The sequence below is a fragment of the Malus sylvestris genome, chromosome 3, assembly GCF_916048215.2.
Source record: "Malus sylvestris chromosome 3, drMalSylv7.2, whole genome shotgun sequence".
Classification (NCBI taxonomy): domain Eukaryota; kingdom Viridiplantae; phylum Streptophyta; class Magnoliopsida; order Rosales; family Rosaceae; genus Malus; species Malus sylvestris.
The window spans coordinates 13765635-13837723 of NC_062262.1; the positions used below are offsets into that span (position 1 = coordinate 13765635).

Here is a 72089-nt window from a genome sequence, read left to right on the forward strand (position 1 = left end):
GCTCAACTGCGCAAGTTGCTTGGCCTAAAGTTGGTGGTTTGCGTGGCTCAACAGTGTGGACTCGCATGGGTTTTCGAAATCCTAATTAATTTTTTTTCTTTTTCTTTTTCTTCACAATATCAGTTCGCATAATATGAAATATTTTGAATATAATGCAAAAACAATTTGAGAAGAATCTTTTCATAAAACAAAAAGTTGGGTTCATGCATTATGGTGAAGGTTCATGCAATCAAGCCTAAAAAAATCAATTAAGATCGTGCTTTAGAAGGACCTGGATTGCATGATAATAATTGTGAACTGGTTTGTCATAGAAATTCCCTGTTCAATTTCATAACGCAATGTAGAAGCGTGGTAATAACGTGTTATAACCTATTTTATGTGGGTGAGAGAGAGAGAGAGAATGCGGCAATTATAGATGTTTATACCATATTTAGGGCCTCCGTATTTAGATCTCGTACAAATACTTGGGGGACTTAAATGTAATTATGTAATAAAGGAAGGGGTAAATATGTAATAAGCGATGAGTCATTATTCTATAAAAGGACCATTCACCCTCACAATTAGAGAGGCCAATTCCTAGGCCCTCTCACCCCCTCTCAAAGCTCTCACTCTTAGAGCTCTCTCTCCCTCATATAAATATATAATCAGTGTGGACGTAGCCCAAACCTTGGGGTGAACCACGATACATCTTGTGTTATTTACTTTTCTTGCAGATTCACGGTCGGATTTACGTTGTTTTAAGACCTTCGGTTTTGTGCATCAACATTTGGCACCGCCTGTGGGAAACGACACAAAAAATTACGTCGGTTTTCTTTCAATTTTTCACCTTCACCGTGAATCTGCATAAACCCAAAACCTCCCTCCTTGGGTTTTTTTTTCCAGAAAACCCCCACAAACACAAAGCCACCATGACCACACTTCTTTCTTTCTTTCTTTCTTTCTCTCTCTCTCAATCTCTTTGTCCACCACAACTCTACAGAAAACCAATCCTCGTTAACAAGGCTCTAACTCACCAACTCACTTCCAATCTCTTACAATTTTAAACCCCAAAACCCGAAAATTAAAACCCATTAAAATGTTAAAAGCCAAAAAGTCCCAAAATTTCATGGGAAAATTGCCCGCACAAACCCAAATTCCGCCTTCGGTGCTTCATCACCAAGCTCATCTTCTCCTGGATCGCAATCCTCCTTACCGTCCTCTTCTTCTTCTTCCTCAGAACCCCATCTTCCAACTCCAACCGCCGCATCCTTCCCAGCCTCCCCACCTGGGGAAATGTCGTCATCCAGTCTGCAAAACCCCTTGCCAACTCTACCACTAGTGCCACTGTGCTGATCTCCTTCGCCGCAATGGGATCTTTGTGCTGGACGCCAACATAAACGACTCCGAGAAACTCGCGAAGCTTTTTCGGTTGGTGAAATTCACCACCGTCACCCACCTGGCTGCGTAGGTTGGCGTTCAGGCCTTTCGGGAACCTTTCTGAGGCGGAGAGGGAGTTCTGGCAGCAGCCCAACGGTGAGAATTACCGGCCGTACTTGGATTTCAGCCTCGGGTATCGAAGATTCTCTCCCAGGATTTCTGAGGAGAAAATGAGGTTATTGGCTGTGGTGACGTTAGGAGTTTTCAACGGGACATCTCGGATTAGCAAACGAGATCAGCAGGCAGAGAGTATGGGCGAGGGGATGGCGAGGACAGTGATGAGCGGGTTTAAATCGGAAGTCCTCCCGGTTTACACCAGGGTAGCAAACGAGATCTTGGATGTCGATTTGGTCGATTGCGCAACGCAGATTCAGATTTGGAATATTTTAGTGTTAACATCGGTGACATTCGAGAGTATTCCAACACATTTGATGACATTGAACACTTGCGTGCTGAAATAAGGGACTTTGATTTATATGATCTACGTCTCCGGCTTCCTGTTGTTGTTAGCAAATTATATAAAGCCATAAATCGAAATTGAGGTGTCACGTATGTGTCTTGTACTGCTGGACTTAGAAGAGCTCTTGTAGCTGCGTTGGCTTGCATGTTCTGGGTACAGGAATCCCCTCAAGCCCTCTAAGCAGCAACCAATCACTGTCGCGTAAAATTTCAGCTGACCTTATCTGGAGTTATCTGGAGATTGCAAAGTGGGTGGAAGGAGATTAGCCTCGACGCGGCTAAGCAGATTAGCCTCGGCTGCTCCGAAGCCAACAAGCAGAAGGCAAAAAAGATACTATCCCATTATCCATCCAACTACAAAGCAGTCTGGAGTGATTCCTCTGTTAGATCTTGCACAGCAGTAGCATAGAGGGTGGCTCCCTGTTTCAGCAATGAATACGACGACCTGCTGGATGAGATCAATGACCCATCCCCTGCATCTTCTTTGCAGGGTGGTAGCCATATGAAATCATGTCACTAAAAAAGCAAAAGTAGAAAAGAAAAAGGAAAATGAGGTCCGTAGCTAATGCCAAAGCAAAAGCAGAAAATAGGTGAGTCCTATTGGAGTGGGGAAATCAAGAAAAGCATAAAAAAACAAAAGCAGAAAAGAAAAGAGAAAAGAAAAAAAAACAAAGAAAGCAAAAGGAAGGAATGAACACCTCACCAGAATGATATGATTTACTTTTCTTGTTTTTGTATGATGTGATTTATTTTTCTTATCTTTCGGAGACATCTGTATAAATCCCATCAGAGGGTAATAAAAAATTAAAAAAAAAAGGGCAAAGCCCAAAATAAATGGGTTGGAATGTTGTGTAGAGGGCGAAGGCCCATAAGCCCCAAATAGCTCAAACCAAGCGATCAAAAGTACGCCCAGTACTCCACAATTATTCGACAACCTGCCGCTATTACCACCAACCAGGTGATCAAAAGTACGCCTAATACTCCACAATTATTCGGCAACCTGCCGCTATTACCACAAACCAGATGATGAAATGTACAACCCGTACTCTAATATCATTTGGCAACTAGCCATTCATGCCACCAACCAGGTGATGAAATGTACAACCCGTACTCTCCTTCATGCCACCAACCAGGTGATCAAAAGTACGCCCAGTACTCCAAATTATACATGAGCATTACTCATGTCATTCATACACAAACATTCATGAGCATCACTCATGACAATCATACATAAACATTCATGACCATCACTCATGTCAATCAGCTTCAAAAGCTTCATTTACAGAGCTCTAGCTTCAAAAGCTTCATTTACAGAGCTCTAGCTTAAAAGCTTCATTTACAAAAGCTCCAGCTTCGAAAGCTTCATTTACAGAGCTCTAGCTTCAAAGCGTCACTTGCAAAGCTTCACCTACAAAGCTTAAGTGCAGGGTATACAAATACCGCATCCGAACAACCGCCACTTTGGCCCATACATGGATTCAATTTGAAGTCTCCAGCCAACAGACTCTATTGACCGAAGACTTGGGGGACTACATTGTATACCATATATTGGGCCTTAACTAGACCTTATGAAAATACTTGGGGGACTTAGCCCATTATCTATGTACTAAGGAGCGAACCCTTATTATATAAAAGGGACTCCCTCATTTTCATTAGAAAGCACTCATGAAAATACTTGGGGGACTTAGCCCATTATCTATGTACTGAGGAGCGAACCCTTATTCTATAAAAGGGACTCCCTCACTTTCATTAGAGAGCACTTATGAAAAATACTTGGGGGACTTAGCCCATCACTTATGTATTGAGGAGCGAGCCCTTATTTTATAAAAGGGACTCCCTCACCTTCATTAGAGAGCATCGCCGCCAGCTGAGCATTCGCCTCGCCACGAGCATCACTCATAACCCATTATTCATGTACTGAGGAGTGAGCCCTTATTTTATAAAAGGGACTCATTCACCTTCGTTAAAGAGTATTGCCGCCAGCTGAGCAACCGCTTCGCCACGAGCATCACTCCTAACCAATCATTTATGTATTGAGGAGCGAGCCCTTATTCTATAAAATGGACTCCCTCACCATCATTAGAGAGCATCAACTCTAGCTCATCATTCATGTATTGAGGAGTGAGCCCTTATTCTATAAAAGGGACTCCCTCACTTTCAAACGCCACAAAGTCGAGCCAACCAAGGCAACATAAGCCACAAGCCGAGCAGCCTCGCAGCGTGTGCTACTTCTAGTTGAGCATCATTCCAAATTGAGCACTGCTTCATATCAAGCATTAGTTTAAGACAACATCTAGTTACTTCGGCCCACACATGGACTGAATTTCAAGTCTCCAGCCAAAAGACTCTCTTGACTGAAGACTTGGGGGACTACTGTTTATACCATACTTAGGGCCTCCGTATTTAGACCTCGTATAAATACTCGGGGGACTTAAATGTAATTATGTGATAATGGAAGGGGCAAATACGTAATAAGTGAGGAGCCCTTATTCTATAAAAGGACTCATCACTCTCACAAATGGGGGATGCCAATTCCTAAGGCTCCTCACCCCCTTGATGCGAAATTTACTTAACACACAAATTAAACCCTCTTGTATCAATTGTAGTTAAGAATGTAAGTAGGGATCATTCTGGACCGGGGATTAGGAGGGCTTGCTAATAACCTCTAAATTGACTTAAAAACATAAAAACAAAGTTAAAAACACTAAACTAGACTCAAAGAACTCAAAACAAACTCAAAAGACTCAAAACAAGCTAAAAACGCCCAAATCTGCCTAAAAACACAAACTGGGCAGATTTGGACTCTAAACACACTTTTGGACGAATTTTGGTTTTAACTTGGTTCGAAACACATAAAAACACGAACTAAATCAGTTTCTAACTAATATGACTCAACAAGGTAATTGGGGGGTTTGGTTTTGACGAAATTGAGAACAAAACAAGTAAATTAAAGAACTAATGAAATCTGCATGAATTTGGGTAAAACTATGGATGATAGGTTAGCTAGGAGGTTCTTCTCCACACATGGCACACTTGCAAACAAAACGATTTCCAGTTGCTTTTCAATCAACCATGAATTCTCAACGCCCCAGATTAACTGTGAATTGCACTAATTAACCCTCAGATTTTCCTAATTTCATTGAATTGAATGATTGCATACAACAACCCAAAGCATTCCCCACAAGTTCCCTACATGAATTGCATAATAGAGATACAAGCAAGAATCATTAAGTTCTATGAAAATCATAAGCATTGACGAAACACTTGTAACTATGAATTGCATGAAACTTATGCCAAGAATTTACTTAACACAGTTGTGACGAGCAACCTTCACTACTTGTGAATATAAGTTCATAACGATTAGGTGAAACTCCCTTATATCCTAGCATCAGATTTATGCATGAAAATTAAGCGTGCACTCTCAACCAACACACACAAATCAGTTTTAATTCAAATGGATAAGTAAATTGAATTCACAACTTATGAATCACAACTGAAAGTAATCAAATCATATTGCAAGCATGAACATGATTTCGAATTCCCCCTAGCTAAGGGGGGTTTAGTTCTTCATACTCACAAAGTAAATATAAACAAATTTAGACATTGAAAACAAAAGAATGAAAGCACCTAAAAACGCTCCAACAATCCAACTTGAATGGCAAGCACGTCCAAGGGTCCTCCCTCTTCTCTTTGTTGCGGCACAAGGTGTGGTTTGATGGATGCGTATGGATATATGGAAGGGAATGGCTGAATGTGTTTAGGTTGGATGGAGGTCACGGCAAGGAAAGGGAAATGAAGGTGCATGGAATTGTGTTATTGTTATGGGAATGTGTAGAATGGTTAAGAAGAAAATACTCTGCCTTGTGGCAAAATGTGTCTTCCTCCATTTTCCCTAAAATGTCCGTGTGAATGTGTCTTTGGATGGATCTCCCCTCCCTTTGTTATGGTGAAGGGTGGATGTATTTATAGGCTAGGGAGAAAACCACCATCTAATTAAGGTGGTAGTGATGAGTGTTGTTCTAATGAGTGGATGTAATGGGTGTAGTGGGTGAGTTTTTGGTAATGAGTGGATGTAATGGGTGTAGTGGATAGATGTTTGGTAATGAGTGGATGTAATGAGTGTAGTGGTTGAGTGGATGTAATGGGTGTAGTGGGTGAGTGTTTGGTAATGAGTGGATGTAATGGGTGTAGTGGATGGATGTTTGGTAATGAGTGGATGTAATGGTGTAGTGGATGAGTGTTTGGTAATGAGTGGATGTAATGGGTGTAGTGGATGGATGTTTGTAGTTGTAGGTCAACACACTTGCACACACACATGCTGATTTCTAGCCTTCTAATCTTCAAAAACGTCCATCCTCATGTCTCCATGCTTGCACTATCCAATCTTGGCCCAAAAATGCTCGAAAATGCTCCAAATAGCACTTTGTTGCCAACTTTGTTATTTGAACTTACAAACATATGAAAATAGCTTAAAGTACTAAAATAACTAGAATTAAACTAAGTAAATGCCAAGAAACAAGCTAACTAAGTTGCATAAATATGCTCCTATCACCCCTCAAGTTCTCACTCTCAGAGCCTCTCAGATTCATTACAGAGGCTTTCTCTTTCCCCCTCAGAAATACAATATCAGTGTGGACGTAGCCCAAACCTTAGGGTGAACCACGATACATCTTGTGTTATTTACTTTCTTGCATGATTTACAGTCGGATTTACGTTGTTCCAAGACCTCCGGTTTTGTGCATCAACAATAGAGATAGTGGAGAAATTGTAGAATGCATAGGAATTGTTTTATTCTCCCTAGTGCCCTTATTTAATATTTACAATAAACAAGAGGAAGAAAATAACTTGTCTCCAAGTAAGTACAATTCTAAAGGGAAATAATCACTAAAATAATATTCTAAAACTAAATAAGAATCACTAGAATAGTGGGTAATCTAGAACTCAAATCTAACTAGAATTTACACAATCACATATTAAATCAGATTCATAGCAAATACTACTTTATTGAGTGTTCAATTTGTTCTATTTAGCATTTAAGAAAGAATTTAGGGTAAATTACACAAAACTACCTCAACTATAGGTTGAGCCACAATCTCATACCTCGTGTTTTAAAAATTACAATGTCATACCTTATCTTATGAATTTGTTGCAATGTTAGATCTCCGTCAGTTTATCTATCAATTTCTTTGTTAAATACTGACGTGGCTTGAGGTGAGACATGCTCCCTACCCAAACTGGATAAAAATATTAATAAATTAAAGATAAAATCATTTAAATATCCCCCCAAAAAACTTTTCCTTCAACATGATTGTTTCACCACTGTCCTTTTCTCTCTCCCCCATAAAAAAAAGAAAAAAATTGAAAGAAAAAACCCATAATTTTTTTTTTGCAGGTGATTGATTCGACCTCCATTCACGCCTTCAATCTTCAAACTTCGCCATCAATGGCTTAACTAGCCGGATTTTGCCGTTGCTTCCTCGGTAGGTCTAGTCGAGCTTGGGGACGGGGTCGAATTTGGGGATCTGGAAGGAGATGAGGTAGAAGGTCGGGATGCGGGGATCGAAGTAAGGTAGAAGATGCCGACTACTAGGGCGACAAAGATGATGACGATGGGAATGAAGGCGCAAAAGATGCAGCAGCATATGCGGCAGCTGCTGCCCCTGCTGTGCTTTGGGGGGGGGAAGAAGGGGGAGATTGGGTTTCCGCGGTGGTGGTTCAAGTACAAGTCGGCCCGGTTGATGTGGGTCTCGATATCTCGGCGGTTTCTGGAGCACGCCTCCTTCATGCGAGATTGCTTTCACCGCGTGATGTCTAAAGTTTTCTTCGTTGCCCTACGCCCTGAAACTGCCATCTTTTCCTCATTGAGGTCGATGTGAATTTTGACAATCCTTAAGCATTCCTTAAACCTAGAAGCTTGCCATGCTTCAAATTCTTTTTTTTGAACTTTTATAGTTCTTCTTCTTGAGGATGTTCTCTACCCCTTGGATTTTTTATTTTCTGGTCATCGGTCCACCTAGTGGCATCTCTATCATTAGTGTGATAATACAAATCCAGATCCATCGGCCCGGAAAAGTTTAACTTAGATGCGACATGACCAACTGAGGTCCTTCCATTAACTACTTCAACTATGGGTTGTGAAATTTGGAGGATGAAATGGGTTGAATTGCCGATTTGAATTTCTGGGAGGGATAGAGAGAGAGAATTAATAAAATATTAATATTTAAATGATTTTATCATTAATTATTAATATTTGATTAATATTTTATCTAGTTGACGAGGGAGTGGGTTTTAAGCTCATTTAACAAAGAAATTGATAAACAAACTGACAGAGGTCTAACATTGCAATAAATTCGTACGATGATATATGATATTGTAATTTTCAAAACATGAGATTGTGATTCGACTGATAGTTAAGGTAGTTTTGTGTAATAAATCCAAGAATTTATGTCTTGAAAATTAGGGAGATGGGGTGCATGGGTTTGGTACTTGTATGTGGTCGTTATAAGGATGTTGGCCCATATATCGCGCCAGCTTGGGAGTGTGAGATTACTATCCAATCCATACATACATGTGTGTGCCTTTTCCGAAATCAAAATCTTCCGCATCCAAAAAAGTGTGACATTTCTCTAACCCTAATTATTGACTAATACGTATTTATAAATTTAATTTTTCTTAATTCTATTATCATAAACTTAATATGTGTCAAACAACAATTGGGGCCACAGAACGGTCACACCTATTTTAAGTGCAGAAGATTTGATTTCGCCTTTTCTTTCTACTGTGATTTTTTTTCTAAATAAAACACTAACACGATATGTTGTCACAGACATTAATGTTCAGTTATGGAGGATGACACTGAAAAAGCTTTTTAGCCAAAATGGTTCTTGAGATTTGTATAACTGCTCACTTTGGTTCCATAGATTTGAAATCAATATAAGTTGTCCATGAGTTTGTCCATCATCAATCATTATGGTCATTCCGTGAATTTTTTTGTTAAATAAGGACCAAAATGACAAAAATACTCTAAATTTAATAATCAATGGGCCACAATATTAACAAAAATTGAGGGTATTTTTATCATTTTATCTTTATTTAATAAAGATTTTTCAGGGAATGATCAAAATGATTGATGATGAACAAACTTAAGGATCACTTCTATTAATTTCAAATCTTATGGACCAAATTGAGAAGTTATGCATAAAATCAATTTACTATAAATAAAACTTAAAATCTATTGGTCATGTCGCAGTAAATAGATTTTAAGCTACAATGTGAATGTTCATTGTGGCTTAAAATCTAGCTTGTCTCTTAAAATCTATTTACTGTAAATAAAACATTAGAGACCGCATGATAACCATTTCGTTTTCAATTGAGAACTTTAACGAAAAGCTCCCGGTATTGTTCATTTTAATTAAAAATCACATTTTTACACTAAAAAATCAATTCAGGTACTATTCACTTTACCCTTTATTTTGTCCTTATCGTTAAAACTCAAAGTTATCAAGTCATTATCATTAATTTTCCTTTTTCAAATTTCAGTTTTTGTTTTCATTTTTTCGAAATTTGAAAACTGAAATCTTATTTGGTAACTACCTTTAATTTTCGGTTTTTTATAAAATGAAAATTGAAAACTAATTTGACCTTGAGTTTTCATTTTTTGAATTTCAGTTTTTATTTATTTTTTAAATTGATTTAAAATACTGAAATTTAAAACAAAATTGTTCGCTCCCTAAATCCGCCATGGTGCCTTGCGGGCAAGTCAAGGATTTACTGCACATACGAGATTGGTGGGTGCAGGCGTGCCACTACTAGATGCCGCTAGTAGACGGGATTTGAATGATTGAGGTTGCGCCTTTTGACTTCAAATCAAGAGATTGTGTCATTTGAGTGGGAGTTGCTCAAATCAAGGTTCTTTGTTTGCCTTAAAAATAAGGACTTTACTTATATGGAGAGATAGAACAATATGTAAATGACAAGGTTGCTTGGAAATATAAATGACAGAGGAAAGTGACTAATATTGCAGATTGCTTGTAATTTATATGACTGGAAATGAGTACATAAAAACTACAAATGAAATCGATACCGCAAGTGAGCAGCAGAGCTAATAAACTAGATAAAAGAAGGCTTTTGGCAAATCTGGTTTGAGCAGAGTTTGTGCTTATATTTGTTTGTTTGTTTGAGTGTCCATAAACCTTATGCATCTGCTCCTTTTTATAGAGGTATGGAGGAAACCCCCTGCTTAGGTTTTTGTACTTGCCCGAAAGAAGCTTGGGCACCTTGCATTTGCATTTGCCAACTTGCATGTAGAAACAATATTAAAAGGGAAACTTGCATCTCCACCACATGTTTTTAGCACATGTTTCCCCACTTGTAATAAACTAACAATAAAAAAAGAAGCAAGTTGCATCTCCACCACATGCCTTTTCCCACTTGCAATAAAATAAATAAAAGAAGCAAACTAGCTTCTTTCACTACACATTCTTGCCCGAAAGCTCTCCCATCCACTTGCAATACATGCATGTATCTTGATTAAACAAAGGCTTGACAAATCTCCACCACCCAAACAAATGAGAAAAACAATATTATAGTGCCAAAACCCCCCACTTGCAGCCAAATATCTTTCCAAGTTAGTTTTCTTGCATATTAATCCTTCAAATACCATATTTTATCCAAATTGCCCAAATAAGTAAAAATGGGTATATTTTGAGTGCAAACAAAAATTAAAAACGAAATGGTTATTAATGAAGACACTTTGAGTTAGATAGAGAACCTAGGGTTTGAGACTGAAAGTGAACATTCATGTAAACCAAAGAATACTCACGTACCTTCTGCGGTTGTTGTAGAAGGTCAAATCAGTGGAGTGGAATTTGACTAGGCCAGCTTCCAACTACCACTTTTACCAAATTAATGAATTATTATTGGTACCTGTAGAGAGACAAGCTACATGCTGCAAATCTGTTTGGTGCGTGACATGAAAAGCGTGTTATGATAGTTTTATTTGGTGGAGTAGAATTCAAATGGCCATGTAATCATGCACCAAAACGATCAAGTTGAAAATGGTAGGACATGGGAGGAGATTTCTTTATACTTTCTCACCCACTTTAACTGCAAAATTGTTGCCTTCGGGACGACCTTTGGGAGGAGAAAGAGGACTCAGGACTATGTAGTCAAGTCAAAATGTTATCTAAAGATATTGTACAGTGCTTTTGGTATTCTGATGTGTTGTGCGAAGATGAGTCGATGCTTACTTAGGGCTGGTTTGGTATTGCTGTGCTTTGAAAAAAAGCTGCTGTGAGAATAAGCGGCTGTGCTGTGAGAATAAGCGGCTGTGAAATAAAGCCAGTAGAGTGTTTGGTAAACTTTTTTGTGAAAGTGCTTTTGGAAAAAAAGCAGGATGATAGTGTGTCTTTTCATTAAAGGAGCATTGTAGCTCCGTGTGCTTTGAAAAAACTGGCTTTTTTTCAAAGCAGCAAATAGCAGCTTCAGCTTTTCCTTTGATTTTCAGCTTATTCTCACAGCAGCTTCCAAAATAAGCCCTTTTTTTTCAGTTTACCAAACACAAAAATGACCCTCAGCTTTTTTTCACAGTGGCTTTTTTTAAAATCACCTCAATCCCAAACGGGGCCTTAAAAAGGTACTTAAAAGCCTCTAGGAATTTTAGTAACTGTTGAACCAGGATCCTCTCCTGAGCAGTTCTCTAAGTATCCTAGGGATCCCGCAATCTTGTATGTTCATTTTATATCATGCGGTTAGTTTTCGTTAGATACTATTTATATTTGAATTTTAAATTTTAAATTTTAAATAATTTCTGACCGCACAATATACGATGAACGGACATGATTGCGGGATCCCTAGGGAACTGCTCAGGAGAGGATCCTGGTTCGTAACTGTTGACTAGAGACCTAGAGACACAAACTTTATTGTTACAACAATGTTATATGCACTAAAAAATAAGATTTGAGTTAAGTGACGTAACGAGACGGTCATAATAAAATAATATCAAACTTATCATTCACGAAATCAAACTCAAGGCCTCCCACTAAATGGCGAACTTGTCATCCACTAAATGGGAGATTGTAACTTTATTAATCTTTATATATAGGGGTGTGCTATCCACACATCATTTTTTACTTCTCACACACCCCTTATTAATTTATGTCCGTTGATCTTCTTCAATTCATCCGATCCAAAGGTCAAAAACCAAAAAAGTGTGGAAAAAGTAAAAAGGGGTGTGTGGATATCACACCCCTATATATATAACTATTCTTATGCTTTCGTATTTTGTCTATTTTTTTCTTTGACAGAGTGGATGAGAAGTTCGATCTTCAACTCGCTTTCCTCTGTTTAGTGAACCAAGTCTAATCTATTTTTATGACTACTTGCATTCTTAATGGACTCTCTAAATAAATTCCTACCAAAATTTAAGAAGGAATAGAGAAAATTGATCTCCAATCGCACTCCCTATCCAACTTCAAGGATAACAAAAGTTCTAGGAGATTTCTACATCGTAAAATTTCTGGAAAGTGGTCTAGTATTTTAAAATATGTGAATAATTAATTAATTGCTAAACATTTGATCAACTACCAGCTTTTAAAATATGTGATATACAGTTTCTACAAATATTAAGGAAGTTTTGAGGAGTCTCCAACTAGTCCTTTGCTGTGACAACTCGTCCCAAATGTATATATTAGTTTGTCCTCGATAGCATGGAAAGGACAATTATGCCCTTTAATCGTTGAGTTGTATGTGTGTAAATGGGCTAAGGTTGTGGACCAATTAGTTCTATTCCTAATTAATTGGACCCAATTAGAACTAAAAGGCTTAAGGCTTTGTTTGATTGGCTGCAAACTGGACCACACACACACACCCACACAAACCCGTTAACCCACTCTCCTTCTCTCCCTCTCAGATTTTTCCCATTTTCTGTACAAGTGTACGGTCAACCTCTCAACGAGCTTCACCAGTCACGGATCGAGGCTGTGAAGGTGACTTTCGTACTCCGTGCGAGCTCAGGAACTCATCCATACCCTTAGTTGGTCGTGAGAACTTGTAGAACTTGAGTTACTCGAACTCCAGTGAGGGGTGATTTTTCTTCTGACGTGATGTCGAAGGTTTTAAGTGGTTTTGAGACTTAAGAAGGTAATATTTTTACTTTACTAGCACGTTGGATCGATTTTGGAGTGGTTTTAACGTTTGAACACTTGAGTTTATCGAGTTTCCGGCCGATTTTCATGAGATTTTTCTGGCGAGTTTCCTTTGATTTTATGACCTTTGAAAGGTACAATCATGTTCTACTTGTTGAGGACTTCATTTTAGTATAAAATTTGTGTAGAAATGAGAAAGATATTGAAGTTTAAAGTTTTTCCAGAATCCGGCGATAGCAGCGGTGGCCGGCGCCAGACTCTGGCGAACCAAGGAAGAAGGAGGAGAATATTTCGTCAAAGTTGACGAAATATTCTAACGACGTCGGCATATGCTTTTAATTAACGGAATATTCCCTAACGCCGTTAGGGATTCCATTTGGTGTGCCAAGCACGTGCTTGCGCGTGGCGGCGCGTTTGCCCGTGCCTTGGCCAGCGCGTGAGTGATCGGAAAATTTTTCTAAAAATATAGGGATGTTTGTGGGGTTGAGTAGGTCACAGTGGTATATTCAAACACCCCAATTGAGCAATGTATGAGAAGTTATTAGCTAGTTTGTTTATGTGCTTAAGAATAACGTTTAAATAGTTATTTCGTATATAGGTGAGACCTATCCTGATGACGAGCGCAGTCAAGCAAAGTTCGGGGGTTACGACCCTTCCATATATCAGTGAGTGGGTTTTTGGTTTTCAGTCTATATATATACACACACTTGGTATTTTTTCCAGAAAACTTAATTAAATGGTTTGATACTTTGAAATGCCATGTCAAATGCTCTTTATGTTTAATTGTGCATTATTATGATTACATATATATTGTTGCTCGATGTTGTGGACGCTCAGGTAAGCTTCATGTAAGTTTATTGATGGTAGTGAGTACATTAGTGTTGAGATTTATTTCGAGCTTATTATCCTGCACCCCGGTGTTAGTGCTCCGCCCGAGGACAAAGCCTAGCCTTCACGTGATCGTTCACCTCCCGCACCACACGCTCACTTTGGATCCAAGGCAGGTGCCAGCCTATCGTACAGACCACTTTAGGTGGTTCCGACTCATAGGTGACTTGTGATACTTCACACAGCCTTTACGTGACCGTAGCACTTAAGCGTATTTATTTACACCCAACCTGTCGTACAGACCACTTTAGGTGGTTCCGACTTGTGTGTAGAGAACTAGTTGATAAGTTATAGATGCAGTCGTACAGTTCAAGTTAGGTGACTCCGGCTGGCACACCATTTCATACTGGTTTATTTCACCTGACTTACTTATTTCTTGCTGAGATTTGACATGGTATATTTATGGAATTGTTATTTCAAATTTGGTTTTGAGATATAATCGTATATGCTATTTTATGAGAATTATACAGGTTTTACGGCGAAGGTTTACTACTTTTGTTAAGTGAAATGGTTTTGAAAAGTTTTGTTTTTGCTCACTCATACTTTCTGTTTTGCGCCCCTCCAGGTTTTAGGTAGAAGTGCTCGTTGGTGGCTCACGAGGATTTGACGTTGGTTCTGACATATTATCATAAATGTATGACCATCTTTGGTATTGTATAATTAGCATTTGTCTTGCTGGACTGGACTTAGGATACCTACACTCTGGTTATGTGTAGTCACACGTATTCTTGTCTTTCACCTCATCTTATCTAGTGCTCTAATTGGTTTGGTTTTTATTTATTCGTATTTCTTTATATTGTTATTCCTCCGCACTACGCTACGCACATGGCTACATTACCCCCACATGACGGCCAGCATACCTTGATTTAGGTTGGGGTGTGTCAGTTTGGTATCAGAGCCTAGGTTTGGCTATGCTGCATATGTTGTGAAGGTTCTAATTATCTTGGTGTCTTTTGTCAGAACTATGCCGCCTCGTAGAGAGCCACGTCCTTCAATTGAGCCTAGTTTCCCTAATATTGCTCAGTTAGGGGACGTTATAGCTAATGATATTCAGTCTTCGCTTCGTCCTCCCCAAATGACACTTCTGAAGACCGTGTATAATCTGAAGTTAAATCATTTCATGGGTAATGAAGGACATGAAGGAGCAGAGCTGTGGCTCAATCATATTGAGAAGACTTTCCGAGTGATGCAGAGTCAGGAAAATCTTCCAGATGATAGGTGGGTTGAGACGACTACCTGGTTTCTAGGTCCAGAACCTGCATCTTGGTCGAGACATGAGTCTTATAAGTTATCACCAGAGGAAGCTGATAATTAGGAAGTTTTTAAGCAATTATTTCAGAAGATATTCATTCCTCTAGAGTATATAAATCATAAGAAGCAAGAGTTTACAAATTTGAAACAGGGAAAAATGACAGCTAATGAGTACTACAGGAGGTTTACTGATTTGTCTCGCTATGATCCGGAGGTAGCTGTTAATCCAGTTGAGATGCTTCGTCGTTTCAGGTTGGGTACTCGGAAGAAATGGCATTCTTTGGCGACCACGACTCCTTGTGCTACTTACCAGGAGTTTTATGAGATTTTACTGGGAATTGAAGATTCAGAAAATATGCCTAGTGAGAGCGAGGAGGAAGAAGATAACCAAAAGAAAAAATATGAAAAAGATAAGGGTCAATCATCTCAGGGACCTCGTAAGACTCAAAGCTTTAGAAGAAGTGGCGCTAGTTCTAGTTCTTCTAGCAGAGGTTTAAGTTCCACTAGGCAGATGAGAGGTGTAGAATTTCTGGAGGTCATCGTTTTCAGAGGCAGAGAGATTATAGTGGTTTTGGTAGTCCGTTTTGTCGTAGATGTAATAGTCGACATTTCAGGGAGTGCAGACAGGGTAGTAGATGATGTTTTATCTGTGGTCAATTGAGGCATAAGGCTGTGCATTGTCCTTAAAGTCAGCAGAGGCCCCATCAGTTTTCTTTACCACCACTAGTGCCGATCCAGCAAGTTTCAGGACCTAGTGGTTATGCCCAGACGGGTCGCGGAGGTGCTTATCATTATCAGGGCGATGTAGCTCCTTATTTTGCAGGGCAGTATCAGTATTCGCATGACCCATATCAGCAAAGTGGTTACCTTCAGTATCCTGGAGGTTATATGCCATATTCGCCATATTCAAATGGTGGATTACAATGGTATCTTGGAGGATAGTCCCAGCACGTGGAGGTTACTTCTAGTAGTGCAGGATCATCAATGCAGCCTAATAAGCCAGGCTAGGGGCGTAATGTGCAAGGTTGTAGTGGTTAGACTAGCAGAGGTTGTGGAGGCCGACAGCAGGCTCAGGGACGTATTCATCACATGACACTACATGATGCTTAGAATAATCCTGATTTGATCATGGGTACGTTGAATATTCTTGGTCATTTTGCTAGAGTATTAATTGATTGTGGTGCTACGCATTCTATTATTTCTCATACATTTGCTCAGTTGACACAACCTCATCCTACACCTCTAGGGTATGATTTAGAGTTTGCTATGCCTAGATGCGAGAGATGTTATGTTAGTTGTGTTTATCCAAGATGTCCCGTGTTAGTGGAAGATGTTGTTATGACGGCTAACTTCATCCTGTTAGATATTGTTGATTTTGATGTTATTTTGGGCACATATTGGTTGCATTATTATCGTGCCAATATAGATTGCTACGGGAAAACATTTACTTTCCATCATTCTGGATTGCCTGAGGTTACATTTATGGGCGAGCGTAGTGGGGTGAGACATGATGTTATTTCTACCATAAGGGCTAAAAGGTTGTTAGAGAAAGGTTGGCAAGGATATTTGGCTCATGTGGTGTTGAATGATAATACTCCTACTAGTGTGGAGAATGTTCAAGTGGTCAGGCATTTTCCTGACTGATGATTTACCTGGATTGCTATCAAACTGAGACGTGGAGTTCACCATTGATTTACTTCCAGATACAGATCCTATATCTTTAACTCCTTATCGAATGGCTCCTGATGAATTAAGGGAATTGAAGATCCAGTTGCAGGAATTAGTTTATAAGGGTTTTATTCAGCCTAGTACATCACCTTGGGGAGCTCCGGTGTTATTTGTGAGGAAGAAAGACGAGACTTTGAGGCTATGTATTGATTATAGGAAATTAAATCAGGTAACGATTAAAACCCTTATCCATTGCTGCATATAGATGATTTATTTGATCAACTTCTGGGCACCTGTGTGTTTTCTAAGATTGATTTGAGGTCTGGTTATTATCAATTGAAGATTAAAAGTGAGGATGTCCCTAAGACAGCTTTTAGGACTCGATATGGTCATTATGAGTTTCTGGTAATGCCGTTCAGGTTAACTAATGCACCTGCAACTTTTATGGATCTGATGAATCGAGTATTCCAACAATATTTAGACATGTTTGTCATTTTTTTCATTAACGATATTCTGGTGTACTATAAGTCTAAATAAGAGCATGTTCGACATCTCACTTTGGTGTTGAAGAAATTGAGGGAACACCAGTTGTATGCTAAGTTTAGCAAATGCCAATTTTGGCTAGATCAAGTGGCATTTTTGGGACATGTTATATCAGCTCAAGGTATTCTAGTGGATCTTCAAAAGGTAGCAGCTGTTGAGAATTGGGAGTAACCACAAACCGTCACTGAAATACGAAGTTTTCTTAGCCTAGTTGGTTATTATAGTCGGTTTGTTAAAGATTTTTCGGGTATCGCTTTACCACTGACAAGGTTGACCATGAAGGATGTTAAATTTGAGTGGGATGATAATTGTGAGCAAAGTTTTCAGCAGTTGAAGTATTGTCTCATTCATGCACTTGTTTTAGCACTTCCAGATGATAGTGGTAATTTTGAGATCTGCAGTGATGCTTCCTTGAATTCTCTGGGATGCGTATTGATGCAGCATGGTAGGGTGATTTCTTATGCTTCGAGACAGTTGAAGCCTCATGAGATGAATTATCCTACTCATGATCTTGAGTTAGCAGCTATTATCTTTGCCTTGAAGATTTGGAGATATTATCTTTATGGTGAAAAATGTAAGATTTTTATAGATCATAAGAGTCTTCAGTATCTTTTCACTCAAAGGGATCTTAATCTTCGACAACGAAGATGGATAGAATTGCTCAGTGATTATGATTACACGATTGATTATCACCATGGTCGTGCAAATGTGGTGGCAGATGCACTTAGTAAGAAGCCTCAAGCGAGAATTAATGCTTTGTATGCTTGTCATGTTCCTCTTCTTACGGATTTGAGGTCACTGGAGTGAAATTAGGGGTGGAAGATCGAGAGAAAGTTTTCCTTGCTAATTTTCAGGTCAGACCAATTTTAATTGATCGAGTACTCGAGGTTCAAATGAATGATGAGGAAACACAGGAATTAATTCAGGAAGAAATGATGGGAAAAAGAAAGATCTAAGGATTAGAGAATCGGATGGCATGCTTATGCAGGAAGGAAGAATATATGTGTCGAATAATGCAGAGTTAAAGAAAGAAATTCTTGATGAAGCACATGTATTGGCTTATGCAATGCATCCTAGGGATACTAAAATGTATCATATTATTCGACCATTTTATTATTGGTCAGTTATGAAAAGAGAAATTACTGAGTACGTGAGTAGGTGTGCCATTTGTTAGCAGGTTAAAGCTGAGATGAAAAATCCATTTGGATTGATGCAGCCACTTCCCGTTCCACAATGGAAGTGGGAAGATATTACTATGGATTTTGTATACAAGCTTCCTCGTACATGAAATAATTATGATGACATTTGGGTGATAGTTGATCGGTTTACTAAATCTGCATATTTTATTCTAGTGAGGGAGAAATATTCTTCAAGTCGATTAGCTGAATTGTTCATATCGAAGATTGTTAAGTATCATGGGGTTCTAGTTAGTATTATCTCGGATCGGGATCCTAGATTCACTTCTAAATTCTGGTTGGCATTTCAGGAGGCTCTTGGTTCAAGATTACTTTATAGTATGGCATATCATCCTCAGACAGATGGGCAATCAAAAAGGACTATTCAGACACTGGAATATATGCTAAGATCTTCTGTCTTATAGTTTGGCGATGCCTGGTGGCAACGGTTAGATTTGATAGAGTTTGCATATAATAATAGCTATCATTCAAGTATTGGTATGTCACCATTTGAGGCACTTTATGGAAAGTCTTGTCATACACCTTTATGTTAGTCAGAGGTTGGTGAAAGAGTTTTAGTGGGCCCTGAGATTATAGAGGAGACTACTCTGAATATTCAGGTAATTAAGTCTAACCTGAAAGCAGCCTAGGATCGTCAGAAAAGTCTAGCAGACAAGCATGCCACTGACCGAGTGTATAAAGTTGGTGATTGGGTGTTTTTGAAGCTATCACCGTGGAGAGGTGTAGTGCGGTTCGGGAAAAAGGTTAAGTTAAGTCCTAGGTACATCGGACCGTATCAGATCACCGAGTGAGTCGGTGAAGTTGCTTACAGGCTTGAGTTGCCTCCAGAGTTATCTAAAGTGCACGATGTTTTTCATGTCTCTATGCTTCGTCATTATATCTCTGATCCATCATATGTGATACCTCCTCAACCAGTGGAAATTAATCCATATTTGACTTATGATGAGGAGCCAGTGACGATTTTGGATTGGAAAGATAAGATTCTGAGGAATAAGACCGTGCGTTTAGTGAAAGTTTTGTGGAGAAATCACTCGGTGAAGGAAGCCACCTGGAAGATAGAGTTTTAGTGTATCCATGCTTGTTCTATGATTATTAGTGGTTTGTATTAGTGTGTAAAATTTCGGGGACGAAATTTTCTTATGGGGGTAGGTTGTGACAGCTCGTCCCGAATGTATATACTAGTTTGTCCTCGATAGCGTGGAAAAGACGATTTGCCCTTTAAATGTTGAGTTTTATGTGTGTAAATGGGCTAAGGTTGTGGACCAATTAGTTCTATTCCTAATTAATTGGGCCTAATTAGAACTAAAAGACTTAAGGTTTTGTTTGATTGGCTGCAAACTGGACCACACACACACACCAACACAAACCCGTTAATCCTCTCTCCTTATCTCCCTTTCGATTTTTTCCCATTTTCCGTACAAGTGTACTGTCAACCTCTCAACGAGCTTCACCAGTCACAGATCAAGGCTGTGAAGGTGACTTTCGTACTCCTTGCGAGCTTAGGAACTCATCCATACCCTTAGTTGGTCGTGAGAACTTGTAGAACTTGAGTTACCCGAACTCCGGTGAGGGGTGATTTTTCTTCCGACGTGATCGCAAAGGTTTTAAGTGGTTTTGAGACTTAAGAAGGTAATATTTTTACTTTACTAGCACGTTGGATCAATTTTGGAATGGTTTTAACATTAGAACACTCGGGTTTATCTAGTTGCAAGTTTGGCTGATTTTCATGAGATATTTCCGGCGAGTTTCCGTTGATTTTAGGACCTTTGAAAGGTACGATCATGTTCTACTTGTTGAGGGCTTCATTTTGGTATAAAATTTGTGAAATTTGGTGTAGAAATGAGAAAGATATTGATGTTTAAAGTTTTTTCCAAAATCCGGTGATAGCAGCGGTGGCTGGTGCTGGACTCCGGCGAACCAAGGAAGAAGGAGGAGAATATTTCGTCAAAGTTGAGGGAAAATTCTACCAGTGTCAGGTATCTTTAACGACATATGCTTTTAATTAACGAAATATTCCCTAACGCCGTTAGGGATTCCGTTTGGTGTGCCAGGCACGTGCCTGCGCGTGGCGATGCATCAGGCCGTGCCTTGGCCGGCGCATGAGTGATCGAAATTTTTTTCTAAAAATATGGGGATGTTTGTGGGATTGAGTAGGTCATGGTGGTATATTCAAACATCACAATTGAGCGATGTATGAGAAGTTATTAGCTAGTTTGTTTATGTGCTTAAAATAACGTTTAAATAGTTGTTTCGCATATAGGTGAGACCTATCCTGAGGACGAGCGCAGTCAAGTAAGGCTCGGGGGTTACGACCCTTCCACATATCAGTGAATGGGCTTTTGGTTTTCAATATATATATATACACACACACACACACACACACACACTTGGTATTTTTCCCAGAAAACTTAATTAAATGGTTTAATACTTTGAAATGCCATGTCAAATGCTCTTTATGTTTAATTGTGCATTATTATGACTACATATATATTGTTGCTCGATGTTGTGGACACTCAAGTAAGCTTCAGGTGAGTATATTGATGGTAGTGAGTACATTAGTGCTGAGATATATTTTAAGCTTATTATCCTGCACCCCGGTGTTAATGCTCTGCCCGAGGACAGGGCCTAGCCTTCACGTGATCGTTCACCTCCCATACCACACGCTCACCTTGGATCCAAGGTAGGTGCCAACCTGTCGTACATACCACTTTAGGTGGTTCCGACTCGTAGGTGACTTGCAATACTTCACACAGCCTTCACGTGATCGTAGCACTTGAGCGTATTTATTTACACCCAACCTGTTGTATAGACCACTTTAGGTGGTTTCGACTTGTGTGTAGAGAACTAGTTGATGAGTTATAGATCCAATCGTACAGTTCACGTTAGGTGACTCCGGCTAGTACACCATTTCATACTGGTTTATTTCACCTGGCTTACTTATTTCTTGCTGAGATTTGACATGGTATATTTATGGAATTGTTATTTCGAATTTGGTTTTGAGATATAATCGTATATGTTATTTTCTGGGAATTATACAGGTTTTGAAAAGCTTTGTTTTTTGCCCACTCACACTTTCTATTTTGCACCCTTCCAGGTTTTAGGTAGAAGTGCTCGTTGGTGGCTCACGAGGATTTGACGGTGGTTCTGACAGATCATCATAAATGTATGACCATCTTTGGTATTGTATAATTAGCATTTGTCTTGCTGGACTACACTTAGGATACCTACGCTCTGGTTATGTTTAGTCACACTTATTCTCGTCTTTCACCTCATTTTATCTAATGATCTAGTTGGTTTGGTTTTTATTTATTTGTATTTCTTTATATCGTCATTCTTCCGCACTGCACACATGGCTACGTCACCCTCACGTGATGGCTAGCATGCCTCTATTTAGGTCGGGGTGTGTCATTTGCAGTTGCAAATGTAAGAAGAAGGGCCCAAAAAAGGGGCACCAATTTCACACTATGTAACTTACTTCTTGGGGTGGTTCACAAGTGCATGGATTGTATTCAGTATTAACCGTAAAGAGGACAAGTGCGAGACTTTATCACAAAATGTCTCATTGTAATTAGAAGTAAAACTACTCATCAGTATAAGTTATATTAAACTTCGTCAAATTTTTGACGTGAGATTGTTGTATTCTTCAACATAGCTTTCCTGAGGGTTCAAATCTCATGCTTGAATTTCCCTACCATAATTTCCTTCTTATGGATAATGTCTTCTTATTAAGGAGCTTTTCACTGTGTTAAACAAGGTTTTTTATATTAGCATCCCATAAAATGTTAAATGCACTCCACATTAAAATATAATGTTAAATAACTTATTTACCCTACTATGCAATGACAATTTTGACCTTATTAGGTTTAAAAATAAAATTCTAAATACACCCCATATCACTTTTAGCATATTATTTATCTTCTCAACTATCAAAACCCTCACACCCTCCATTGTTGAACAAAACCCTAACCAATAAAACTACAAACATGTTGATTGAGAAAAATTATTTTTGACGAATGGAACACAAAATCGATGTTTCGGAAGCTTCACATGAGATAAGACTTCATATTTTTATTGTTTTAGTGATTTCGATGACATCGATAATTATTTAATCTTGCGTTTGATGTGTTATTTAAACTTCTATGTTCATATTCATCTTTTAGGGATCACAAAGATTACATGAATAATTAAACACTTAGATTACTACCAAATATTAAAAATAGACGAGATGATTTTTAATTGTGGAATTGAAAACAAACCCATATATGATTTAAATCCCAGGCGACATTTTTGTCAAATTCCAATCGGCATTTTTAATCCAAATTAAAAGCTGTATCTCTGGCATTTGTTGGAGGTGCTGTGTTGGGAGTTCTTTTATTTGCCCTCTTCGTCTTTTGGATCCCTGCGGCTGTTCATCCGTTTGGCTCACCAGTGCGGCGATGGTGATGACGACTTCAACAGTTTCTTTGCCGCCACTTACAACGACCTATTTGCTCTAATTGTTGCGTCTGCTGCCACTGCATCGAAATTCTGTCACAGATTATTAGTATTACAACTAATGATAAAATTGTTAAACAAAGTGAACTCTACACTAGTTTCTAGTACTACATACCCCGAGAAATACTGATGCACCAAATTATTGTAAGTGCCAGCACTTGTACCATCTGGTTTTGGCGAAGGGAATTAAATCATAGGCAACATTGTACCTTAATTTGCCCATTGCAGCATTGCAGATGTCAAACTAAACGTGCAGATGATTTGAAATTTTTCGGCAAACTAAACGTTCAAATCGTTGAATTTAGTCTCTGAAAATAAAAAATAAGTGTTATAAGATTTGAGAAATGTGGGGTGTATAGAAAATGTGGGGTGTATGTACAAAATATAAGTTGTATATTGAGAATATGGGGTGTGAGAGTATTATAGGAATGTAAGTGGGGTGTGGGGGTATTATGAAAAAGTATATGGGGTGTATTAAGATAGTTCTCAAGTGAAAAAACAAATGTTGGATGTATTAAATTTGTAGAGTTTATTCAACAATTCGTGAAATGTTAATATAATAAGCCTTTAAACAATTGCTATTTTTGAGTTGTAGTTTAGGAAATTAGAAGTAATTGTAGTGTGGACTGTTAATGCCCAAAACCACTCCTTAAGTCTAAGGCCCAAAAAAGCATGAAGGACAGTCGAAAGCCAGCCCGTGTCAACAATAGGCCCACAAACCCAACCTTGTGGAACAACCATATTAGGTATTCTCTCGTGGAAAAAAAAAACCTTACCACAAGACTAGCAAATGACAGACGTTTAGTACTAAGGTCTAATAGTATTCCTTTTCAAGTCTAAGTGAGAGATTTCGGTTTGATTCTCGTCAAAGGAGAATTTGAACCACATTATTACTAGTCTATTATAAGACTTAGCCAACTCAACCACCTCTTAATGTAGAAAATATTGTTTGTAAAAAAAAAAACACGACTATAAAATGGCGGTGACACCCAGCCACGAACCCAAGTTCAAATACCAAAATCGACTCTGGCTAGACTTGAAGTCTACATGTGATGTTAGCCTTACTAACCCTCCTGCAGATGAATTCAATTGACAGAACTTCACAAGATATTCATGCCGATTCATTAGTAAGTACTGGCCAATCTATTGGCGTCGCACTCGAAACTTGAGAAAGATCAAACGTCCGGCACAGAGAATTGTACGATAGCACTTGTACATGAACAACACAAAATTACTGTGACGACCAGAATTCCGGAAATTTAAGATTGAAGTACCCAAAAGCAAGAAAGAAAGAAAGATTCAAGAAAAAGTCGCAACTGCATTAAAAATTTTGTCTTCTGCATCACAATAGCTACAACTTCCCTAATTATTCAAAACTAAGGGGGGTGTATTCAATTGAGAATGTGAGAGATTTTAATGGATTTATAAATCCATGAATTTTTATGGAGTTTAATTAATTTGTAGAGATTCTATATAAAATTTTGATTCAATTCCCTCGAAATCTCATGAGAAGATATGAGATTTGTGGATACTTAAAATACACTACGAAATCTCTCAAATTCCCTCTAATTCCTCAACTTACTAAAATTCTTTAAAATCAATTTCTAATTGAATACACCTAGAATGTTATAAACTTCTTTAAAATCTTAATTGAATACACCTGGATTTCTAAGGATTTTAATAAATTATTTTAAAATTCTAATTGAATACACCTAGAATTTCAGAGAATCACTTAAAATCCTCATTGAATACCCCTAGATTCATTAAAAGAATTAAAATCCCTTAAAATCCCAATTGAATACACCCCCCTAAAACCAAAAAAAATCACACTCCGTTTAGAGAATGAGGCTCTGCTCCGCGCACCTCTCTAGACCGTGGCCTTTCTCAAAAGAGCCCGTGATTTCTCCTGCAGAAGGCGGCGCCACCACCGTCGCTACCCCAAAACTAAAACCCAAAATTCTCAACACAGCCACTAATCTCATACATCTCTTTCTTCGCTAGGAGTAGAAGAACTCGAACCAACCTCGAAACCCCAATTCATTCCAAAATAATCTTTTGTGCACAATTCTCTCCTATTCATCTCATCTAACTTAATAGCCGCATTCTCCCTCAAACGTTCTAACAAAGACTTGTACTTTTTGAGTTCCGGCAGTTCCAACCCTTCGTCAATCGGCTCCTCCCACCAAAAATTCCCATTCTCCTCGTACATACCTTGGCCCCCTTCCTTTTCTTCCTCTCGACTCGACTCCAAATTTTTGTGCTCATCGCCGGCACTACCGGACTCAAGAACCTCCTCTTTGCGATCATCGGATGCACACCTTGCTTGTTCAGCAAGAAATCGATCAATGACAGATTCGGCGGAGGGGTGGCCAAAGAGGAAGGGCTTGTTACCGGGCGAAAAGGCTATAACCGCGAGGGTGGCGCCAGTCAAGCAGCATAGATCAGTGGCCTTTCGGAACAAACCCTTGCGCCGCTTGGAGAATGTGGCCTTGAGGTAGTTCTTGTTGTTTATTTTCTTGATGTCGATCTTGTTCTTCCCCATGATGATGATTCTTATATCATCTGCACATGCGTGCGTACATACATACATACATATATATATATATACACACACACACACACACACGTCGTCTTCTTCCTCTGAATCTTGTCCCAAATCAGTAGGCGCAGTACCCTTTGTTTGTAGAATTGGTGGAGGGGGAATTGTGGGTGCCCAAAAGAAAAGGGATGCGGTTTTGTATTTATAAGCGAAGGGTTGGTGGGTTAGTGGGTTAGGGTTTCCAATCAAGAAACAAGAATAGATTGTTTCCCAAGTTAACACGGCATCCCAATTCCCGATGATGATAGGAAACCAATTAAATAAGATTTTGCCACACTCTGAGGCACTGCAGGAGAAATTTTTAAATACGATGGAATACAAGTGATGCACCACGTATTTTAATAGGAGTTGTAGGAAATTTTATTTTGTAAGTTATTAACTTTTTAGAACACATATCACACTATTTGTATAGTGACACGTGGTGTACCACCTCATGTACCGATCACACTGAAAAATATCTCGCACTGCAGAAAATCTCAACAAAAAGTGCTTCATACTTTTACCAAGACCCTCTCCAAATTTGTGCGGTTAGTTTTTATTAGATACTGTTTGTATTTAATTTTGAATAAAAATATTTAAAATGATTTTTTACAGCACGATGTACGATGAACGGATATGATTCATGGATCCCCAAGATCCTCACAAAGAGGATCCGGCGAGAATCCGGATTCGTGACGACAGTGCAGAAGAGGAGCCTCAAGGCTCTCAACTGAAAATATGCAGGCTCCAAGCAATCCAAGCAAGAAAGTTTCGGACTGGGAGAGATCTTTGCGCACTGTAAGAAAGATAACCAAAAACAAAATATACAACGGAATCATCCGATTGACTCCGCAAATAGGGTTCTTCACAATCTTCACGACAAAGTGCAGTGTAAGAGACAGCGGAGTTACAAGCTTAATCAATCGGAGTTGTAGTTGATCATATATGTAAACAGTTTTGCATAAAGTAAAACATTCCAGGATGCACATCTCCCGCGGTGTGAATATTTTTATTTTCATTGAGAATCCGACATTTGTGGAAGTAGCTGTCAAGCTGATCAAGGAAAACAAAAGCGAAACAACAAACGAAATAACATATACCTGAACCTCGCTTGACAGCATGAAAGAAAGTCCCACCTGATATTCCCAAAGACTCAAAACTAGATACATTTATCTAAGATTACAACAAAACCATATCCTCTGGCTCCTCAAATGTACACCAATATCTCTACAAGACCTATGAGTCTAACAAGTCGCAACTCTGTTCGTGCAGGAAAAAACAGTTTCCAGACCAATAATTAAGAGTATGTGCCCCCAACTTACATTTAGAATCACAGTACAGTACAATCGTCACCTGAAAATGGTTGCTGGAAAAGCTTTAACTTCTGACTAATGCCAACACCAACCACAAAATTCTGTCAAAGGCCAACCCATTTCACCCATCTGAAAACCCTGCTAATTCTGAAGGGCAGCTCGTAGTCCTTGGCAACAGCAGGCTCCCTCTTAGCAACCTCAGCTTCAGACCACACATACACCCCGCGTTCTTGACGACTGCCAGGTACAGTGTTATCCAGGATAAAAGCCACAAGGAATGCAACCACCATGTGTAATGAGAACAATGTGTTCAGCACATAGTTCACCTGCAAAAATAACATCTTGAGTAGAGTTTATTGGTTCTAAAATTCAACTACGCATGCAGGCCCAGCATGTTAGCGATACATCAGACTATGTCACCGATGTATCCAGTGTTCAGCACATAGCTCACCTGCAAAGAGAACGTCTTAAGCAGAGCTTATTACATATGCAGGGCCAGCATGTGTATTAGATTGACCATGCCACCAATATAGGCGTATGCTAGGGAAATGATGTGACAAACATTCTGGTTTCTATAGGGTTGATATGCAGAGTTACATCTAATAATTGAAACCAACCATCTACCATGCTATTCAGCATACAAACCACTTTCATCTTCACAAAACATGACAACCACAGAACAGAATTATAAAAGCTGCCCAACAGGAATAAAGTAGAAAAGGACCAGTTACCAAAATGGTTATCAGTATCTAAAAATGTCCCAAGTAATCTAAGTAAGGTGGTTGGTTCTATTTCCCAACAACCAAATGCTTTATCTGGGAAAACGAGGGAGAATCAGGGATTCATGATTCAATGAATTAATGACTAATGTATGCGCCACACCTAACACACAGAAGGGCAAAAAGGGAAAAGGAGGTATCAACATTAGTAAATTCTAAGTGTTACAGCATGTTAAGGGAGAAAGTTATGGTATGAGTATCGAGTCTTATATAAGTAACATGTGGGGGGCAAAAGTGTTGAAAAACACGCCCAATAGACCTTGTTCTTTAATGTAACCAACGGCAATAGACTAAACTAGCAAATATAGAAAAACTTAGAAACACACAAGAATTATACTGGTTCGGCAGAACTTTTGCCTACGTCCAGTTGTGATTTCTCTCTTTGATTAATAATAGAGATTACAGAACTTTTGCAAACCCTAGAACTAATCTCAAACCTCTCGGCTGTCTCTGGCTGTTTTCTCTCTAAAAAATTAAGCCCTGCCGCACCCTATTTATAGGCAAAGGGTAGGCTTACATGTCCCAAGGCTGATTGAATTCCTATTTCTAAGTGGATTAGGAAATTACACTTATCCAAATCCAAATAGACTTCTAGAAATCCAAACCTAAATTGAATAAGGAAAACTGAAATTCTTTCCTAATCCCTCTCGGACAAGAATCGGTATACCTCTAATTTTCCTAAAACAAAACCAAACCGACTAGGACATATTTGACGAGCCAAAAATCCTAACAAAAAGAAGCTGTACAAGTAGCTTAACTTGTTTGACTTTTCCTATGTTAATTGGATTGTATGAACTCTATTTAAACGGTAGAATGGATAAAGAAAGGCAGCTGGTTATCTTTACTATCATGTGCAAAGGACTTGGATTTACTTGTAGAATGTCAGTTATTCATTTTGGTTTCCATTTTTTCCTCTAGTAGTCCAAATGGGTCAGTTGACCACAAAGCTGTTCTTTTCCTACTATTCAAAAATGAAACACGAAAAAAAAAATACAGAATACATTCTTCTTATCGCAGAAGGTCAAGTAGAAGCATACCCCTCCATATTTGCTGCGGAAGGGTCCATGAGAAGCTATAATGTATGGTTGAAAATAACTCGGAACAGATAAGTTGGAGTTTGGAGAGATGCCATATTGCTGAAAGTAGGCCGGTATTGAAAGCGAGAAAAACAAAGATAACCCGACTATGATAATATTCCTAGAGCTTCCAGCCTCACTATAACGTAGATTTGATAGGCCTAATGCAGCAAGCATCGCCCACATGAAGCACAGCAGCGCGGCAACCACAACTTGAGGAATAGATGCTAGAAAGCCTCCAACTTTACCTGCAAGTACAATAACTGAGATTAGATGCAATGTGAAATATGCACTTGATTCTACATATAACCTGCATCTTTTAAGTTGTACCAGGGGTAATGGATATCAAATCACCAAGATGTGGTGATATGAAGTAGCATGAGAAACAGAGGAAACATTCAAAACAAATGTTGACTGACTATAAGTTTCTAATATAGATAAAGATGGTCAGGATCAAATAGCCAATTTCTACAGCAGAAAGATCTCTTCAGTCCAAGATAAAAAAGTACAACCAAATTCCAAAGTAATTTTTGCAAGTCCAATAAGGTAACGTGTATAAAGCATTGTTTGAGCTTCACTGATTTAATTATTTTGAGACCAACCCCAAACCCTTTGATAGTTCAATCAGCTCATAAAGCAAACAGACCAGGATTACAGTCAGTAACGAGAGAAAGAGTTCATCTAAAAATGCTTGAAGAGTAGTATTTCATGAAAATCACAATCCCAAACCATCATATGCCTGCAATTATTCTTACATGAGCAGACAAGCTTTGTTCATATCTTTTAAACAGTGGAGGACAACAATATGCTAACAATTTAATAGCACAGAAAAGATCTTGGCGGTGAGACAACTGCAGAATAAGCAAATGGTAATCCCGAAAAGTGTATAATGAAGATTGAGAACAGTGTAACCAAACGGGCCACAAACATATCATATGAGCAATTATAATCCACTAACAAAACCAAGAGATAACCAGCTATTATAGATATTCAAACTACACACTATATCTAAATGCTGCAATGCCCAACCAAAAGAGAAACTGACTAGTGGTCATACAGATTCTTGTTCAAGTACAGGCCCATTGTTACAATTGAAAACAGAAGTTTGACAAACACTTACCGACAAGGGATAAGACGATCAAAACGCATGCACCCAATTCAACAGCTCTACGGCTTCCCATCTTAGTGACGGCTATTGTGTGCACATTTTCAGTTAAGCTTGTGGACCCTGTTCCAGTACCCCATAGACCAGCCAAGACACTGGAAAGACCTTCCAGACCAATCCCTCGACTAAGAACACCAGGAGTAGGAGGTCTGGATGCCACCAATAATGAAGATGCATGATATGAGCCAATCTAGGAATTTCATACACAAAGCAAAAGGTCAACCAAACTAATCAGACAGTATGACATGACAAATTAAATTAGCAACTTGACGGGAAAAAAAAGAATAATACCTAATGTTGTAAATAGTTTTCATTGTAACCAGTAATTTAGTAGTTCTTTAATATTTCCACAACACAAGTATAAAGGGCATTTCCAAGAGGCAATCCCATACACTGATGTAACCAAGATCTTTAAAAACCAGACTGGTGTTTTTCTAAAGTGAACAATTAAGACCATGAGACAATTAAGTTTTCACCTATCAACAAAGAAAGTATGAGTAGCTCTCAGTTTATTATCCTACCAAGTACATTGCCACAACCGCCAACATCTTCAATCTCAAAAGTTCTATGGGACCAAGACAGATGTAGAGAAATTTTTTATCAAGCATTAGTCCAGGACAACAAACCTTCCATTCATGAATCAAGCAGAGTTGAGAACTAATTTATCAAAACTGGGTTAAAGCCAACTCATTCATTTCATACTCATCTATTTAATGAAATTAGCATTCTAAATACATATATAAATCTGGAACTGTTATATAAATACTATAGCGGTGTCCATCAAATTCACAAGTCCAGCATGTGCTTAACAGTGAAACTAGAAAAAATATAAAAATATAAAAGTTCATGTTATAAAGCAACTATAACTCCAAGAAGTTTATATCCATAATGAATAACAAGAAAACTAACCGAATCAACTGATGCAATAATTGATACCACAGACATGACAAGGGCCATTTTCCAGTGGAAGACAGGAGTACCCCATTGTAATGGATAGGGAAACCTAAACCAGGGGGCAGATCTTAGTGCATGAGAAGTATCAACTCGACAGCTCTTCATCCTCAAAACATGCTTTCTGCAATGTTCAGATACTATGTTTGATGCAGGTACATTTACATCACAACCTTTATAGCTATATGCTCCAGCTTCAGTTAGTAGGAAAGCAGCCGACCATGTGATTGCCAGACCCAAAGGAACCTGGCAATTCAGACAGAACCATATCAATTTACAAAATTTAAAGAAGGCATCCATACAACTGTAACATACATGCTGAGATTAATAATCGTAAACAGTATGAATATGATATAAACCTAAATATTTCTAACTTACAGCGTATACCTTTTTTATTGTGTTACATGGAGGAACTTACCGCATATATAAGAAATACACGATGACCAAAAACGGAAATCTTCCGTAGGTACTGCAGAAAGTAAAATAATAGTGCGTTAGGTGTTTTGACACAGAAAAAAACAGTTGACATGAATAATCTATTATATACCTATAAAAGCAATGACTAAATACAATTCATATACTTACAAGAGAAAAAATAATGACCACTAGTATCTGCACCGCACCAATCTCAAGACAATTACCAACTAACGGGAAACCATAACTATAGAAAGAAAGTCCAACAGCAGCAATTGTTGGTGACACAACCACTGGATTGATCAACCTGAAAAGGAAAGGCAAACGAACTGACATTGAGTTATTGATTTTGCAGTGTTGTACAAAATGGGGTAATAGGGGGCATAAAAAATGAGTACACAGGGTAAAGTGAGATTTTTTTTTCTAGAGTACCGAGGGTATAGGAAAAAATAAGCCTTTAATTCAATCAGCTCAAGCCACTACCAAGATTAATATTTCTAACAAATTAATGATCTATCAATTGGTTTAAACACTAGGCTAGTTTACAATATCACTATGCACCTCTACATTATTCGTGTGATTGCTTACTTGTCCTCTTCACAAATACTTGATCCCCTTTGATATATTAAAACTCAGTGTATATTATTCCATATAGTCATCCCACTGTTCACTTCCCTTTTTCATGTATAATAATGATGGCATATCAAATCATCCACAGCCAAGACCAAACCCCATGGAATAATTTGATCATTGCCAACTAAGCTGCATCAAATAATTCAATCCATATACCCAGTCTGAAATAAATTAAATAACTCTAGACTTGAAAATCAAATTGGTGGTTTCCAAGAGGCATCCTATATCACTTTTTTTCCCTTACACTAAAAAATTGTCTGTTTTCAACAATTTTTTCCATATTTGGGAACCCCTTACCTATCTTGCCAGAATTGAAAAGTAATTATTACAACTTACAAGCCACAGATCTGACATAAAAAGAAGAAGCTGCTATCTACTAAGGATCATTACATTCGTAACATATAATTAATAAACACCCACAAACATTCGAACCACTACCTCTATAACAAATGAAACTTATATCCATCCATCTACTCAAGCTCCGATTAGGCAATCCCAGTTGGTAGGTTTGGCAAGTATTTTAAAGTAAACTAATCAAATACTAGGCATTCTGATTTTCCCTATTAGCAAAAAGAAAAAAAATAATATGAATAACCAAACATGAGGGGGATTTGGTAAAGATGCTGGAATCAAACCTCAAAAATATTGACATTAGTCCACTATATCCAAGTATTGCTTGAAAAGCTGAACCTATTATTACAGCCCCCTGTAGCTCCTTCATGATATGCTTAAAATTCTGCCATGACAAAGGATTACCATCAGTTGTTGATAAGAATTCACCAGTAGTGAAACAACTATTCAATTTCAAAGGGAAGTAAAAGATGAATGAAACTAATAAAATAAAGAAATCAGCAACTCTGAGGCACTCATAGCAATACTGAATAGCACAGTTTGTTTCATATAACGTATAACTGATGTTTGTATATGAAAATGACCTCTAGTTTACTACTTAGTTGCAGTTACTAAATATCATGAAATATATATACACACACAGTACACACGCATACATCAATTGGAGGTTGGACTAATTTTCCAACATTTATTTTGTAATGTTGAGGTTTCCTTCCAAAATTTAGGAAAACATTTATTTCAATTTTCAAGATTGAGATTATTCAAGCCATTATATGTCAATTATTTTTTAGTTAAAAATGACCTTTCTTTAAGTACATAATTATGCTTTATAAAGGCTACCCAGTGTACATTCAGCACACTTTGGCACCAAATAATTAAGAAACCTTACAAAATCTTCCCTTCATTTAGCACATGGCATGTAATTTGGAAGCCTCAAGTACTGCCTAGGTAATGTACAGGTGCAAAACTTGGATAAGTTCATGTGTGGTTGAATACTTGTGACATGGCCTAGAGGAGCTGATATTCTTCTAGTCCATCTCTTCATTGGTGTGCTATGTGTAAAAGTGGGGCTGAAAGCTTGTAGCATTTTCTTCTCTACCGTCCAATTGTGTTGTCTTAACGGTCAAGGCTGTTTAGGGTTGGCCTGAGTTGGGTGATTCCAGTTTCATGTGCTTCTTTGTTATGGGAGAGTTTTCTGTTTTTTGGAGATAAGAAGGGAGTGGTAATGGGGAGTTGTGCTGTGATGGCTAGTTTTTGGTTAGTTTAGGAGGATAGAAATAGAAGGGTAGTTGATGACATGAGGGGGATGAATGTCGACAATTTGTGAGAAAGTCCAATTTCAGGCATCCTCATGGGCTTCTGTTCCTCCAGAGTTCAGGGACTATTCTTTTTCTGTTAAACTATCTTACTGGAAAGCAATAGTGTCTTAACGTTTTGGTATTGTTATCCGTGGTATTCTTATGTATTTCTGCTGGTGGCTAATTTTATTTCTTAGAATTCTAGTCAGGTCTTAAAGGCTAGTAGGCTAGAGGAGAGTGGAAGGAAGGGAGAGTAATAATTTATACATATGTAAATACATGTGTGTGCATCTTTATTTACAATTTAAGATGAATATTAAATTTCGCAAACAATTTAAATGAACTAACCTACAAGAATAAAAAGGCATTTCAATAAAGTAGACGTGAAAAGAAAGATACAACTGATATGATCCACTGAAAGACAGCTTTCTAATCAGTGAGTCTTTCTTCTTCAGAATTAGGGCAAAGTAATGGTTCATAGAACACACAAAATAAACAATAAAATAGAATTTCCTCCTCTATGTAAAGGAGTCCTGATAACTTCTATGAATCTCAGTAAAATGCAAATTTCATATTGAAGCAACAAAACACAACTTTTAATAATATAACCGTTCGGGCTGACCAACAAAGGACAGAAAGTAAGAAGAGCACAAAATACTATTAGATGGTAGACATCACGCCTGTAGCCATCTCTAAGATGTGCGTTATTTAAAGGACTCAGAAATTTTATAAGACAACACTACAAATTTTCACTTTGTTTCAGCTGCAGACTTAACTATTGACTGGGATGTGATAAATACAAAGGGATATTCACTAAACTCCCAATCAAACTAAACAAAAGCAAGAACAGCAACATACATTTCCATTGAGTCCTTGAAATTCTGGGGAGTTGATTATCGCCAATGCAGGAGCTAGGTAAACAAATGAGGGGCCCTGTATCAAAGGCAATCTGGATCCAAACGATGTCTGCAAGAGAGTGGTCACTCCCGAAACAAAAAGCACTGTGGAGACAACATTTGCAGTATCCTCCTACATACACTAAATCCAGTCAAATCAAACTATCTAGCACTGTACCATTCAGAAAATAAATGTATAACATAAAATAAATAATATGTGCATAACTACTCACGTAAGTACCACCCATTGCTGGAACTATGACGAGTGGAATTAGAATTATCGAACCCAACATGGAGAGATAATGCTGGAACCCATAGAGGCCAATGGGAACTGCAACATTGTACCAACAAACACAAATCATATCAAAAACATAAAAATTTGACTTCAGAGAAGCAAAACTCATTACATTTACAACGCTTAAGCAAGACAAATACATGAATAAACATCCAAATAATCACACAAATACATTTTCAATTATCAAAAAACCGAATCAAATTTGATGATCAACAATTGTACAAACACACCGAGCTCAAAATATACCAATTAAATTTATCGAAAGATAGCACATTTGTATGAGAAAAAACACTCACCAAGACCAGGTGTATCTCTGAGCTCATACTTCATATGAGAGTGCCTAGCCACATACCCATCATCATCAACCCCGTGTGGCAAAACATCAACCACCTCCTCACTCCTGGACGCCCTCCGCGGTTGCGAATTGGGCTCCGTGGGCGCGGTCGCAGCCTGCCCATTAACCCCACTGGGCCCATTGGCCGCACTCTTCGACCCTCCATCAGACTCCTTCCTCCTCTTCACCTTATTATCCTTTTCTGAAGGCGGCGCTGGCGCTGGTGGCGGGGTAGCCATCTCGCGCTCGGGTACACCATTGGGCGCCGGTTGGGGTCGAGCCCGACCAGCTTCGAGATCGGGCTGGGTTTGAGGCTCTCGGGGCCGGGGCGGCGGCAGGGATATCTGGCCAGAATCGCTGGCATTGGTCTCGCCGGAGAACTTGGGGCGGAAGCCGGTTTTCTTAGCCCAGGAAGAAGGGGGCATTGGGGAGGACTCCGGGACCGGAGGCCATGTACCCGGACGGGGTCTTGTTTTGGGGTCGGAGTTGGACATTTCGGAGGTGACTGAACTTAGTGGAGCATAGCTTGAATTGAAGGAATGACAGGGCAGATCTGGTGTTGTACGCCAAGGTTACGACTTTCTGAGAAATGCACCAAGTACAACACCAATAAATAAAACCCAGAGAGAGAGATGGAGGGTTTTGGAGTCAGAGTGAGTGCAGAAGGGGGAGAGAGGGAGAGAGGGAGAGAGAGAGAGAGAGAGAGAGAGAGAGAGAGACAACTAAGATAGAGGTGGAGAAGCTAAAACCGCGTTTCTTTAATTTCTACCGTAATAAATTTGTTTCCCGAGATTGAAGGATAGACTTAACAAATACTAGTTTTTTCCTGGTCAAACAAATACTAGTTAATATCATATCTTTTATTTTTCTGTTAGACACCTTATAAATTTGAGAAATGTTAGTATCGTCATCTTACTTTTTCATTTCCATATTTTTATTTGGATAATGTCAGGAACACTAAATTTATGGCAAAATATTATAAACTACATGACATGGAAATATGATTATTGGATATTATTACTTAAGCATTAATAAACGTACTCATTTTTATAAACGACACATAATTTATTATGCAAAATTTGTCTGCAAATTCAGTATCCCTAACATTACCCATTTTGTTTCTCCATTAGGTATACTTTGTTGTGGCCTATTTAACTGACAAGGGGGAGAGAAGATGTGGAGAAAGTGCAGGGGTTTTTCTGTGTGTCGGTAGTATAATTCTATCAATTTCACCGTTAAATAATCATGTGAAAAATATGAGATCCATATTTTTACTGATATAAATGTCAAGTTTGAGATACATGGACAAGAAACTAATAAAAAAACTGTAAAATTAAAAAAAATATATTCACAATTTTGGCTCTACATGTCATCAACCCACTCTGACGCCCAATCCCAGCAAATCCCTTTCCCATTCTCACAATCTCCCTCTTCGTCGGCTCGTCGCCATAGCAAGTCACGATGATCCTCGACACCAGCAGCGAGCTCAAAAACCGCTATAAGATACGAAAGTTACTTGAGGTATGAATTTGTTATGTGACTTAAAATTGATGTGATAAAATATAATTTGTCCTAATTACTATCTCAAATATCTTTAAAGCTCAATAACCTTCTTTCGAAATGGGGGTGAGTAAATAGCCTCTTTAATGTTTAAGAACTCGTTTGGATGTGTTTTTAAAATGACTAAAAACACTTTTGGTGAAAATGTTTTTGGAACTAATCCTTAGTAAAAATGCAAGTGAATTTTAGAAAATCATTTAAAGTGCTTTCTGCAAGAAACACAAGTTATGTAATTCTTCCAGAAAGCACTTTAAGTGCTTTTTGTAACCAAAAAACATTTTTTCTAAAAGCGCTTCACATCCAAACGAGCCCTAATTCAGTACCATTAGACAAAATTATATAGACAATGTCATACTCCTTAATCAGGTTAGATGGGCTTGAAATGGTTGTTAAAGTATATTTTAGGTATAAAGTTAGTAAAATAGATGCGTTCACACTTTGCATTATTTATCAGACAACTAACTTCCGCACAAGGCAAACCTATAAATAAATTAATTGAATTGGTATGTATAAGAAAATTTAAAATTTCATTCAATCAACCATGCAATAAATAATATCCAAAAATTTAAAACAAATAATCCAAACAAAGGAAATTGTTCAAACAAACCAAAAAAAATTAAAGGGGTTTGGTCACCAGGGAAACTCAGCCACATGTCTAAAAATCTAATCTTTCATTAGAGCGGATGCCTTTTGAAAATAAAAAATCTCCAGGGTAGTATCTTCGGGATTCTCCACTTGAGCAAAATTAGTCTCGATCATCTAAGGACATGAGTGATACTCAGCTATAGCATAAGAGGAAGCTTAGCAAATATGGGACCAATGGTATTTGACACCACAGCGATGCACATACCTGCTTCTATGGTGGCGGGTACTTTGCACTTATTATTTAAGTTTGAGACTTTAGGAGCGAGGTTGTCACCCTTTGAGGCTTGGTTTATTCCCTTGCATGGGTCATTGCTATGTAAACCTTGGGCTTTTGGCTTAAGGTTTAAGCCCTTACTACACCTACCACGCCTATGGCATCCGTTTAGGCCTCGATTCATATTGGCATGTGCTTCAAGCACAACAGTTGAGCCAGTAGGTCTAACTTGATGATTTTTCATCAACAGTTAGTTTTGCTTTTTTGCAAGTAGTTAGACAAAGATCAAATTCGAAAATTTTGTAATTATTGTGCCCTATGTTGTTACTTTAGGACAATATTGGTGGTATGAAAACTTGAATAGTTTTTTCTCTGGGAGATTCTGTTTAGTCAAGTCATCTTTAAAAAACTTGAGAAGTGATTAGATTCGACAAACTTCATAATTGTATTCATTCATAGACTTCAAGTATTGGAAGCGTAAATGCTGATAGTTGTGTCTTACTTTAGGCAATAAGATATATATGTAATGATCCAAGAGCTATTCCAAAGTGAGCCATAAAGCTCTTAAATCCTCTTCAGTGGAGTACTCGGTATGCCGGGTACTCAGCCAAGAGTGCGTCATGCATATGGCTTCATATAAAGATTATGGTGGTTGCGTTTTTAGCTTTGCCAACCAGGTTATCCGGATTGGCTTGAATGGTGGCCCTAAGACTCTTTGCAGTAAGGTGGAGCTTTACATTATGGATCCACTTAAGGTAGTTTCTTCTAGAGACTTCCATAGCGTAAAGTCAAGTTTGTTCAAATTCGACATGCCACTATAACCAAGGGAACAAGGTTGTGGTTAGTGGAATGAATGAAAAAATCGTCCATACACACGAAGTATAACATTTAGGTTCTATTATACATGTTTTGGTTTAAATTTACGTGAAAATTGCTGGTTTCATAGGTGTAGTGTTTTAAGTAAACTTCAGGTTTCTATGACACTTATTCGAAACTTTGGGTTCGAATTTATGAACTTCAAGTTCATGGGTACCTGCAAGCAAACGCAATATATACAGAACAATAATATATAAAACAAAAAGTAAATGAAGTTTACAGGGCCAACCATCTGAGATGTGTCGCGACCCATGAATTGGGGCTGATTAGTTATTGCCGCGCTGCAAGCCAACATAGGGAACGGGCAGAGAGAAGAAGCTCATAAACTGGGCTATATTGGTTGGTTCAGTAGAACAAGGGCACAATGGGAGCCGAAACAAGAAGCAGTGGTGCCCAAGCCCAAAAACTGGGCTGGGTTCATGTGGGGCGAGTGTAGGGGAAGCCCAACATGGCTCAAGTGGTAGACTGGAGAAAAGCCCAGCGAGGCTGGGTTGGGGTTTCACCGATGAATCTAGTGGCGCCTTGACAGACGGCGATGATCTCAAGCAAGGAGGTCGGTGTGAGTCATAAGTTTGTCTAGGAACCTTAAAATTGCAACTGGGAAGAATATCTGGATGTCGAGGTCCAAATTCATGGGGATTCGAATTGAATCTCACAAAAATCTCGACGAGATTCGACGTGAATCTCAAATTAAATCGTCAGAGACAATGAGATTTCAGCAAAAGAAAGATTGCAAGGAGAGAGGGTGCATTAAAGATAGATAAAGAGAGGATAGTGCTCCACGAATTTGAAAATACGTTTCTCTCGCGTAAGTGCCTTTTTTTATTTTATAGTAAACCATAAACAGGATACTTACTCTTCAAATAATACAAAACCTAAGAGGATAGAATCACGAGATTACATTGGAATTCCAAACCAAATCACACAATGTTAAATATTAATTACAACAATTTTGCTATTTTTCTTCTTTTGTTAAAATTTTAGTTCTTCAACCAAAAAATTAATTAAATTTTTGTTGTGCATGCTAGTAGAATGCATGTGACATAAGTAAGAGAGAAAAGATTAATTCACAAACTCATATAACCCTCAGAACCTATATTATCATGTTCATTATGATATCCTTTATGATTAAGGTTGTTTGTACCACCGTTGATGGCGTAACAATCATGAAAGGAATTTTGTATCATCGTCACGACAACCATGTTGAAGTTTCTAATAATTTAGTCGGGCAGGCTTTGAGGAGTATAGAAACGCCCAATTATGCTCTCACTCTAATATCCGAATGGTTTATCAAATGATGAATGTAGACTTTGAACCTGTTGTCCATATACAAACCGTCATTTCATGGACAAGGTCCTGTCACTACCTGATTTTTTTTGCTCTGAACAAACGATATTATTTACATTAAGAAATAAATGAATGAACTTAGCCTCACAATGTGCTAGCAATAATTTGGTTCAAATTCGTTTTTGGCGAGAATCGAAGCTAAGAGCTCTAACTTACAAGTAAAAATGAATACTACTAAACCGTAAAACTAAGTAGCAATCGTTCAACATAACGGCAGAAGAACAAAGTCCTGAAATGTAACCGTAGTACATGACAATTATTCATTTATTTATATAACAATATACTTTGTATAATTTAAGGTTTAATAGCAGATTCACATGCCTGTTAACATCATGCTTTATTAAGCTTAAGGTCTTAAACTAATTAAGGTGGGACCTTGCCCTGACAATCTTGAATACAATTAATTGTCTTTTGTGGAATTTTTCCATTATTCATATTATTCCGTATTTTAAAAACATAAAAGTCATTTAAGTGCAATAACTGCGCCAAGTGCTAAATTAATCCAAGCAGTTCTTTTCAGGTTCGCTTCTTTCGGTGTTTATACAAATAGATGTTCATAGTTTTTAGGGTGTGGACCTCTTCAAAGCTTATGGAATTTGTATGATTATTTTATCTTCCAAAATGTACCAAAGTGTTATTTTTTTTCCTGAAGTACCAAAGTGTTATTAACTATGGTTTTTTATTTCACATGGGAGCCGTTATTGTTCTTGACCTCATTCGTCTATCGCCAAGAACTTTCTTGAACAAACGATATTATCTACATTAAGAAGGAGGGGGTGAACTTAGCCTTACAATGCGCTAACATGAGTTTATATTTTAACTATACCATAAAATAAAATGGGTCTATAGATAAATTATTGAACTATCAATCAACGAATGGGTAGATTGAAATAGTAGATGATGTCATGGGATCGGAATTGAAAAGGGTGATCGCAGAACGATGAAAAGATAGTGAAGGGTGATTGTGGCCTTCGACAATGTCGAGCGAAGTGCCTGCAGGATTGAGTTTAGGTTTGTCGAAGAGAATAAAGGGACTATGATGTTGTCGTTGACGACATCACCCTCTTCTTCCGGTCACCATTTTCTCTCCTAAAGTTTTTGTTCTTTGGAAATCCAATGAATCAATTCTCTTTTCACCCAATTCCGCATGGACCTTTGTCACTGGTCGTTCCAGAAATTAGAATATTTTAAATTCTTGAAGGTGTAAAAGGACCGTAATGCCTTTAAAAGCAAGAAGGTTAACTTTTGTTGACCCTTGTTGCGTGACAAATATGACCTATTGTATAGTAATATAAAAAAAATTAATAATAAGGAATTGTTATTGGCACTCCAAAATTTTTATTTTATACTTCAAACTTTCTATATTTGGAAAGAAAAATACACTTGTGAGGAGTGTAGAATGAGATTTTTGGAGTGTCAATAAGATTTCTCTAAAAATATTTATGATAAAAGATTTAAGAGGTAACATAGGCTCATGTTTGTCTTGCAACTTATACAATGTTTTATAGGATTTCTCCTCATTTATAAATAGCAGTTTTTAGGTTCGATTTGCCATGTTACGTGTGACAACCCGTCCCTACTTTTACAATTTTATTAATTTTAAAAGAATGAATTGACGAAAATACCCTAAAGGTGAGATTGTTGACTTTTGTTGACTGTCATTTCGTGATGTGTACGAGCCACTATTTTACTGTATTCTTGAAGTACTTGACAGTACGAACACATAGGCGTAAGCGGAAATGAATTTGGAGTTACGACGAAGATTTTACGGAACTACTAAACGTGAAGGGGGATTTGGTAATTTCATATCTAGAGAGATATTTTATGTCTTGTTTTGTGAGCCACGTGGGGCCCACACCCCACTCTTCCCTTTCTCTTGTGTCCCTTTTCAGACCTTTGGGACCTATCCCTTACTGCCACCTCACCTTGTCTCTCTCGACCCTCTCTTCCCTCAAATTCTCTCATTATCTTCTTGGGATGAATATCTCTAGTTGCTTAGTGTAAGCAGCTGTGAAATAAATCAGCAGAGCGTTTGGTAAACTTTTTTGTAAAAGTGCTTTTGGAAAAAAAAAAAGTCTGATAGTGGGTCTTTTCATTAAAGGAGCACTGTAGCTCCGTGTGCTTTGAAAAAAAGCTAGTTTTCCAAAGCTGCAAATAGCAGCTTTGGCTTTTTCCTTTGATTTCAGCTTATTCTCACAGCAGCTTCCAAAATAAGCCCTTTTTTTTCAGTTTACCAAACACCTAAAACCCTCACAGCTTTTTTCATGGGTGCTTTTTTTTTAAGCACCTCACTCCCAAACTAGGCCTAAATCTAAGTGTGATAAGTGATTTTGGGTAGGTTTTGTGACATAAATAATTTGGAAAAACTATTTCCTAGTTTTCTGGTGAAGGACCTGTGGGTTGTAAGCCTTTTCCGGCCACTTTCTGTCCACAACTGAGAACCAAAATGGTATAATTCGAATCCCTGCCCTCCTAGCTTCATTTTGGTAATTAAATGGTGAATTATGGTTGAGATTTGAGCTCGATTGGAGCTCGGGAAGCTATCTTGACCAACCAGCTCAGAAATCGACGACCTGACCCGCGACGGGGACCTGGTCGACCAGTTTCAAAACAAAAAAAAGCGCCCAAACCCGGATACGACCTAGATCCATTTCAGATTTGAAGGGAATATTCCCTTGGAATATTTTGTTAACCTTTCAGTTAACTCTAACAGGATATTCCATCTAAGAATGGAATATTCCGTTAAAGTTCATTGTTGATCGTTAGTTGACTTTTGTTGAATTTTGTTTCGAAATTTTCTCGAAAACCCTCATAGGCTAATTTCAACGTCCCAAGTTCGTTTTTGACATCCATTTAGTGAAATTCTAAAGTTTTAACATAGTTGAGCACTTGGGTGTCTCAGTTGACTTTTTAGGGTTAACAGTTGACTTTTTACAAAATTTATCGGGGACCCTTCTTAGCGTATCTCGATGTTCTGATTCTAAATCCGCACTCTGTTTTCTCAAATTTAATCGTTTTAGTTAAGTTTTACTAAGGGGTCCCAATATTATGCCTAGGTGCAATTACTATCGGAGACTCCGGCTTCCTAACTTGAACGGATATGACATCGCAAGTACATGTGAGTGAGTCTTTTCTTTTATATATATATATATATATATATATATATATATATATATAATTGTTAGTTTCCATTTATACATTTCATAAAGAGTTTTCTACAGTATGTCTATATTAGCGTAGTGTTTATAAGATTTAGCATAATGATAGAAATTATGAAGTTATGCTACGTTCTACGAGATGCACAAGTATGCGTGTTATTATTGATGCCTTTATTATATTTATGGCCATGAATAATATTATAGTGACGTGAATTGTCAATTTACCACTGTATGATTTTATTTACGTTATCTGCTCATCGTTGCTGCAACGGTGTTAGTACTCGCCCGGGTTAGGGCCAGTCTTTCATGTGTACGTTCACATCGCACCGTACACTCACTTTGGATCCATTGGATGTGTCAATCATATCTTAGATTGTTATAGGCAATTATGACTCGTATGTGATGTGCATAGCGCTAGTCTTCACGTGATTGTATTACTAGAGCGTAAATCATTGTTACACACATACTTGTTCATGTTAGAATACCTCTGCATGAACTCGTGTGTCAGCATGTGCCGATGAGCACTTGATGTGATATATTTATTTCTGCAAGATATTGTGATTTCTAGAAGTTATATGCTTATCTACAACATTTGTGACGCATTGAAGTCTTGAGATATTACAGGCTACGATAAGTATTTTCATACTATACGTATTATGTATATTTTGAAAACTATACTTGTTTTACTGCGAGGGGGTTATAAAGTTTTCAAAAATGTTTTTTTATAAAACTTTATTATTAGGCCCACTCACCCTTATTTTTCGTCATTCCAGGTTTAGTAGCTGAGCTTTCGTGTCGATGAGGATTCTTGGCAAATCTTGGTATAGATGGTTACCTTCGATGGTATGATTCTCATCCTACTTTACTTTACTTATGCTTTGACATCACGTGCGAAATGAGTTCATTCCCGCTGACAAGTGCACTCTTATATTTAGGCACTTTTAGGTTTAAATTTACTCACATTTTTCACATCACTACACTTTATGGCTACATCACCCTTCTGGTGTCGGCCATCACAGCTCAATTCGGAGTCGACATGGACATTCTGAGTCATGATGTATCATTACGCATTCCACAATAGTTTGAGTGAGTGTGATATATATATATATATATATATATATATATATATATATATATATGTAGGAATCAGGTAACCTGATCTTGTTATTTATAACATTATTGCTACATTAGTGTGAATACAATATGTTAATATCATACTCATGAGTTCAACATATAAGTATCACACTCAAATTTTCTAATTTACTGTGTAAATGTGATTTCTACATACATTCAATATATTAGTTTCAGGATCACTTTTTTTTTCTGACTTACGATAAAAGCCTTACTATTAATAATTCAATCATCAACAATCATATCATTTGATTTACAAATTTAGTTTAAAAAAAATTTAGATTCTCTAAAAAGACGTAAAAAAAAACCCTAATTTCCCAGCCCAACTCTTACTAAAACCCTAAACTCGATTCATCTCTCGTGTTTCCCACCACCTCTCGTCTCCTGCGACGCCTCTTGCAGGCGCTTCACCCTCTCCCACCCTCGTCTCTCTCTCTCTCTCTCTCTCTCTCTCTCTCTCTCTCTCTCTCTCTCTCTCTCGGTGAGTTCTCTCCCTCTCTCTCAATAGGTAATCTCAATCTATTCTTTGATTTCACTTATAAATTTCGCTATGTTTTTCTTTCGTGTTTGTGCTATTGGAAATGTCATTCACTGCTTGATATTGGTTGATAGGCTAAATGTATGTTCAAATTCATGTCGAAAATTTTGCTTTTTTTCTTGCCCCCTCATATTCTTCTGGGGAAAAATTGAAAACTGGCTACGAATTGAATTATCTGATTTAGAATAATACCCAAATTAATATTGATTCAGTTTTTTCCTGTCAATTTGGAATATTGTTGGCTAAAATTTGTAAATAATATTTCTGCTTGACTTATCTATATGCCATACCTGTATCCTGAATTTTTGAGTTTTCCTGAATCACTGTATCGCAATGTATTGTATCACCTTGTATTGCTTTACCTGTTCCTGTTTCCAGCGGTGTAGTTGAGATTTTATTTTTTGTCCACTATGTTGCTGGTTCTCTGTGATCACCTACAAGAGTGGGTCGTCAAAAACACAAATAGATTTTCTTCTAATGAGGAAAGGGGATCGTATAACTTGTAAGGATTGCAAAGTTATACCAGGAGAGAGCGTGGCTAATCAACATCGCTTGTTGGTGATGGATGTACATATCAAAAGAGTAAGACAAAAGAACAAGACTTGGAAGTGCCCAAGGACTAGATGGTGGAATCTAAAAGAAGAAAAACAAGTCATTTTCAAAGAGAAGGTAATCACCCAATGTGTGTGGGATAGAGAGGGGGAAGCTAGCCAAATGTGGGATTCCATGGCTAGTTGTATCCGAAAAGTAGCAAAAGAGGTATTAGGAGAGTCCAAGGGCTTTGCCCCACACCAAAAGGAATCTTGGTGGTGGAATGAGGAGGTACAAACAAAGGTGAAGGCTAAGAAGGAATGTTGTAAAGCCTTATACAAGGAGAGGACCGATGAAAATGGTGAAAGGTATAGAAAAGCGAAGCAAGAGGCGAAGAAAGCTGTCAGAGAAGCTAAGGTAGCGGCTTACGACGATATGTATAAACGACTAGATACCAAAGAAGGAGAGTTGGATATCTATAAACTATCTAGAGCAAGGGAAAAGAAGACAAGGGACCTAAACCAAGTGAGGTGCATCAAGGATGAGGATGGAAAGGTTCTTGCTACAGAGAACGCGGTTAAAGACAGATGGAGAGGTTATTTTCATAATCTTTTCAATGAAGGACATGAAATGAGTGATTCTTTAGGGGAGTTGAGTAACTCAGAAGAGTGTAGAAACTACTCTTTTTATCGTCGAATCCGGAAGGAAGAAGTGGTTGTAGCTTTGAAGAAGATGAAGCATAAAAAAGCAATAGGCCCAGACGATATACCAATCGAAGTGTGGAAACTTTTGGGAGAGACAGGTATAACATGGCTCACTGACCTTTTCAATAGGATTTTGAAAACGAAGAAGATGCCAAATGAGTGGCGAACGAGCACTTTGGTGCCTATCTACAAGAATAAGGGCGACGTACAAAATTGCATGAACTATAGGGGTATTAAGCTAATGAGTCATACAATGAAGCTCTGGGAGAGAGTCATTGAGCATAGATTGAGGCAAGAGACACGGGTTTCGGACAACCAATTCGGGTTCATGCCAGGGCGCTCAACCATGGAGGCAATCTATCTCTTACGAAGATTGATGGAAAGATATAGAGATGGGAAAAAGGATTTACACATGGTCTTTATAGATTTGGAAAAAGCGTATGATAGGGTCCCAAGAGACATTCTTTGGAGGATTTTAGAGAAGAAAGGAGTACGAGTAGCATATATCCAAGCTATAAAGGATATGTATGAAGGAGCAAAGACTGCCGTAAGAACTCATGAAGGACAAACCGAAAGCTTTCCCATAACTGTAGGATTACATCAAGGCTCATCCTTAAGTCCTTACCTTTTTGCGTTGGTAATGGATGAGTTAACAAGACATATTCAAGATGATATTCCTTGGTGTATGCTTTTCGCAGACGATATAGTGTTGATAGATGAAACTCAGGAAGGGGTAAATGCAAAGCTTAACCTTTGGAGAGAAGTGTTGGAATCTAAAGGTCTTCGCCTAAGCCGATCAAAGACAGAATATATGGAGTGCAAGTTCAGTACAAATGGAGGCCAAAACGAGTTAGGGGTGAGGATCGGAGATCAAGAAATACCAAAGAGCGACCGTTTTCGTTACCTAGGATCTATCTTGCAAAAGAACGGAGAATTAGATGGAGATCTCAACCATAGAATACAAGCTGGATGGATGAAGTGGAAGAGTGCATCCGGCGTGTTATGTGACCGCCGTATGCCACTGAAGCTCAAGGGAAAATTTTATAGGACGGCAATAAGGCCGGCGATGCTGTATGGCACAGAATGTTGGGCGGTGAAACATCAACACGTACACAAAATGGGTGTAGCGGAGATGAGGATGCTTCGTTGGATGTGTGGGCACACAAGAAAGGATAAGATTAGGAATGAGGATATCCGGGGTAAAGTAGGAGTAGCCGAAATTGAAGGAAAGATGAGAGAAAATCGGTTACGGTGGTTTGGACATGTGCAAAGAAGGCCTACTGACGCTCCGATTAGAAGATGCGACGATGGGACAGAGGTTCAGGGCCGAAGGGGTAGAGGAAGACCTAGGAAAACTTTGGAAGAGACTCTAAGAAAAGACTTAGAGTACTTGGATCTAACGAAGGACATGACACAGGATCGAGCACAATGGCGTTCTAAGATTCATATAGCCGATCCCACTCAGTGACTTGGATTTTCCAAGTCTCCAACCGAGAAGTTTTCCTCACTCGGAAAATTAAGGGAACACTACCCCAACCTACATGCTCCACTCAGAAAGCTTCAACATACAAGCTTCAACAAAAGAAAATTCAAAGAACTTAGCGAAGAAGGCTTTGGTGTATTTAACACAATACGTTGAAATGAAGGAAAGCTTATTTATTGATATCCCCGATAAGCTACAAATATGTACATATACATGAGTCAAAATAAACACACAAGAGGGAGCTTTCACAAAGGTTGCTTAGGAGAAGTCTCAGCAGTCGGTAGAGCCCCAGAAAGAGAAGGCACCGGAGGGGGATCATTTGGAGCCTCAGTACTGGACAGAACCCTAGAAGGAGGAGGCATCAGAGGTTGATCATTTGGAGCTTCATTACGCGGTACAGCCCCAGAAGACGAAGGCAATAAATGCCTTTGGAACAAACCTACAAATCTCTGATGATCAAGTAAAACCTGACCATCAGTTTCCTTCATCTGGTCAAGCTTCCTCTTCATGTTTGTAGCATAGTCATGTGCGAGCCGGTGCAACTGTTTATTCTCATGCTTGAGCCCTCTAATCTCCTGTTTGAGACTCATCACTTCAGCCGCCAATGATTCAACTTGGCGGGTTCGAGCAAATAGGCGTTGGGCCATATTAGACACAGAACCTGCACACTGAACACTGAGAGCCAGCGAATCCTTAACAGCTAACTCATCAGACCGTTTGGAAAGTAGTCTGTTATCTTTGGGAGTGAGAAGGTTCCTGGCCACCACCGCAGCGGTCATATCATTCTTCATCACGGAATCCCCAACGGTAAGAGGACCAGTAGGGGAGACGAAGGATGGGCGCCATATGTTGTCTGGAGAAGGCGGGGCTGCCTCTTCAACAAGGTTCAAGTCAAAACGACGGTCGGAGGGGCCAGACATTTTCAAAGGTGTTGAAGAGAGAAGAGGTCGGACAAATCAAGATCTTAGAAGTGCAAGAATGAAGCTTCTACTGGTGGAGATTCAAGTGTGCTTTGGAACTTAATGCCAGCCCTTATAAAAATCTGCACTCGACGGAGCTTCAGAAATCGAAGAGGCGCCTGCTCAGAAATCGAAGAGGCGTTTGCTTTCTCAAAAGCTGGGCTGCTTAGAGATCACGAGGGTTGATCTCAGAAATCTAAGAGGCGTTTGCTTTCTCAAAAGTTGGGCTGCTCAAAGACCACGAAGGCTGGTCTCAGAAATTGAAGAGGCGCTCGCTTTCTCAAAAGCTGGGCTCCCCAGAGACCACGAGGGCCGATCTCAGAAATCGAAGAGGCACCTACTTTTCCAGCCTTGTCAGCACCTGTCACACGCACACTCAGCTTTGCGGAAATTATGGGCATTCTGTCGAAGACTTCTGGGGAAGTAGAAAACACATGAATCTTACTGTTCAATCACCCACTTCCCACACGCAACAATAGCTCATGGGTACCACAGAAAACTTTGCCAAAGTTCTCTGCCAAAGTTGAGCACGTGAAGCTTGCAGCTCCCACTACATCGCTCTGACCAAGAAGGGTAAAAGAATAGCAAAGAAACAGCACTAACAAAGTTTAGACCCATAAATTTTGAAGGTCTAGCTACCATATTATTACCCACAAGGGTAAAGGAACAGTACCACTGCTGGATAATTGGACAGTCCCTGTGTGTCAACCTCTGTGCTTCGTGGCAAGGTAGACTAGCAAACATGCCCAACCTTTACTCACATTCGAGAAAACACTCCCAATAAGATTGCTTGCTCCAAAATCGAAGAGGCACCGTCCTCCGAATCTCGAGAGCCAGAATCCCAACATGACTACTTTCTTAAAAATCGAAGAGAGGGTAAAGGAACAGTACCATTGCTGGATAATTGGAAAGTCCCTGTGTGTCAACCTCTGTGCTTCGTGGCAAGGTAGACTAGCAAACATGCCCAACCTTTACTCACATTCGAGAAAACACTCCCAACAAGATTGCTTGCTCCAAAATCGAAGAGGCACCGCCCTCCGAATCTCGAGAGCCAGACTCCCAACATGATTACTTTCTAAAAAATTGAAGAGACACTGCTCCCCGAATCTTCGAGAGCCAGACCCCCAGCGTGACTGCTTTCTCAAAAATCGATGAGGCATCGTTCTTCGAATCAATCGAAGAGGCGCTCGCTTTCTCAAAAGCTGGGCTGCTCAGAGACCACGAGGGCCGATCTCAGAAATCGAAGAGGCACCTACTTTTCTAGCCTTGTCAGCACCTGTCACACGCACACTCAGCTTTGCAGAAATTATGGGCATTCTGTCGAAGACTTCTGGTGAAGTAGAAAGCACATGAATCTTACTGTTCAATCACCCACTTCCCACACGCAACAATAGCTCATGGGTACCACAGATAACTTTGTCAAAGTTCTCTGCCAAAGTTGAGCACGTGAAGCTTGCAGCTCCCACTACATCGCTCTGACCAAGAAAGGTAAAAGAATAGCAAAGAAACAACACTAACAAAGTTTAGACACATAAATTTTGAAGGTCTAGCTACCATATTATTACCCACAAGGGTAAAGGAACAGTACCACTGCTGGATAATTGGAAACTCCCTGTGTGTCAACCTCTGTGCTTCGTGGCAATGTAGACTAGCAAACATGCCCAACCTTTACTCACATTCGAGAAAACACTCCCAACAAGATTGCTTGCTCCAAAATCGAAGAGGCACCGTCCTCCGAATCTCGAGAGCCAGACTCCCAACATGACTACTTTCTCAAAATCGAAGAGAGGGTAAAGGAACAGTACGATTGCTGGATAATTGGAAAGTCCCTGTGTATCAACCTTTGTGCTTCGTGGCAAGGTAGACTAGCAAACATGCCCAACCTTTACTCACATTCGAGACAACACTCCCAACAAGATTGCTTGCTCCAAAATCGAAGAGGCACCGCCCTCCGAATCTCGAGAGCCAGACTCCCAACATGATTACTTCCTCAAAAATCGAAGAGACACTGCTCTCCGAATCTCGAGAGCCAGACCCCCAGCATGATTGCTTTCTCAAAAATCGAAGAGGCATCGTTCTCCGAATCTCGAGAGCCAGATACCACAGACCACTTTTTCAAAGTGCTCTGACAGAGTTAAAACATGTGAAACTGACAGCTCCCACTACCGTGCTATGACCAAGCAGGGTAAAGGAATAGCATTACTACTTGTTAGGGAGACTCCTATATATGTCAACCTCCATCCCCAACGGACAGGCAGACCTGCAAAAATGCTCAACCCTTCATCATATCTGAGAGGGCACTCCCAACGAAGCCTTTCGAAATATTCAGCTTTCTTTCCCCCCGATAATACCTCTGCAAACAAGCTATACTAGAGCAAGAATATCTCATATCATCAGGGTTAAAAGCAAGAGTATCCCATATCATGCTTTTTCCCTGTCTTTTCCTTTGGCCTTGTTTTTACCTGCAAGACAAGGAGAAAGAGAGCAATCAGTCAGCACTTGGAATCAAGCTTCCAGCCAAGAACTGACTGCCTGGAACCCCTTACCTGATTACTTACCTGGCATTGCTCTCGAGTACTCATCTTCAACATCTTATGTTTCCAGGGAAGATTCTGCATCTGCTTGAGGAACAGATAGGGCAAGTGCGAAGGATACAAGGAAGCATGTGGAGACAAGCGTAACAGCACACGTGCCGATACATCCATTACTCTGTCAAAAGCAAAAGTATCCCATATCAGCAGGGTGGAACGTACTCTAGATTTGATGGACTTGTTTTGACCCTCAAATTCTTCAGTCGGCCTTATACTCTGGAGGAAACCAGAAAACCCTCCAGCTCAGTTCAAGAATAAGCCTGTGGAAAGTTACTTCTTCAAAAGCAAAAGTATCTCATATCATCTCTTCTCATTTTTCTTCTCTTTATCCTTCATGCTGCTGCAAGATGGGGAGAAGGTGAACAATCAGTCGGAGCTCTGATTGCTTACCTTGTCTGTCACCTCTTTCAGCAGACCCCCTAGCTCGGCGACTTGGGGGACTCCTACTACATGGTTTGTATCGCGCTTGACCAAGCCTGAAACTACAAGTAAGCTTCAAGTGAAATTGATACATTACCTTGTGCATCTCCACCAGTTAAAGATACCACCCCTGGATGGAGGAAGAGTACTTCCAGAGAAAATGCCACATCTACCTATGAGACAGATAAGGCAAGTCAAGACGACTCCACACTCCGATACTTAGAAGTTTCGTGATTACGAGATCATTCTCCCACAATATTTCTTAATGTCATTTGTACTAAATCATTCACTTGTACTCACTAAAGGAGAGCTTGAACCTATGTACTTGTGTAAACCCTTCACAATTAATGAGAACTCTTCTATTCCGTGGACGTAGCCAATATGGGTGAACCACGTACATCTTGTGTTTGCTTTCCTATCTCTATCCATTTATATACTTATCCACACTAATGACCGGAGCAATCTAGCGAAGATCACAAAAAGCGACCGTTTTCGCTACCTAGGATCTATCTTGCAAGAGAACGGAGAATTAGATGGAGATCTCAACCATAGAATACGAGCTGGATGGATGAAGTGTTAGAATGCATCCGGCGTGTTGTGTGACCGTCGTAGGCCACTGAAGCTCAAGGGAAAATTTTATAGGACGGCAATAAGGCCAGCGATGTTGTATGGCACAGAATGTTGGGCGGTGAAGCATCAACACGTACACAAAATGGGTGTAGCGGAGATGAGGATGCTTCGTGGGATGTGTGGGCACACGAGAAAGGATAAGATTGGGAATGAGGATATCCGAGGTAAAGTAGGAGTAGCCGAAATTGTAGGAAAGATGAGAGAAAATCGGCTCCGGTGATTTGGACATGTGCAAAGAAGGCCGAATGACGCTCCGGTTCGAAGATGTGACTACGGGACAGAGGTTCAGGGCCGAAGGGGTAGAGGAAGACCTAGGAAAACTTTGGAAGAGACTCTAAGAAAAGACTTAGAGTACTTGGATCTAACGGAGGACATGACACAAAACCGAGCGCAATGGCGTTCTAGGATTCATATAGCCGACCCCACTTAGTGGGAAAAGGCTTTGTTGTTGTTGTATGTTGCTGGTTCTCACTTTAGAAGAATAATGTTAGAGCTAACATTGAGATTTGAGAATGTATTGCTCTTTTGATATATCAAATCGATCTAATGCCTGCTAGATTAATGTGGATGGAGAGTATATGTGATACTGCTCGGCAAAATTATTGCAATGATTTTCATGGATGGATTTGGATAGGCGAATAAAGGGGTTCCATGTACTTTTATAATAATTGATGTGGTTGGTTGTGAATTCTTAATGACGGTGTACTTAATTTTTTCCCAGAAAGTAGGACTATATGATCTAAGGGAACAATGAGGTTGGAAAAGTGCTGGTTTTGTTCCTCTACTGTATACCCCGGACATGGGATTCAGTTTGTTCGCAACGATGCAAAGGTAAAGTTGTTATCCACTCTCTACTAAAGCACAAAAGTAGTTGTATTCTAATTGTAGTAATCTCAACATGGACTATGACGTAGCCATACAGATGCACTCGTGAGCCTTAAGTTTGAAAATGTTGCTCATTTTAGTCCTGAACAGCTGAACCTATATGGTTTTCCAGTCCTATAATCAAACAGTGCCTGATTTACTGTTGGTTAAGTCAGCTTAGATTAGTTTTAGTTTACATGGTTATGTCAAGCATGCTTTTTATAATAATTCCATTTGGGGTTGATGCTACGATGAGTCAATTTATTTGGCACTCCGTTTGGGGTTTTGTTTTGGACTGAGGTCCTCAAGTCGGGTTAATTTCTTGATCTTTTAGTTCAGATTTATTCCAGAAATAGTTTTCATTTTCTTAGCATCTTATGCTTTCACTGTGAAACGGATGATGGTTACTGATAACACTCACATTGCTCCTGAGGCTATATGATGTGTGACCGGATTACCTGACACCGTTCCTCTTCTAGATTTTTCGATTCTGTAGATCCAAATGCCACAAGAACTTTAAGATGAAGAGGAATCCTCGAAAGGTGAAGTGGACTAAGGCCTATAGGCGGTTGCGTGGAAAGGACATGACGCAGGTAAACAAACTTTGATCTCTCTTAATCCTATTATTGTTACAGACATTTTAGTAAATATCGTTTAATTGCTTGTGTAATATCCTGTTAGTTATGTTACTCTTTTCTTTCTATCTGCAGGACTCCACGTTTGAGTTTGAGAGAAAACGAAATAGGCCTGAGAGATACGACAGGAGTCTTACAGAAAACACTCTGAAGGCAATTAAGAAGATCGATAAAGTCAGAATTGAGAGAGAGGCCAGACACCACAAGAATAGGTACATTCCTCCTCTTCCCTTTTAACCTTCTGTAGAAAACAGTAAAACCTGTTTTTGGTTTTCTTCATCTTACGAAACTTGTTAAAAACTTGTGCAGGATGAAGGGCAAGAATGTCAAAGAGCAAAATGAGAAAAGGAAAGAGATTGACCATAGCCTCCACTTGGTCATATCTCCGATCGCGCAACAGCAAGAGCCATCACTCGTCAAGGTTTCCCAACCATATCTCGAGAAACACGTTGCCATGGAGGAGTAAATTTATTGTTTCAGCAGTCATGGTTTTATCCGTCTCTTTTGCATCCACGGTTCCAACAAGTAGCAAGACGATTGTTTCTGTGTGGATTGAAGTTTTGGATCCTGTTTTCCTTCTCATGAATTTGTAGCGTCGGATCTAAATTATGTTCGTCGAGTCCCAGGTCTGTTGTAAAACGTTTATAACAAGATATTCTATATGTAAGTTTTTGAATTTATGGTCCAACAGTTTTGGGACTTTATACATTTGATTTGAGTAGTTAAATTTGCCTAGGGATTGCGTCAAGTCAATTTGAAGAATTCATATCAGCCATATCCCAGTTAGAGCAACTCCACCCATGGAGCCTTCCCTGACAATCCACTATTGAATCCACCCTTTTGAACAGTGACTGCCTTAAATGAATAGTGACTGCCTTAAATGAATAGTAATTGCCATTAATGAACAGTAATTGCCATTTGCATCTCCACCCTTGGAGCCCTCCTCCCAGGCAATAGGTAATAAAATATTAGTTTTTTTGTTTGTTTAAATAATACAAAATAAAATTATTTGTAATTTCGGATAAGATTTTTTAAATCGTTCTCGTTGCGCCACGTGTCATTTTATAAAACCAAACAATTATTTAGCGATGGATTTCGATAAGATTTTTATCCAATGTCATCGTGCCACGTGTCGTTATTTTTTGAAAATCTTTGACGATAGATTTCGATCAGATTTTAACTCGTTCAAAATTACGCCACGTGTCATTATCCGAAAAGATAATTATTGGAGATCGATTTCGATAAGATTTTTATCCAATGTCATCGTGCCACGTGTCGTTATCTTTTGAGAATCTTTGACGATAGATTTCGATCAGATTTTAACTTGTTCAAAATTGCGCCACGTGTCATTATCCGAAAAGATAATTATTGGAGATCGATTTCGATAAGATTTTTATCCAATTAATCTCTGCCGTTGGATTTTAAAAAATTTGAATTCCAACACTTCAGATTGTGCCACGTGTCATAACGGTAAATTTTCTTAATTTTAAAACTATTTTCTCTTTGTTTTTTAATTTATAAAGCAGATTTATATCAACCGTTGATCTTAGATCGAACGGTTGATATAAAATTAGTTTTTTTTTATTACCGTTGCAAATCGAACGGCTCGTATTAAAGAGCCGTTGGGATCGAATGGACCGTGGGAAGCCACGTGGCTTCCCAACAGTAACTGGGCACGCGGGCCACTTGCCTGAAATCATGTCGGGTGACGCGCCCCCACTCGCGAGTGAGGGGCACGCGCCTGACACAAAAAAAAAAAAAAAAGCCCGGACCCAGGCCTGACGTCACAGGCCTCGGGCCATAGGCCTGTCAATTGCCCACCCCCTCTCCCTCGAGCTCTCACCTTCACTCGGCCTCTCCATGGCTGGAGAAGAACCAACAGGCCCTCGGGCCCTTTCCTGCAACCCGTCCCCCTAGCAAAGAGCATGGGTGGAGTTGCTTTTAATGCACCTTCGTTGATATGGGAAAAGCTTGGGTGCTACTGTGATACCAACAGTTACGAATCATTTTAATAAAGTGTTTAGTTAGAGCAGTTCCAGCGTGGAACCCCCCCTCCCGAAAAAACCCCCCAAAGGCAATACACTATGCTATCCACCTAATGAACAGTAACTGCCTTTAATGAACAGTAACCGCGTTTTGCATCTCCATTGTTGCACTTCAATAGCCATGGCAGTAGGCAATAAAATAATACAAATAATTTTATTTGTAATTTTGAATAAGATTTTTAATCGTTCTCGTTGCGTCACGTGTCATTATCTGAAAAGTTATAAAATAATACAAAATAATTTTATTTGTAATTTCGGATAAGATTTTTAATCGTTCTCGTTGCGTCACGTGTCTTAAAATCCGAAAATACAATTATTGGTGATGGATTTTCGATAAGATTTTTAATCGTTCTCGTTGTGCCACGTGTCATAATTTGAAAAGTTATAAAATAATACAAAATAATTTTATTTGTAATTTTGGATAAGATTTTTAATTGTTTTCATTGCGCCACGTGTCATAAAATCCGAAAAGACAATTATTGGTGATGGATTTCCGATAAGATTTTTAATCGTACTCGTTGCGCTATGTGTCATTATCCGAAAATACAATTATTGGTGATGGATTTCCGATAAGATTATTAACCAATCACGTCGCGCCACGTGTCACAATCTTTGAGGATAAATTTCCATCAGATTTTTAACAAATGACGGCATGCCACGTGGCATTATCTACAACCTAATCCTTTTTAAATCCTCCATATAATCCACCATCCATCCTCACAAATCTCACACCAATTTTATCAAGATATCTATCATTATTCAAAGTTTTTGCTTCATTTTTACAATGTCTTATTCTTCAAGGATGATGTGGGAAATCAATCAGCAAGAGGAATAATTGTTTAACCAATCTGACGGAATGTTCAATCTCCAGGTGGCCCAAAATGAGAGGGAAGAGGATGAGGAGCGTAGAAGGAGAGATGACGAAGTAAGAATGGGCAGAGCCTCACATTCCCGTCGAGTCATCCAAGCTGTGGGTCAGATCTGCAGGCCCAGCCGTTCTGGAAACCTTGATAGAAGCAGGCAACGACGAGTACAGAACTCTTGGACGATTATTTTGTCCGTAATAGTGCATTCCCTGATACGTACTTTAGACGTCGTTTTAGAATGGAACGACATTTGTTCAACAAAATCATGATTGCTGTTTGCAACCATGATTCTTACTTTGTGCAAAAGAATGATGCTTTTGGTGCTATAGGTCTCATTCCTCAGCAAAAAATTACTGCTGCCTTGCGGATGCTTGCATATGGAGCATTTGTAGACTAAGTGGATGAGATAACGAGGATGGGGTAATCAACCATTCTTGAATCCTTGATGAGGTTTTGCGGTAATCAAATCTATCTACACCGCAGAGTACCTCCGGAAACCTACTGACATGGACTTGCAAAGGCTTCTGAAGAAGGGCGAGATGCGAGGTTTTCCTAGGATGATTGGAAACATCGATTGTATGCATTGGAAGTGGAAAAACTGTCCAAGTGCATGACAAGACGCTTATGGGGACAGAAAAGAGGCAAAAAGTATCATTTTGGAGGCGATGACATCTTTTGATACATGGATTTGGCATGCTTTTTTCGGAGTTCCGGGAGCTCAAAATGACCTTAACGTCCTTGCCCAATCCTCAGTGTTCAACGATGTCTTACAAGGAAAGGCAACAAAAGTCACGTATTGCGTCAACGAATGTATGTACGACGGGCCATACTACCTAGTAGACGGCATTTACCCAAGGTGGTCAACATTTGTCAAAACAGTGCCACGTCCGCGAAGTGCAAAGGAAAAACACTTTGCAAGCTATCAAGAAGGGTGCAAGAAGGATGTGGAGTGTTGTTTTGGTATCCTCCAAGCTCGCTGGGCGATCGTCAGGGGTGCTGCCAGATTGTTTGATGTAAAGTCGTTTCGATCCATCATGATGACGTGCATCATTCTTCACAACATGATTGTGGAAGATGAGTACGATTATGATGCCGTTGATGAATATGAGCCAGACACGATGAACAATTCAAGAACACGTATATATTGTGCTCATGACGCCACCGAAGAACCCGTGCAACATGAGCCATTAGAAAGGGATGGACGTTACAATGAATTGATCATTCAACGATATACTGCACTTCAAAGGCCATATATGCACAATACCCAGCAAATTGATTTGATAAAGCACCAGTGGGAATTGAAATAAGCTCAAGATACTTAAGTTCATTTAGTGTGTTTGTTTTTTTTGGTGTGTTTATTTAATTTTTTTTGGTGTGTTTTTTTTTTATTCATTTAGTGAGTATTTTATTATTTGGTATGTTTATGTAATTTTTTTTGGTGTGTTTAAATGTCTTTTGAATAAAGATTATCTTAGTATAAATAAATTACCAAATTAAATAAATATACTCTTAGTTTAAATAAAGTACTAAAATCAATAAATTGGAAACAACATAAAGTACGCTATTCAATAAATAAGAAATTACAACCCAGAGTGATTGGAAAATTATGGGCTCCGATTACAAAAAGTACTTTATTCATCATCACTTAACCAATTTGTGGTGCTCGGATGATCTTTTCTTGTCATGCTAGTGCTCGGATGATCTTTTCTTGTCATGCTAGGACCATCTTTTCTTGTCGTGCTAGGACCATCTCCTCTTGCTCTCGCTTCTCTTGCACGCCTCCTTCGCATCACTTCCGCTTTCTCCGACTTCCAAAAATATTTAGAATTTGGAGATTTCCCTTCTAAAGGCGTGTTCATAATGTCACGATCTTGTTGAGCCATTCTTTCTTCTCTAACCTGTTCCCTTTCTTGCCTAAGTAGCTTTCTTTCTCTCTCATTAGCTTGAAATGCTCGCTCAACAATTGCACCTTTTGCCTCCTCTCTAGCCTTATCAGCCTCAAATTTTGCCATTTCCCGCGCCAAAGTCAATTCACCTTGGCGAGCAAGTTCTTCCATATAGTTTGCATAATCATTCTTGGAAGCACTCCCTTTTCTCTTTGAAGCCTTCTTACCTTGAGGCCTAATTGGATAACGGGTCGATTCCGACGCTTGTTCAGGGGGTTGTTTCGGGCACTTCTTATGCTTCATCTTCATGAACATGCGAGGCATGATCGGGTGTAGAGTGTAGAAGGGTGCTGTTCATGAAAACTTTTGGACCGACATGCACAACTTTGAATTTAGGACAATCTTTGACAATATTCCAACATTCCCACTCGTTGAATGATTTTTTTGCTTTTGGTTTTGGCACCATACCAAGCTTGTGCTTGAAGTTACTACACAATGCAGGATAAGAAATAATTATAATGAAAGTAGGTAACAAATAAATAATACAAACAAATAATTATAATGTAAATTTGGGTATAGTACAAACAAATAAATAATATATTGTTACATGATCCGCGTAATTTTCCCCACCTCGACGATTAGTACTAGCTTGTGCCAAGGCGTCTCTCCACGTACTAAACGATTGGTTAAGTAATTTCCAACAACTGGACATCGATTCTTTGGTTCTTTTCCCACCCATTTTCTCAAGATAATTGGTATGAATAAGACTCCACATTTCTCGCAACTGCATCTCATTAAGCGAACTATGAGTAACTTCAACCTAGCTAGTACACAACTCAACATCTTCAAGAAGCGTCCAATTCGTACCTGCCTCAGTAGTCATTTTGTTGAAAAAAATTGGATTGAAACTTTGAGAGAAAGATAAGAATGTGGTTGAAAGTAGTTAAGAAAATATAAAATTGTGGTGTAAGGTAGATGATAATGAGAAGGTATTTATAGAAAGGTAAAAACAATTTTTTTTGGATTTTTATTCATTTTTAAATTTTTTTTATTCAACTAATTAATCTCTGCCGTTGTATTTTAAAAAAATTGAATTCCAACACTACAGATTGTGCCACGTGGCACAACGGTAACATTTTTGAATTTTAAAACTATTTTTATTTATTTATAAAGGAGAATAATATCAACCGTTGATCTCAGATCCAACGGTTGATATTAAATAAGATTTATTTTATTTTATTTACCGTTGCAAATCTAACAGTCCACATTTTCTTGCCGTTGAGATCCAACGGACCATGGGAAGCCATGTGGCTTCCCAACGGTAACAATTTGAAACTGCCATGGGCCACATTCACTGAAAACATGTCGCGTGACGCGCTCCTATGTGCGGGTGTAGTGCACGCGCTTGATAGAAAAAAATAAAAAAAAGGCTAACGCCTGGCTGACTTCAGCCTTGCGTCGTGGGCTGGCAATTCATGACAGGCCTGGTGCTCGGGCCTGCCCTGTCCCTCGGGCTCCCACACGCTGGAGTCAATAGGCCGGGCTCTCGGGCCCTGTTTGCTGGCTTGTCCCCCGAGCTCCAACCAACGTTGGAAGTGCTCTTAAGAGCTCACTTTTCAAGGCTCGATAGCTACCTTTTTATTTCCTCCTGAGGCTCCATGAACCTTTCAAAATATAGCATGTTATTTCTTTTGCCCATAACACCTCATTGAACATGGGAGCATATGGAACGTTTTGGTTCGCAACCCTCAATTGGTGACGAGCATTACGATCATATTAATTGGTTTGACATGTTTAAATTTTAAAAGGGTTTTTATCATAAATGGTCCCTGAAATTGACCCACCTCATCAAAATGGTCACTGGAATTGAAAATCGATCAATGTTGTCCTTGAAATTAGGTGTCCCAAATCAATGTGGTCATTCCGTCACAATTTTTTCGAAAATTCTGTTATGTGCTGATGTGTCACACAAGTGGGTCCCACAATGTAATTAAATATTTCCATGTGGATTAAAAATATTTAAATAATAATTAAAAAATTATTTTATACAATTAAAAACAAAAAAAAAAGGAAAAAAAAGAAGAAGAAGCTTGTTCCCCTCCTACCCAAAAACCCTAGCAAAATCTGGGAAAATTTGATAGCAATCAATACCTTGTAAAGATTGATTTTGGTAATCTGGTACGAGACGCCAACCCAGTGGGTCTTAGCCATTCGGTACCCCAATCCCCAGTTGGGAAGAAACTGGGCTACCTCGAAAAGGTTTTTCTTCTTCTTCTTCTTCTTCTTCCGCTTGGGTTTCTTTGAAGCTGAAGAAGGAGAAGCGGCGACAGAAGTTAGGTTTGGGAGACGGTGCTGAAGCTTCTAAGGAAGCTCGATGCGAGCCTCTAGAGGCCTCCGGTTCGATCTGTTAATGGTGAGTCGCTGGGTAGGAAGGGAATAAGAAGATGAATAGTCATCTTTTTTTTTAATTGTATAAAATAATTTTTTAATTATTATTCAAATATTTTTAATCCACATGGCCATATTTAATTACATTGTGGGACCTACTTATGCACTACATCAGCACATAACATAATTTTTGACAGAATTGTAATGGAAGGTTTACATTGATTTGCGACACCTAATTTCAGGGACCACATTGATTGATTTTCAATTTCAAGGACTAGCTTGATGAGGTTGATCAATTTCAGGGACCATTTGTGATAAAAACCCATTTTAAAATTTGTGCCGGAAGTAGGTGGTCTTTTCCACAATGGTGGAAAGTTGTGCCTTTGCATTTCGGTGTGAGTTCAAACCACGTCGGGAAAGAAAAATATTTGTGCAGGAAAACGATTAAATCACTCATCCAATGATAATGAATTGTGGTGATGCTTACAAACATTCAAAAATGCACCCTTGAATAGGGTTGAGTTCGGTTCGAAACGGTTCGATTTTTAGCCAATTCGGTTCAATTTTTTCCATGATTTATTTATTTTATAATTTGGAACAAATCTGCAACGATTGAGCACTGAAGATGCAGAAACTTATGCATCAAATGAATACTAGGACGATTGACCATGGATCTGACATTGTTGGGTGTCAGTGCGTCTTTCTTGTTGTGGATCCAAGAACTCTCGCATAGAAAAACGCATGCATGTGTTAGTTCTTTGATCTTTCCATGAAAATAAACCCAATATAGCTAAATAGCAGCCAGGAGAGATTCTTACCTTAGGGGTTTGTTTTTAGTCCCAAACCTCTCGTTAGCCATGGCAACACCTATGCATTTGCTGCCAAAGTGGAAGATTACAACATGCAAAATCTCAACAAAATAATTAAAAGAAAAACCATTTTAATTCATAAAATCACAATATAAATCATATTCATTTTGATTCAAAAAATACCTGTGAGAGACCGGAAAACCCGGATTAAAATCTTCCAATTTGGATTGAGTTCCGATTCGAAAGGGGCGAGGGAAAATCATGGTTTGGAAGAAGGAATGCACGAGGAGGACATGAGAAGATTGGAGATAGAGTGATTTGGAGGAAGAGATGAAGGAGAGAGAGAGAGAGAGACTGAGGAAGCAAATGCAGAGATGAAGCAGCGAATGGGGGAGAGAGAGTGTGTGAGAAAATGTGAGTTGAAATAGGAGTGAGACGACTAGGGTTTGTGAACCTATGAAATTTTATAAAGCATTAAATACTAGAAACCTATAAATAACTTACCGGTACAATTATAACAATGCAAGGCCTACAATTAAGTTGGTTTGAAGCAACTTTCCCTAACCTGGAGGTTAGGGGTTCAAACCCTGACAACAACCTGTTTTTGAGTATTTATATATGATTTTTTTTGGTTCGGTTTGATTTCCGAACCTAAAAAATCGAAATTGAACCAGATATATTCGGTTTGGTTTGGTTCAGTTTGGCAGTTTCGGTTCGATTATTTTTGGCTTCGGTTCGGTTTGGTTTTTGGTTTTTTGAACCCACCTTACCTTTGAACATGAAGCAATATAACTTTGAGAGTGCCATGTGGTATGCTGTTATGCCTCAACTGGGATTAAGGTGTGCTGGCCATCACGTGAAGATGACGTAACGAAAAGTGCAAGTGATGCAAGAAAAATGTGAATAAAATAAAACCGATACTAGAACTTAATTAAACTAGTAAAGTGGGTGCGCAGTAGTGGTTACAACCCATAATTACAAATATTCAGAGCATAGATAACATAAGGGTAACGCAGTCTAATTAGAGAAGTACTTAGTACACAACTAGAGATAAGTTCCTACATTAAAATGAAGATATGTCAGAATTACCTGGTAATCCTCGAGTGCCATAGAGTAGGTCTATCTATGACCTGAAGGGGCAAAAAACAGAAGGGTGAGTGGGCACAAAAATAAAGATTTATAAAAACCATTTGTTTTCTAAACATACTAACCCTTCGCTGTAAAACAAGTATAGTTCCCGAAAATCATACTAAGTATAAGTATGAAATCAAATGCATGTCGACAATAAATCCATAAATATGCCACAATAAAATATCTCAATGGCAATATAAATATAATTATGTGCTCAATAATCTATACTAGCACGCAGTCGGAGTCACCTAATGTGACCTGTACGACAGAACTAGGTGTGATAATATACGCTCTAGTGCTACAATCATGTGAAGACTAGCACTATGCGCGTCACTTACGAGTTGGAGTCACCTAATGCGACCTATATGACAGGACTAGCACCTACTTGGATCCAAGGCTAGCGTGGGGTGCGAGGTGAACATCACATGAAGGACTAGCCTTGGCCCAGGGTGAGCACTAACACTGGTGTAGTAATGATGAGCGAACTACATGAAAATATGCATGCCATAACTCAAACATTCTAAACAACATAATAAACTCACCTGTACCTATTTGCGCGTCTCGTAGCATTACTTGGCATATCACAATATCATAATATTTATGAGCAAGTAAAATGCATATGAATATGCCATGATCAAATATAAATTTCAACCACCATGGCATTATTTTAAAAGTAAGTAAAACGTGGCATAACATGCATAAATCAACTAAAGAAAACATTAGTGGAAACTATACAATATATATATGAAAACAAAATGCCCATTTACTGGTATCTCGTAGAATCGTAGCCCTCTAGTCTCGCTTGTCCTTGTATGTACTCGGGGTAAGTCTCCTCTATATAAGAAACAACAAAATTAAATTAGTTAATAAAGACATACACTAAAAACTAGGAATAACTCCCCATAGTTTGCTCAAATGGAAGGTTTGAATATACGAAAAATTTCTACTCGAAGTCACGGACTTGCACGTAAAAACCACTTGCCGGCCGGAGGTTGGACGCGCCCTCATGCGCCGCCCAACCCACGGCCACACGCGCGGCTACTCGCAGGCATGCGCTTGATAGATCCTTAACGGCAGTTAAGAATATTTCGTCGTCTTCTCTGGTGATCGTTGCTGGTCGCTGCCGTCTGAACTTGCCGGAAACTGGAAATCTTCGCCGATTTCTTGGAAATTTTCAAACCTTTATATCTTACTCATTTCTCAACCATTTTTCACGAAATTTATATGGATTCAAAGCTTATGAAGAGTAGAACAACATTATACCATCCTAAAGTCTAAATATGGACGAAAAATGGCCTGAAAATTTCTTGATAGGTTCTGCCAAAACTTTGCTCCTCAAACCCACATGCTTTTTTCACGAAATTTATATGGATTCAAAGCTTATGAAGAGTAGAACAACATTATACCATCCTAAAGTCTAAATATGGACGGGAAATGGCCTGAAAATTTCTTGATAGGTTTTGCCAAAACTTTGCTCCTCAAACCCACATGCTTTCGAGATTGTTTCTTCTTTAAACTTGTCCTAGGAGCCTTAGTGAGTTGTAAGGAAGTTTCCCCACGTCCTAAAATCTCTTAACTCGACCAGGATCACGATGATACCAACTCAATCAAGTCAGAACTTCTGAGTTGCTCCCCGTTGACCACTCACAACTTAACCAACGCGTGATCTGAAGGTACGGTTGAGTTCGTAGTGACGAGATGAGTGTGATAGTGTGGTTTTTAAAGTTGATCTACAAGGTTTGGTGTGAGTTCATGGTGGTTGCAGTGACACACCTCGACCTGGAATGTCCATTAGGACTCCAAATCGAGCTATGCTGGCCGACACCTGGAAGGTGACGAAGCCATAAAGTGTAGTGATGTGGAAAATATGAATAAATTTAAACCTAAAAGTACCTAACGTCAAGAGTGCGCTGTGAGCGGGAATGAACCCATTTCACACGCGATGTCAGAGCATAAGTAAAGTACATTAGTGTGGGTAAGGATCATACCTTCAGAGGTAGCCACCTATACTAAGATTTGCCAAGAATCCTCATCGATACGAACTTTTAGCAGCTAAAACCTAGGGGGGCGAAAAACAGAAAACGTGAGCGGGCAAAAACAAAGCTTTTTGAAACCATTTCTTTTTCCAAAAATAGTAACCCTTCACCGTATACTTTTCCAGAAAATAATACATACGTATATAGAAATCAGGCTTGAGATCAATGAAAACCAAAGCATGTGCTATGTCAAGTATCTCAGTAAATAATATGTAAGCCAGGTGCTGTGAATCAATATAAAGTGATATGTCAGCCGGAGTTACCTAATGTGACCTGTACGGTCGAACCTATAGCTCATAAACCAATTCTTGCACATGAGTCGGAACCATCTATTATGGTTTGTACTACAGGGCTGGATGTAAATAAGTACGCTCAAGTGCTACGATCATGTGAAGGCTGTGCGATAAATCACGGGTCACCTACGAGTCAGAACCACCTATTGTGGTTTGTACAACAGGGCTGTGCACCAAACTTGGATCCAAGGTGAACGTGCGGTGCGGGAGGTGAACATCACGTGAAGGACGGTGCCCTGGCTACGAGCGGGAGCACTAACACCAGGGTGCAGGATAATGAGCTCTAAATGCATCTACGTGTAATCATACACAATGCAACCACCATTATCATAATGTACTCACCTAAAGCTTACCTGGGCCTCCGCAACATCATTCAATAACTATTCTAAGGCAAATACTAAAATATAATGCATCCTTGACATGGCATTTAAATCGTAGATTCATTTAAAAATAGTTTCTGGAAATCGTAAAGCATATAAAGCATATATATATATATATATATATATATATATATATATATATATATATATATATATATATATATATATATAGAAAACAAAAGCCTACTCACCTGGAGTCTGCGCTATCACTCCCTAGCACAAATATCGAAACGTCACGAATGATCGGCGCCTAGAACAATTATCAAACCACACCTCATAATCCTTATTGATAGAACATGTAACTTACATAAAACACATCCCTAAAGGCGTTCTAGAATGATTTGAGACCCATTGACCAAAAATCAATTGTCGATCAAAGATAGACAGTAGGGTCCACTATCTTACGTAACTCGATCCGAAAGATCCACATCTCAGATTTTTGATCCGTAACTTTCAAAGATCCACATTATGCTTCTAAAACATCATACTAAAGTTTCATTATGATCCAACGGTTGGATCTCCGCCAATTGCCAAAACCAAGTGGTGGTCAACGCTTTATTTTATGAACTTACAAATCCAATTCGGGAAAATCCATACATCGGATTCCCAATTCGTAAGTTCCTAATATCCTTAAATATTACGTACTATAACGTATTGAATTTTGGTGACGATTCAACGGTCGGATTGTCGATTCATATCATTATCCAGTAACGCACCTTAACCAAACTAGATTCACAATAATCAAATCACATCATACATATCTCAAATTTGAAATCAAGATATCAATTTAGCATAAAATAGCATCGGTGGCCCACTGGCTACGTGCCGCCCCGACTCACTGGAAAATTTAACTATTTCTAAAAATTCTTAAATTTTACAGGAATGAAGATCTCAATGAGTGGAGCAACTTTCATACCAGTGACTAAGGCCAATTTGGCCGGGAGAAGCCTCAATTTCATGAAAACCCGTCTGCACCGTAGAAATGGGTGGTTCTTGATTCGACTCTATACAAGCTCCGATGCCTCCAAGGTTGATTAGGCTAAGTTCACCAAATTTAAAGTTCAAGATATTTAGATTTATTGTCTACCATCACACTACAAAAACATATTTCGAAATATTTAATCACCAACGGTAACGATCCATTCGACGAAGTATTTGACGGGTGATTGAAGAATTAATGATCACAACTAGATTTCAATATCCAAGCAATTCTTCTGAACATTTTACATGTCTTCAAATAATACGAGCTGCAGTAGAGTAGACACATACCCAAAGTTGACTAAAATGTCTTTCCAGCACAAGGGAGTGAATATGGAGTCACATTCAGAAAATATGCTAATCGAAATGTTAGAAAATCCAATAAATTCAAGAATGGGTAATTTTACCAAGTGGTCTAAAATGTAGTCTCTCTGGACCAATAAAAAAATGGGTTGACTTATCAAATCGATCTATAAACATTGAAACATCATCATAATCTCCCCAAGATACCTCGTACCAGGAGCTTATGGTGATATTTCCCATTTGCATTTGGATACGGAAAGTGATTATCACCATTCAAACGATTTCTTGATGGGCTAGAGGTAACGCCATATCGATACTCATGAACTTTAATTGGAATGGGATAAGGAAGACTGCAAATGCTTAGAGGTATAAACAATTCTTACTACGGTGCTTAACAATTACATTTGCACAACCGAGATGGTCCACGATAGTGCACTCATAGATGTTGATTTAGTTTTTCTAATGCTGCTGTCAGAAATTTAGCTCTTTCCAAAAGTAAGTGAAATTGGGAAGTTCTAAGGTTTAATAAGGTTTGGACATATATCTCCACATAGGAGTACCAATCAGTTTTTAAATGGAAATGACAACTGTTGACTCTAGGTCATATATATATATGATGGTTCATTTTGATTGGTTCTACTGTTGCGAAATGTAAGCAATACTCCATCATACTGCCTCTACTCAGTTAAAATATCCAAGGAACATATTATCATGGATTTCCAGAATGATCAACATCATCGAATAGTGTAAAGCGATGGTGAGGTGAGAACGACAACTTAGTTGTCAGAAAACGTATCCATAATTAACACCCCAAGCTTAAATAACTTTCCTTGACCAATAAGTGAGGAAAAACACTATAGCCGAAATTCGCTAACTAATTGTCGATAAACTCGACAAAACTAAAGATATCTCAAATCTCACCACGCTTTGTGAGAATTTCAACCTTCTTCCTCTAAACTCTTTTTGGAAAAAAAGAAAGAAAGAATATCATCTACGAAGATCACGTCTTCTGAGATAAGTACCAATCTAAACAAAACTAATGTTTGAGAAATTTAGTCTCACTGCCGAAGCATATGAGAAAGTTGTTGGAAAGACCACTACGAAGTAGGCAGGATATGGAAGAAAACTAGAGTTACAAAAGGTGAGTTAGCTAGATCATCAGCTCGAAGTAGGGGATAACGGTTTTTAATCATCAACCCCAGGAAGTTGTCAAAATCTAGGTATGACCCTAATGGTTGAAGTTCCTTAGATAAGGGGCTTGGTTGAATAAATTCCTAATTGGTAAGCTTTAATAACAAAATTCTTCCCAATGATAGGAGTTGCTCGAAAGGACGCTTGGAAACTAGTATTGGTTAGGATTCCCAAAGCCAGAAAGAGCAATTTACTAATAATCTACTTTAGAACGGGCTTAAACGGAAGTTGATATTTCTCTTGAAGATCTGAAATGATAACTAGTGAGTTTGAGAAGGCTAGTACTATCAAAAACCATAAGTGACCGTCCCCCAGATATTTCTTTTGTCGAGTGCTACCACTTTAGCACCAGGTTGCCGCTCAAGACAATTTTGAAATCTTGACGAAGTAACTTCATAGGAATCCTAATAAATGGTATGTTAAGGGGTACTGCCAAGGAATCAAAATCAATTATGGTTTCCAATCTCGAAAAGATTGATATTGATGGCGTGAAAATCACGATAGGATTGATTTATAGTTCCCTGGTGATACATCGTTATCGATACATTAGCCTTGCTTTAGGGCCATTAACTTGTCTTAAATCTACATCTTTCCTTGTCAAGGAAGTTCTTCGTTTTAAGTCTAAAAGCGTTCGCCAAAGTGACCTTCTAAAATGTCAACAAGTCAACAAAACTGCCTAAAACTTAGGAAAAACTAACATATTTTTCATATTCGACGAGGTGGCAAGATTCAGAAATTAGATTCAAGAACTGAAAATGTTTACATCACGTGTGTGATGAACGCAATACTGCCTAACTTATGCTTTAATGGTAACATCCCACATCGCCCATAGAAGTGGATCCTATAAGCCTTATATGTATATTCTCATTTTTTCCTAGCACGAGGCCTTTTGGGAGCTCACTAGTTTCGGGTTCCATCGGAACTTCGAAGTTAAGCGAGTTCACGCGAGAGCAATCCCATGATGGGTGACCCACAGGGAAGTTCTCGTGTGAGTTCCCAGAAACAAAACCATGAGGGCGTGGTCGGGGCCCAAAGTGGACAATATCGTGCTACGGCGGAGTCGAGCTTGGGATGTGGTGGGGGCATGGGCCGGGATGTGACAATTTGGTATCAGAGCTAATCCTTGGTCGGAGGTGTGTTGACGAGGACGTTGAGCCTCTAAAGGGGGTGGATTGTAACATCCCACATTGCCTAGGGGAGTGGATCATGTAAGCCTTATATGTATATTCCCATATCTTCCTGGCACGAGGCCTTTTAGGAGTTCACTAGCTTCGGGTTCCATCGGAACTCTGAAGTTAAGCAAGTTCGCGCAAGAGCAATCCCATGATGGATAACTCACTAGGAAGTTCTCGTGTGAGTTCCCAGAAACAAAACCTTGAGGGCATGGTCGGGGCCCAAAGTAGACAATATCGTGCTACGGTAGAGTCGAGCCCGGGATATGGTGAGGGCCCAGGTTGGGATGTGACATGCAGGGGTGATGGAGCTCGGGCGAAGAGAGATAGAGAAGATGAGAGAGAAGGAAAGAAATGATTTCTAATTGGGCAGAAAGAGAGTGGGAGAAAAGCTGATTGGTTGCTGATGAGTCCATTTTATACCATATATTTTACCCTAATCTTAGTATTAATTTATTGGTTATTTTGTGAGATTTTAATACTTTGTTATGTATTTCCAATGTAGAACATTCGACTTCCTCTAGAGAAAAATGTGATCAAACAGATAAATTTTGGAATGATTTTAATTGGAGGATGTTCGTGAGTGTTTTAATATGATTGTATCAGAATTCCATATTTTTCTACCAAGCCGTTTGGCCGTGACGATGAAATAAAGGCCCTGCGCGTAGCTTTCCCAGATTGATATTTCTGGACGTTTTGGGTATTTTGGAGGTTAAGATGGCATATTTTGAGGAATATTCCTTCTGAAGATTTGTAGGAGACGTCTTTAGTTTTGAAAAGAGGCATTTTGGGATCAAATTGGAGTTGACTTGTTTGGTCAAAAGTGTGATTTTCTGAGAAGTCTGAATTTTAGTTCAAATAGGAAACCTTTTATTTTCTATTTTATTATTTTATTATGTTTCCTAGTTTTATTCTAAGACCTTTTTAGCGTTTTATTTTATAGTAGTATAAATAAGGCTTATTAGCCATTAGGGAGATAGGGAGAACGCACTCACTACTTTTTTGAAGTTTATGTTCTATGTGTTTTCTATCCTTTTTCTATTTCAATAAAATTCCTTTTGTTTTATGGTTGTTCGTAACTAATTTTCTTTTGCTAGGACGATGCCTGAGCCTTCGTATGAACATGAAGTTTTTATTTAATTGCTTATGATATTATGCATGCATACTTTGAATTATTAATCACTGTGCTTTAAATTGTCTTTGTATCTTAATGCTTAGCTACCATTAGGATGTTTAGATAAGTAATCCGATGCAATTCGGTCGAAATGCCACCGGAGAATTGGGTACTGCTTCTTGTAATTGATAGTTGTAAGTTCACCTAGGGTGAATGCCACATCTTAGGGGTTGCATGGTTTTGTGAGATTTTGATACTTTGTTATGTATTTCCAATATAGAACATTCGACTTCCTCTGGAGAAAAATATGACCAATGGATGAATTTTGGAGTGATTCCAATTGGAGGATGTTCATGAGTGTTTTAATATAATTGTATTAGAATTCCATATTTTTCTACCAAGCCGTTTGGCCGTGACGATGAAATAAAGGCCCAGCACGCAACTTTCCCAGATTGATGTTTTTGGACGTTTTGGGTATTTTGGAGGTCAAGATGGCACATTTTAAGGAATATTCCTTCTGAAGATTTGTAGGAGATGTCTTCAGCTTTCGAAAGAGACATTTTAGGACCAAATCGGAGTTGATTGTTGTCAAAAGTGTGATTTTCTAAGAAGTCCGAATTTTAGTTCAAATAGGAAACCTTTTATTTTCTGTTTTATTATTTTATTATGTTTCCTAGTTTTATTCTAAGACCTTTTTAGGGTTTTATTTTATAGTAGTATAAATAAGGCTTATTAGCCATTAGGTGGTGTGATATAAATATAGTTGTAGTATGTGTAAGTAGGGATCGTTCTAGGCCGGTGATTAGGAGTGTTGGAAAATTAGTTATTAGTTTATTTTTGTTTATGGTTTTCTTGTGGGACAAGGATATTAGAATTTTCCATATCCTTTAAGGGTTAGGATTTAGGGTTTATTAGAGTTTTCTATATCCTTTAAGGATTAGGATTTTCTTTAGATTTCACTATATATAATAGAGCTTGTAATTAAACTCTAAATCACTAAACTAGACTAAAAAACAGAAAACTAAACTTAAACTACTCAAAATAAGCTAAATTGACTCAAAAAACATAAACTAAGTTAAATTGACTCAAAACAAGAACTGAAGGGAAATTTGGATGAAAATTAAACTAAAAAGACTCAGAATACTAAATGGGGGATTATTTTGACAAATTTAAGATTTAAACAAACAAACTTGCAGAAACAAACTAAAGGGTATGAAATTGGGTGAATTGGGTGAAGGGCTAGCTAGAGGGTCCTTCTCCACACATGATGCATATGCATACAAATCAATTTCCAGTTATTCTTCCTATAAACCATGAATGACAATGCCCCAAGTTAACCGTGAACTGCACAAATTAACCATCAGATTTTCCTAAATTCATTGAATTGGACTCAACAACGCAACCAAATTATTCTTATCAAGTTCCCTACATGAACTGCATAATAGAGATACATATCAAAGATCATTAAGTTATATGAAAATCATAAGTATTGACAAGGCATTCGTAACTATGAACTACATGATACTCCTGCTAGGAATTTACTTAACGCGATCGTGACTAGCAACCTCCACTACTTGTAAATATAAGTTCATAACTATTAGGTGAAAATCCCTTATATTTTAGTATCCAATCCCTGCATGCAAACTAAGTATGTATCCTTAATCAACACACAAGAATAAGTTATCAATCAAACAGTTAAGCAAATTGCATTCACGATTTATGAAACAATAGCTGGATGTAATCAATTCATATCACACATATGTTCATGGCTTTGAATTCACCTTTAGCTAAAATGAAATTAGTTCCACAAGTTTGCAATTAAACAAAGACAATTAAAATTTAACATTGAAAACAAAAGATAGAATACACCTAGAAACGCTCCAACAATCCAAAGGTCTTGAATGGCAGGCACGGCTCCAAGCTTCTTCTTCTCCTCCCTTGCAAAGCTGCGGCACTCTGTACATATTTTTATCTCTGAATTTCTCTCTAAAAGCTCCCCCCTGAATTCTATAGCAAGGGTATATTTATAGGGCTAGGGCACGTCACAAAGTTGTAGAGGAGAAGGATTA

General features: G+C 38.7%; 3 protein-coding genes across 4 annotated transcripts; 1 reads left to right on the forward strand and 2 right to left on the reverse strand.

The window, feature by feature from the left end:
- Window positions 1–24873: 24873 nt before the first annotated feature.
- LOC126615159 (agamous-like MADS-box protein AGL61) lies at window positions 24874–26051 on the reverse strand. Its single transcript, XM_050282917.1, has one exon. It carries the CDS (start codon window positions 25647–25649, stop codon window positions 25038–25040), a length of 612 nt encoding a protein of 203 aa, XP_050138874.1. The 5' UTR covers window positions 25650–26051; the 3' UTR covers window positions 24874–25037.
- Window positions 26052–26632: 581 nt separating this feature from the next.
- On the reverse strand, window positions 26633–35908 carry LOC126615158 (nucleobase-ascorbate transporter 12-like). The gene is made up of 10 exons (XM_050282916.1): window positions 35105–35908; window positions 34747–34844; window positions 34476–34646; window positions 32604–32704; window positions 31507–31642; window positions 31340–31390; window positions 30880–31167; window positions 29926–30160; window positions 28767–29053; window positions 26633–27276 (listed from the first exon to the last, which is right to left on the reverse strand). The coding sequence occupies exons 1-10, from the start codon at window positions 35634–35636 to the stop codon at window positions 27055–27057; spliced, it is 2121 nt and encodes a 706-aa protein (XP_050138873.1). The 5' UTR covers window positions 35637–35908; the 3' UTR covers window positions 26633–27054.
- An 8501-nt stretch (window positions 35909–44409) lies between these two features.
- LOC126615160 (probable ribosome biogenesis protein RLP24) lies at window positions 44410–54116 on the forward strand. 2 transcript variants are annotated; one of them, XM_050282918.1, is made up of 5 exons: window positions 44410–44581; window positions 52651–52760; window positions 53273–53386; window positions 53504–53640; window positions 53738–54116. In XM_050282918.1, exons 2-5 carry the CDS (start codon window positions 52680–52682, stop codon window positions 53892–53894), a joined length of 489 nt encoding a protein of 162 aa, XP_050138875.1. In that variant the 5' UTR covers window positions 44410–44581; window positions 52651–52679; the 3' UTR covers window positions 53895–54116. The 2 variants fall into 2 exon arrangements, with proteins under 2 accessions (XP_050138875.1, XP_050138876.1); XM_050282919.1 differs by lacking the exon at window positions 44410–44581 and having other exon boundaries at window positions 52636–52760.
- The last annotated feature ends 17973 nt before the right edge of the window (window positions 54117–72089 follow it).

What these genes read in the sequence shown, in the direction of transcription:
- LOC126615159 (XM_050282917.1), bottom strand. Translation starts at nt 25,649, where the DNA reads ATGTATGTATGTACGCACGCATGTGCAGATGATATAAGAATCATCATC.
- LOC126615158 (XM_050282916.1), bottom strand. Translation starts at nt 35,636, where the DNA reads ATGTCCAACTCCGACCCCAAAACAAGACCCCGTCCGGGTACATGGCCT. An exon ending in CTAATGTCAATATTTTTGAG is followed by an intron (nt 31,643 to 32,603) that starts GTTTGATTCCAG and finishes TTTCCTTTTCAG; the next exon opens with GTTGATCAATCCAGTGGTTG. An exon ending in GATCGTCTTATCCCTTGTCG is followed by an intron (nt 29,054 to 29,925) that starts GTAAGTGTTTGT and finishes TTGTACTTGCAG; the next exon opens with GTAAAGTTGGAGGCTTTCTA.
- LOC126615160 (XM_050282918.1), top strand. Translation starts at nt 52,680, where the DNA reads ATGAGGTTGGAAAAGTGCTGGTTTTGTTCCTCTACTGTATACCCCGGA. An exon ending in GTGGAAAGGACATGACGCAG is followed by an intron (nt 53,387 to 53,503) that starts GTAAACAAACTT and finishes TTCTATCTGCAG; the next exon opens with GACTCCACGTTTGAGTTTGA. An exon ending in GCCAGACACCACAAGAATAG is followed by an intron (nt 53,641 to 53,737) that starts GTACATTCCTCC and finishes AAACTTGTGCAG; the next exon opens with GATGAAGGGCAAGAATGTCA.